At 39.4% G+C, this 72089-nt stretch overlaps 1 protein-coding gene across 1 annotated transcript; it reads right to left on the bottom strand.

Moving 5' to 3' along the window:
* Positions 1-18317: 18317 nt before the first annotated feature.
* LOC130706894 (serine palmitoyltransferase 1-like) lies at positions 18318-65082 on the bottom strand. Its single transcript, XM_057539591.1, has 9 exons — positions 64762-65082; positions 61978-62085; positions 58906-59000; positions 51655-51748; positions 51010-51082; positions 42051-42183; positions 30307-30396; positions 24554-24661; positions 18318-19168 (listed from the first exon to the last, which is right to left on the bottom strand). The coding sequence occupies exons 1-5, from the start codon at positions 64816-64818 to the stop codon at positions 51020-51022; spliced, it is 417 nt and encodes a 138-aa protein (XP_057395574.1). The 5' UTR covers positions 64819-65082; the 3' UTR covers positions 18318-19168; positions 24554-24661; positions 30307-30396; positions 42051-42183; positions 51010-51019.
* Positions 65083-72089: the final 7007 nt, after the last annotated feature.

The following is a 72089-nucleotide window of genomic DNA, read 5'->3' as shown; positions in this document are numbered from 1 at the left end:
GAAACGGCATGAAGGAACCAGACCACACTTTCAACACTTTGCTTAGAAATTTCCTCAGCTAATTATCCAAGTTCATTACTTAAAAGTTCTGCTTTCCACCGTAGCTACAGGACACAATTCAGTTAGGTTCTTTGCCACTGTATCACCACCATTGCCTTTCCTCTAGTTTCTAATAACATGTTCCACATTTCCTTCTGAGCCCTCAACAGAAAGGACTTTAACATCCATATTTACTAACATTCTGGTCATGATGGGATCCCCATTCTCTAAGATGACAGACATTTTCTCTACCATGCTCTTCACTTTCTTCTGAGATCTCACCAGGATTATCCTTAAAGCCCATATTTCTACTTGCAGACTCTTCAAATCTTTTTCTCTCATGCACCTCAAAATTCTTCCAACCTCTATCCATTACCTAATTCCAAAGCCACTTCCATGGTTTTAGGTATTTGTTACAGCAGCACTTCACTTCCTAGTACCAAAATCTGTATTAGTTTCCTAGGGCTGTCATAAGAAATTACCACGAATGGGGTGGGAGAAAAAAAAAGAGAAATTTATTTTCTTATATTCTGAGAGGTCAAAAATCCAAAATCAAGCTGTTTGCAGGGCTGTACTCACTTTGAAGGCTTTAGGGGAGAATGTGTCCTTTCTTCTTCCAGGTTCTGGTGGCTCTATTCATTCCCTGGCTTGTGGCTGCATCACTCTTATTTCTATCTCCATCTTCACATGGTCTTCTCCTCTTTCTCTGTGTATGTCTCCTCTGTGTTTCTTATAAAGATACTGTCACAGGATTTAGGACCCATCTGGATAATCTAGGATGATCTCATCTTAGAATCCTTAATTACAACTGTTACAGCCCTTTTTCCAAATAAGGTGACATTTACAATGTAGGATTAGGATTGGGATAAAACCATGTCTTTGGGGGCCACTATTCAACTTACTACAGCCTCCTTTCTTTTCTGATCCTACCACCAATCTCTCCCACCAGTTTTTCCCGAGAATGCTTCTTAACAAATCATTTTCACACATATCCTTGCCTCGTAGTCTGCTTCTGGAAAACCAAACTTGATAGAGTTTGTTTCTGGAGCATCTATTTGATTCCATTAATCTATTTTATTTGTGCCCATTCTGATACAATATTACTTAAAAAAAATAAATTACTTATTTTGAAATATTTTCAGGTCCATATGGCGTTGTAAGAAATAAATCAGAGAGATCTCATGTCCCCTTTACCCAGTTGTCTTCAATCATAACATCTTGCAAAACTATGGTACGATATTAAAACCAGAATACTGACATTGATACAGTCAGGATACAGAAGCATTCCCTTGCCACAAGGATCCCTCATTTTGCCTTTTTATGGCTACACCCACTTCCCCTTCTCCCTCCTCAGTCTCTGTCCCCTGACACCCCCTAATCTGTTCTCCATTTCTATAATTTTGCATTTTTAGAATTTTATATAAATGGAATCATACCATAGGGGAAATTTTAAGATTGGCATTGAAATTTCAGCGTAATTCCCTAAGATTCATCCAGGAAGTTGCATGTATCAATCGTGTTTCCCTTTTCATTACTGAGTGGTATTCTGTGATATGGATGTTAGGTCATTGTTAGGCCATTGTTAGCTCTGCTCATTGTTAGGCCATTCACATGTTGAAGGACACTTGAGTAGTTTCCAGTTTTAGAGCTCCTATTAAGATTTGTGTACAGATTTTTGTGTGGACATCAACTTTCATTTCCCTGGGATTCATACCCAGGAGTGAAGTTGGTGGGTCATATGGTAATTTTATGTTTAGTTTTACAAAACCTGCCAAACTATTTTGCAGAGTGCCTGTACCATTTTGCTTTCCCCTCAGCAACATATCAGTGATCTAGTTTCTCTACATCCTCACCAGGTGTTGTCACAATTTTTTACTTTGGCCTTTCTGATAGGTATGTAATTATATCTCACTGTAGTTTTAATTTGCATTTTCCAATTTTCATATGTTTATTTGTTATTAAATAAGGATGAGAGAGGTCTGTATATCAACCTTGGTAAAATGTCTATTTCTGTCTTTTGCCCATTTTCCAACTGGATTTTATGTTAACTGTTCAGTTTTAAGAGTTCTTTGTGTAATCTAGATACTATTCCTTTGCCATTAAGTGGTTTGCACCATGTTTTTTTTAATTCACTGTAGTTTTGTGGTATTTTGTTCTGGTGAATGTAGCAATTCAGTTGGCTCATTATTTCTTATTCATAACAGTCAGTTCTTCTTTCATGAGGTTACATTTTCTTTTCATTTACTTTTTCAACTGATATTTAACCAGTACCCACTATAAGCCTAAGGAGATAGGGACAAAGAAGTGAACAAAATCTTCAAAGATCTTTTTCTTCCTGGAGCTTATATCCTACTAAGGGAACCAGAAAGAAACAAGACAGACAAGGAAAATATATAGTGTCTTAGATAGTGATAAATGCTAGAGAGAAAGTAATAAAGCAGGGAAGGGGATTATAAATTGTTTGCGAGGTTGATATTTTAGATCGGATGACCAGGGAAGGCTTACTGAGAAGTTAACTTTTGACTTAAATCCTAGTTGCAAATGAAAGAGCTAGCCATGCAGATACCTAGTCAATACTATTGTCTTTTGTGCTACACACTACAAAAATTTCTCAGCTCCTATGAACTTTGCAGGTAGAGAGACTAACAGGTGCAAGGCCCTAAGGTTGGAGCATTCTCAGAATGCTCAAGGCAGAATGAGGGGCCAATCTGGCTGGATTGGATTGAGCCAGAGGACAGAAGAGTAGGAGGTGAGGTTAGGAGTGAGGAAGAAGCCTGGTCTTATGGGGATTGTAGGTCGCTCTCAGGACTCTGCCATTTCCCAGATGACATGGGGGCTGTTGGAGGGTTCTGAACAGAAGAGAGACATGCTCTGGCTTGCATTTGCCAGGATTTCTCTGCCAGCTCTTTGAAAATTGATTGATGGGATCATTTTAGAAGCAATGTATCAGCTAGGGTCTAACAAGGAAAAATAAGCCACTTGAGTGGTGAGAAAGCAAACCTGACACTTTGCTCTGAGTCAAGTTTGCCCTGCCTGAATTTCTTTAGCACTTTTAATGGCAGCTGCCACCTAAGTAAATAGCTCTGCTCAGGGGCAACCTCACAACAACCTACGTCTAACAAATATTGCTAGAGGCAGAATAAAGAGGAATCAAAAAAGGAACAATCATGGGATTCATCACAGAGGAATGAAAATCTTTTGATAATTATTAAGAAGTGTGATATATAAAACAAACACTGATGTGGGTACTTACTCCCCTACTCATCCCCCCAACATTAAAGGGCCCCAAACAAGTCTGCTCTATTTACCTCAGTTTGGAGAAAATGGGAATATTTGAATGGGCTTTATGTAAAATGATTGTGTCTCTTTTGCCTGATTGTTTTGTGGGAGTGAACTTTGTGTCTCACTGTGGAATGCTTCCCCTGCCTGGTGTTGTAAGACAGGCCATATAAATCCACCTTTTGGGCAACGTCGTACGTGAATTGAACATATAAAAGAAGTCAATAGGGTTGCCTGATCCCACGTAGTGTAAGGTGGAAACTGGGGGTTGACAGGAGTAGTAGCGGAGGATTTTTATCCCTAGGGTGAACTGGTTTAGGGTTGACTTATGCACTCAGATAGAGGGCCTTTGTTGAATGCCTTGTGCAGATTTTTTAAAGATGTGGTACATAAACCCCGAAATTCTAGAACATAGAAATATTTTGATTTCCATTTTAGTTGTTGGAAATCTCCTTGATATAAAGAAGCAAGTGAAAGAAAATGTAATGGGACCAGCAAGTCAGCCTTTTCATATCATTTAGGCAGCAACCCAGTTCTTTGGGGAAATTGAAAACATTGTCTTGTAATCTCTACCTAATCAGAAATGTAAACACAGCTCATTATTGCCTAAGACTGGGCCCTGTGACCTCAGTCAGGTAGTACCTGAAACCAAAGGGGGAAAAAAGAGGGAAAGAGAGCTTTAAAAAAGTACAACCTGCTGGAAAGACTTCCTTGCCCCAAAATCTAATTCATACTCTCTGTAAAGATTTTTCAAGGACAAATGCAAATCTTAAAAGTCTCTTCCACAAATAGTAAAAAACCTTAGTCTTCTGAGCAGATAAACAGCTTATTCCAACTGTTATTTAGAAACTAGTGAGTTTTATATTGTAATACCTGATTCATGACTGAAGTTTTAAAATGAAGCTATGAGATCACTGGTTGTGTCTGTATGTCTGTGGTGTATGTTGGAGATACGGTATTTTTTTCTACCTCTGATAGTATTATTGAAATTAATTTGTAAAAGAGCTCTGTTTACTTTGCTTAAAAGTGCTTACAAATTAAATATTTTTAAATGTAATAGAAACAAACCCAAATATTTTTCAAGTTCATGTGATCCAGGATTAATCTTTAACAAATAAAAGTAAATTTAAGGTTATCAGTTCAATTAAAATAGGCATGTGTTTAGAGTTGTCAGCATTAAATGTAAAACTTTTATTCAACCTAGGTTTATTAAAAGTCAAGGGGGCTTCCCTGGTGGCGCAGTGGTTGAGAGTCTGCCTGCCAATGCAGGGGACACGGGTTCGAGCCCTGGTCTGGGAAGATCCCACATGCCGCGGAGCAGCTGGGCCCGTGAGCCACAACTACTGAGCCTGCGCGTCTGGAGCCTGTGCTCCGCAACAAGAGAGGCCGCGATAGTGAGAGGCCCGCGCACCGCGATGAAGAGTGGCCCCCGCTTGCCGCAACTAGAGAAAGCCCTCGCACAGAAACGAAGACCCAACACAGCCATAAATAAATAAATAATTCCAAAAAAAATGTATTAAAAGTCAAATAAGTTTATGTTATCTCTGATACAAAATTTGCCAGCAAGAAAAATAGCTTGGGATGTTGATCGACTTTGTCTAATGTGTCCTGAAGTTTTCAAGGGTGATCTAAACATAATTTTGGGGAACAAGTGATGTAGATAAATGTAAGTAAGCTAAATCTTAAAAACAGCTTCCAAAATAATTTGGTAACAAAACTGTACAGTTTTGCTAAGTTAAATTAAATGATGAAAATTCATCGAATGTCTAGATCATTTCCAAATATGATAAATTGCTGAAATATTAATTGCTAAACAAGTATAAATGTACCTACTTTTTGTCTTCTTATTACAGAAAAACTGAATATGTTTAGATTTATTAGAAACACGTCATGTACCACATTGAAAAAAAATTATTATGTTATGAGGAAATGTATGTTTCTAGAAATTATGAAATGTATTCACATGTTTGCCAACCAAAAAATACTGGTATAACAAACAGGTCACAATTGCTCACTCCTTAGTTTTCACTAGAAATTAAGGTTTCTATGGGTTAAGAACTCTAATTAATATAAATAATTAAAATTATTAAAATTAATACGGAAAACATCTTTATATGTAAGGCGAAAAAAGTATAAGGAATGGAAATGCATTTTCTTAAGGGGAAAACAAGTCATTTTGTCCTAAAAAGAAGTTAAAAAAAAAAGGAGAGAGAGAAAGGGAAAGCATAAGACAAAATTTGAATATACAAAAGAAAGGTGTTATAGAGGTTTACGGAAAAGAAACCCTGAGAAAAATTTTTGTGCGTGGTTAGGACTGGCTAAGAATAAAATAGAATAAATCTAGAATAAATATAATAAATTTAATTGAGTGAATGAATTTTAATATTAAAACTAAGCTGTTGCAAAACTAGAATTTGAATTTTTCTCTCTGTTAAGTGGACAAAGTTATCTTGCAATATTGATCTGTTTTTGATAGCAGATTGTAAAATTTCTTTACCTTTTAAATAATCTGTTGTAAGTTTCTGTATTTGCCTTTGAAATATCTTTTTTTTTTTTTAAACAATTCTTTTTTTTTTTTTTTAATTAATTAATTAATTAATTTATTTATTTATTTTTGGCTGTGCTGGGTCTTCGGTTCGTGCGAGGGCTTTCTCTAGTTGCGGCAAGTGGGGGCCACTCTTCATCGCGGTGCGGGGACCGCTCTTCATCGCGGTGCGCGGGCCTTTCACTATCGCGGCCCCTCCCGTTGCGGCGCACAGGCTCCAGACGCGCAGGCTCAGCAGCTGTGGCTCACGGGCCCAGCTGCTCCGTGGCATGTGGGATCTTCCCAGACCAGGGCTCGAACCCGTGTCTCCTGCATTAGCAGGCAGATTCTCAACCACTGCGCCACCAGGGAAGCCCCTGAAATATCTTATTGTCACTTCGGTTAAGTGAATAAGTATTCTTTCACAGTGACCTATGATCCTATTTGACCAAGTGTTTTAAACCTTTTGATATCTTTGACAAATTTCCCCAAATCAAATTCTAGATGAAGTCTTTTTGACCTCTAGCTAACTTTGAGGTTTTCAGAGCGCCCCTGAAAAACCTCAAAGAGAGATATTAAACTTATTAGGCTTATTTGGTATGTTAAATTACATGGAAAGCATTGTCAAATGAGTGATAATTTGAGATAAACCTTAGGTTATATTGTATGAATGAATGTTACTAATATAAATGTTATAGAAATTATATAAAATTCTTAAAACTCAGATATGTCCTGGTATAATATCCATCACAATTCTAGTTATTATTTTATAATGTTGTATGTCACAGAAATAACCAAATTTCCTTGTCAATTGCATTATAATAAGATCTTTAACCATACCATTTTAAGTATTTTGTCATTTATAGACAGTTACTGTTTTACTCTCATGCTTTTACAAAAATGCTTCATGTTCAAGAAGATTTATAGAAAGAATTTTTTGACATATATACCTGTCTGATAACTTTCAAATCATATACTTAACTGAGTAAGAAATTACAGAACTCTAATGAAAACCCTGATGGTTTCATAAAACTGCTAACAAAGATCAAGATCAATAAGAATTAATTATACCAAACTGAATGAACTGATGAACATGATCATAAGTTTTATGATTTTTCATCTGAACTATTACAGGCTTTTTAATCTTTGCTTTCCAGATATAAGGAAATCTTTCCTCTTAAGCTGACAATATTATAGCTACTTGGTAAATTATACATTTGTAAGTAGCATTGAAACATTTATCTTTTTTTCTCCCTACCTGATTGCTCCAGAATTTGGAGACTCTTCGTGAGTATTCTTATTTTCATGGCAATATAGTTATTTGTATAAGTTCACTAAGAATATGTTCCCCTTATAACAGGACCCAATTGGAAACTTTGGCTATGGCTTTGGCTGGAAAGTCATATTTGAGAATGTGCATAGAATCAGATACAACCAGACAGCCTTAAGGAACTGAGGCTGACTTTAGGGAGCCATAAAATCCCTTGGAAAGTTAGCCTGGTACCCTGCTAACAGGTTCTCAGTGGCCTTACCAGGTGAGTAAGGAAGGTCACTTCCTGGCAGGCACAAGAATCTCAGAATATTTGGGGGACCTCAAGAAGAGAGGAATTCACCCAAATATATAGGTATTACAGGCAAGTCAGATGGCAAGTCCTTGGTGTGGCTTCATGGCTTCCTGGCCTCCATAGGCTAATAAAAATTTAATCTGGGATTCCTTGTGAAAAGTTCCAGTGAAGCAAATTTAAAATAGTCTTTATGGTCAATCACTATTCTTTCTGGATTTAAGTAATCAGGCTAGGTTTAATGAAACTAAATTTATTTGGCAAACAAATTAAATGTTAATTCAGCTATCTTTGTTAGAAATGAGGATGACTTTAGAGAAAAAAGTTGTTTTTCAGTAGAACTTTAATACACAGTCATGGGTATTAGATTCTAGTTCTGTTAATTGTCTTCAAGGTTTTGCTTTTCCACTCGTTAGCTGGTCTGGATCCTGAATTCTTCTAGTTTACTCAAATCTTTTACTACAACTTTTCAAACTAATGTTTCCAATTTTTCTCCCACTTTGGACTTGGAATCGTTGAGAACTAAAACTGCCCTTTTCCTGAAGCCCTGTGAACTGAAACTGAACAACTTGAATAAACTTAAGAGAGGTTACCTCAATAGCCCATGTTTAGACCATCTCTGTGCTTATTGCTGTGTAAGGCACTCAGAAAGTTTACCTGAACACCTGATGACATCCTCAGAGACATTTCAAACTGCAAAAGATGCTTCAATCCTGACATCAAGAAACCTTCTGCACTGGCAGCAATCAGAACTCACTCAGACAGTGAGTTTATAACTTGCTCCAATCATTAACCATTGTTTTTCCTTTGTCTCTGTAGAAATGCCTCTTATTAAATACCCAACTTCTCACACCCTATAGGCCTAGCTTTGGGAGCCCACCTGCATCTCTGCTTCCTGAAATGAGTAACTGAACTGATCAGGACTGAGATACTGGTTCAGTGAGATATAAAGCAATCTATCAACTTAACTTCTGGACTGTGAAACTTAAGTTTCAAAAGTGGGACTACAGAGGAGCAAAATTTCTCACCCCAAAATGTTTCTTTGGCATGCAGATTATTTTGAGCTGAAAAAAATCAAAGCCCAAAAGACTCAGGAAGAACCTTTGACCTTCCTCCTAACTGCCTAAAGAATGTAGATAGAGGACCTGTTTCAGGAAGGGAGCTATCACCATAGATAACTATGGTATGAACTGGGTGTGTACACAGGGAGGAACCTAGCAGTGTGTTTTTTAAAATTCCTCTCTGTCTCACTGTCTCTGCATGGCCAGCAAACATCTGTTTACCAAACAGTTGCTTTTCCATCTCCATGTAAATTGCCTTCCCCCTCTTTGAAGTCCCAAACTGCTATCCCCAACATCCTATTTTGTCTTTAGCTGAAGATGATATGTAAGGTGAGGGTTCCTGCCATTTTGGTGAGTTATGCGGTTTTCCTGGGTCTCTCCAATGTATACATGTTATTAAAATTTTGTGTGATTTTCTCCTGTTAATCTGTTTCATGTCAATTTAATTCTTAGACCAGCCAGAAGAACCTAGAAGGGTAGAGAAAAATTTCTTCCTCCTGACAGAGTGAACCTGCAAAACCCTACACACCCCAACCTGGGACCCTAACAAAGGCAGAGCCCCTGATTCTTGCTAGGTTCTCTCTCTCTCTCTCTCTCTCCCCCCCCCCCCCCACCCGCCCCGCCATCCCTCCCTCCCTCCCTCCCTCCCTCTCCATGACCTCACAGTGTGGCCCTGGAGCTTGCCGTGTACCCTCCAAGACCTGTGAGTAATAAACCTTGTTCCTTAAAGTTCCCTGATGGTTTTTGCTGAAGTGCATCCTGCAATCATAATAAGTACTGCAAGGACCAGACCAGCCACAACATTGGCTCAGGTCAGGGAAATGTCTGTGGGGACTGGCTGCTTGTAATATAGGCCCTGGGCAAGTGTCTCAGGCATTCCTAACCATAAGCATCACTATCAAGAGTCTGAGACTAACACAACACACACAAGTATTATATGAAGTAATGTTAAACATTTTTCATTTATTTTGCTGGGTACTAGGTGGTTTCTTTCAAGCTGAAGCATTATGTCTTTCTTCAGTTCTAGAACAATTTTTTTGACTATTTCTACCTCATTATTTATGTTACCTTTAAAACAGTTTTTTATTTATGGGAGAAAATATTTGCAAACTACGTAAGTGATAAGAGATTAATATCCAGAATGTATAAAGAACTCCTGCAACTGAACAAAAACAACAAAACAAACAACCAAGTTAAAAAATGGGCGAAGGATTTGAACAGATATTTCACCAAAGAAGGTATACAAATAGTCACTAAGCACATAAAAGGATGCTTAATGGTGCTGAATTATACACTTAAAAGTGGTTAAAATGGTAAATTTTGTTATGTATGTATGTTTTACCACAATAAAGAACTCCTTTTTCTTTATATGTATGTATTTAAATTTTGTATAGATTAACTTTTTTTCCAACATTTCCAATTTTTGTCCTCTTAAGCTTCATTTTGGTAAAATTCCTGGTGTCAATATTCTAGTCCACCATTTTGTCTTTAGTTGTGCCTATTCAGCCCATCAGGTCATTGATTTAAAATCTAATTTCAGTGATCATTTTTAATTTCTAGAGAAGTAAATTATTTAAAATTCTAGATGTGGAATTCATCAACATTTATTTATTGAGCATTTACTTCCTAAGGCACTGGAGCATAGAAATGCACAAAAAATGTCACATCCCTGCCCTCTTGGTGCTTACACTCTAGTGGGTAGACAGGTAATAAACAGATAAACAACAAAATATACGGCTTAATGTCATGAAATGCTATGAAGAAAGGGAAAGTATGTATAGAGATAAAGAATTACAGAAAGTGGACAGGGAAGGCTCTCTAAAGAGTTGTTGTTTGGGCAGAACTTTTTCTTTTTTTTTTAAACTTTGGGTTTATTTATTTATTTATGACTGCATTGGGTCTTCGTTTCTGTGTGAGGACTTTCTCTAGTTGCGGCAAGTGGGGGCCACTCTTCATCGCGGTGCGCGGGCCTTTCATTCTTGCGGCCTCTCTCGTTGCGGAGCACAGGCTCCAGACGCGCAGGCTCAGTAGTTGTGGCTCACGGGCCTAGTTGCTCCGCGGCATGTGGGATCTTCCCAGACCAGGGCTCGAACCCGTGTCTCCTGCATTGGCAGGCAGATTCTCAACCACTGCGCCACCAGGGAAGCCCTGGGCAGAACTTTTAATAAAGGAATGAAATTTATGAATGTTTGGTGAAAGAGTGTTATAGGTAGGGGAAAGACCAAGGGATGAGAAAATATTTTGGGAGTTCAAGAAATACCAAAGACGAGAGTGTGGCTGGTGTAGGTTGAGGGGAGCTACTGCAAAGGCCCTGACTTAGTTAGACGCTGGTGGTAGAGTTGGATGAGGTGAGAAGTCATCATACCAGAGACAGTTTCAAGATAGAACTGATAAGATTTGCCACTGTGGGATGGGAGAGAAAGGTAGATCAAGGATTCTCCAAGGTCTTTAGCCTGAATCACTGAGTGAATGGCATTACCATTTTTTGAGATGGGGAAGACTGAAGGTGAGCAAGTTTGAAAGCAAATGTTAGACATCTACATGGAGATGTCCCATAGGCAGGTGGATGTTTGGATCTGAAGTTCAGAAGAGAGGTAAGGAATAGAAATGGAAATGAGTGTAGATACAGGAGAAAAGAGGTATAAAGGCTCTGCCTTAAAGCACCACTTTCTGGGTATATTAACTACATTTACTTTAAGATGGCCTCCTGTTTTCCCTATTAACCATATTTCCTCAGATATTACTTCTATTTGGTCATATTAGGTATTAGTTTCCAGTACATTTGAAAAAATTTCTAAAATTTAAAAAAATTTTCTAAAATTTTAATTTTTTCCTACCTTGGACTGCTGCCCACTCAGACACTGAATAAAGTGAATGTTAATATAGTGACAGACTTTACCATAGTCACTGAAAAGACTGTTTTATTAAAGCCCAGTAAAATCCCATTTACTTTATATATCAGGATTTTCCTAACTCTTAAATATTAATGGTCATCCAAGAGTCACCGCAGAGTTGAAAAAATAATTTAACATGAAAGAAAAACACCAAAACAAAGAATAAAAAGAGCTTGGCACAACTGGCTTTGCAGTTGTGACAAATGCACCATACTAGTATAAGCTGTTTAATTATAGGGGAACTAGTTGTGAGTTATATAGGAACTCTACTATCGTCACAATTTTTTCTGTAAATCTAAAACTACTGTAAAATAAAAAGCTTATTTTACAAAAAAGGAACTTTGGGAAACAGGGTTAATGTGAAATGAAGAAGGAAAAAATATAGTTTCATGGAAAGAAGAAGAATATAATGCAACCATGAGGCAAGAGCCATATGTCATAAAAAGGAACATCTAGGTAATAAGGAAGAGCTCTTGGGAATTAAAAACATGGAAGCAGGGCTTCCCTGGTGGCGCAGTGGTTGGGAGTCCGCCTGCCAATGCGGGGTGCATGTGTTTGAGCCCTGGTCCGGGAGGATCCCACGTGCCGCGGAGCAGCTAGGCCCGTGTGCCACAACTGCTGAGCCTGCGCTCTGGAGCCCGCGGGCCGTGGCTGCTGAAGCCCGCGCCCCTGGAGCCCGCGCCCCTAGAGCCCGTGCCCCTAGAGCCCGTGCTCTGCAGCAGGAGAGGCCACCGCAATGAGAAGCCCGCACAACGAAGAGTGGCCCCCGCTCTCTGCAACTAGAGAGAGCAAAGACCCAATGCAGCCAAAAATAAAAATAAAAATAAAATAAATTTAAAAAAAACACACAAAAAAAACATGGAAGCAGAAATGAAAGAATGTGTTAAAAGTATTGAAAGATAAAGTTAAAGAAATGTCCCAGAAAATATAACCAAAAAACAAAGAGATAGAAATTAGGGACAAAAGACATACAGATGAGAGAAACAGTTTAGGAATTGCAAGATTCATATACTTGAGTTCCAGAAAGACAGCACATAGGAAAAGATGGAGAGGAAACAATCTAAGACATAATAGAAGAAAATTCCCCAAAGGACATGAGTTTCCAGATTGAAAGGCTCCCTCAAGTGCCCAACATACTGATTATAAGAAGTCCCACAACTACTTATACCATTGTAAAGTTAAAGAAAAATGAAAATAAAGAAAGCTCCTAAATCTTCTAAAAGGGGGGATAGGAGGACAGGTCATATAAAAAGGATCAAGTGTAAATATAGGGTCAGACTTCTCATTAGCAATATTAGAAGCCAGACAGCATAGACCAATGTCTTCAAACTGTTTTTGTTTGTTTGTTTGTTTGTTTTTTTGTTTTTGTTTTTTTAAATTAATTTATTTATTTATCCTTATTTTTGGCTGTGTTGGGTCTTCGTTTCTGTGCGAGGGCTTTCTCCAGTTGCGGCAAGTGGGTGCCACTCTTCATCGCGGTGCGCGGGCCTCTCACTATCGCGGCCTCTCTTGTTGCGGAGCACAGGCTCCAGACGCGCAGGCTCAGTAGTTGTGGCTCATGGGCTTAGTCGCTCCGAGGCATGTGGGATCTTCCCAGACCAGGGCTCGAACCCGTGTTCCCTGCATTGGCAGGCAGATTCTTAACCAATGCGCCACCAGGGAAGCCCCAAACTTTTTTTTTTTAATTAATTAATTTTATTTATTTTTGGCTGTGTTGGGTCTTCACTGCTGCGAGCAGGGGCTACTCTTCCTTGCGGTGCGCAGGCTTCTTATTTCAGTGGCTTCCCTTGTTGCGGAGCACCAGCTCCAGGCATGCAGGCTTCAGTAGTGGTGGCACGCGGTCTCAGTAGCTGTGGCTCGTGGGCTCTAGAGCTCAGGCTCAATAGTTGGGCACATGTGCTTAGTTGCTCCGCAGCATGTGGGATCCTCCCGCACCAGGGATCGGACCCCTGTCCCCTGCATTGGCAGGCAGATTCTTAACCAATACACCACCAGGGAAGTCCTCAATGCCTTCAAACTTCTGAAGGAAATGATTTCCAACAAAGGAGTCTATCATTAACTATTACTCAATAATAAAAGTAGAATGAAGACATACAGTGTATATCAATTAGCATCAGTTAGGTGATGCTACAGTAACAGCCATCCCCCAAATCTTTGTGGCTTATTATAACAAGTTTATTTCTAGCTTATGCTACACCCCTTTGTAAACCTGAGAGTAGGGGAGTTTCTGCAACACTGCCCTTTTTCATGATCCAGGCCAACACAACAGCCACCATCCTGGACATCACCTATCATTGTGTTACTGCCAGTTTCACACTAGCAATTAGTGCTGTGGCATGAAGGTGACATGCCACTTCTACTCATGTGGCGAGGAGGTGTGATGTTACTCCATGTCTGGAAAACAGAACAGCACTGATGCCTGCACACAAGTTCTTAATAACCGATCCACCTTGGTACTCTTTCTCAAGAAACTCCTGGGTGATATGCCACTCCCAAATGAGTAGCAAAACAAGAAAGAAGATGGCATGGGACACCTCACACAGAAAAGAAGGGAAGGAGATTCCAGGATGACAGCTGTGGGCAGACCTAAGTGTGACTAGGCCAAATTGGATTAACGGGATGGAGAACAGAAGGAATGGATCTAAGTGGGTCCAACATCAAGAAAATTAACAAAAAGAGGCAATTAAACCCAGAAGAAAAATGTTACAGAGAGGAATCACTATTTGGCTTGACAGTGAACAACGTTTAAAGTCATTTAATAATAGAAACACTGTGAATGGACTTAACTGAAAAATGGGTTCAACTCTATTGAGAAGATGGGAGTTGGTGAAATGTTGAAATGTGTGTGAGGGATAATGTTAAGACACCTGAATCTTCATCTTCTATAACATGTTGTTAATGAATAACAGCAAAATGAAAACATCATAAATACAAGAAGAGCAAGCTGCTTAAAAATATAAAGAAATTTTTAGAAGTAACTCAAAGAAGTAGTTGCCTTTTGGAAATGGGAATCTGGGCTGGGGAAGGGTGGGCCAGGACAGATTTTTATTTTTATAAACCTCGTGCTTTTATCTGAATTCTTAAGCTATAATATACGTAAGTATATATGTATATGTGTATATAGTATATGTACTAAATGGGAAAAAAATCAAAATTAAGCCAAGTTGTATCTTTAATTGTTCTTTATAATATTTTACCTAACGTATTTAGCATTATGTGTCAGTCACTGTTATCAGTGATTTATGTGTATTGAACAGTGGAAAAATATCTTATTGTGGGATGTAGAAAAATTTCTGTTTGGATCTAAAATCAAATAGATTTGTTGGCATATTATTAAAATTAACTGAAAATCCCTTAAATCTCCCATTACCCTGCAGTATATCAAACAGGTAGTTTTGTATACACACCCTTGAATCCATTCCTGCAACCCTTTCTTAGATAATATTTCTTAAGGGCTCTCAATTCATTAGTATTATTTTTATTATTGTAGGGGTATAAAGTTGAGTTATTCAGACTGCTAAGTTTATAAATCACTTGTAGTCTCTTTATTCATCCATCCATTCATTTCCCCCCACTTTGTCTCCAGTCCCCACTCCCATTCTCATCCCTTGTCCTTCTGGACACCTGCTCTAATGTCTTTAATTATACCCGTAGCCTTGCAAAATATGCAGTGATAATCAATCAATCAAATAATTTGTGAAAAGTTTAAAAAGTGAGGTTCAGGTCATCCCTGGATAACTCCAGTCCTGTGGCTCAACAAAGCTATTGAAGCCTCTGGTTCTTCTGAGATCTTTGTTCCACTACCCACAGTATCAACTTCTTTGTAAGACCAATATCAAGATAATTTTAAGACCAGTACTCCTCACTGGCTATAAGACGGCAGCTGATGGTAATCAGTTCTGCATGATTCCATGTTCACGTCCAGGCAAAGAGAGAGACTGGTTTCAAGAGGTTTTTTCTTAAGGGCAAGGAACGAATTTTCTAAGAGACCCTGAGAGTTCTGCTCAAGTCTCCCTGGTCTGCATGACTTGGATCTGTCCACACCTGAATCAGTCAGTGTAAAGGAGAGAAGGGATGATTTGCTGATACACAATGGGAGGAACAGAATGGATATTGGAGTCAATCACAATCCTCGAAAGCCACTTCACTGGTCTCCCGATTTTATCTTCCTTTCCACCGATCCATTCGATACAGCAACCATCTGACTACATCACTCATCACTTAAAATCCTTCAACTGTATGGCACCTAGTCTTCAAAGACGACCCTCCCACTGAATTACACCTCCTGGTATTCACATCTTGAATCTGGGTTGGCTCTGCAATTTGCTTTTGACCAGTGATGCCATGTGGCTTCTGAAAGTGGGTCATAAAAAACTTTACTGTTTCTGCTAGAACACTGTTTTTTAGAATACTCCCTCTAGGAAACCAGCCACCATACTGTGAGCTGCTAAAGCTGCGTGAAAAAGCCATGAATAGGCACAATGGTTGACAGCCCCAGCTGAGCACCCAGCCAACATACACGTCAGTGAGCCACCTTGGGCATCCAACCTGGTCGAGTTTTCACATGACTGCAGCTTTTGTATGACGGCAACCACCTGTAAGACTTCAAGTGAGAACTGTCCAGCTGGGCACAGTCAACCTACAGAAATGTGAGAGATAATAATAAATGGGTGCTTTATGCCATCAAGTTCTGAGGTGGTTCATGACTTAACAATAGACCACTGAAACAAATGTCTTCCCCCACATATCAGTTTTGGTTGCATCTGGCTGTGAATAAGAGGACCTGAGCAATAATGACTTAAACAAAGGCCTTCCATGATCCTACGTATCAAGGAGCCTGGGGGAGGCAGTTCCAGGGTTTGCTCAGAGGCTTGGAAATGTCAAGGACCCAGATGCTACTTTTCCACTCTGCCATCCTCCACCCGGTGGCTTTGTGTTGTTAAGATTGTCATGCATTCCAGATGACCACAGTGCCGCACTGTCACATACAGTCAGGACAAGAGGGGCAAGGCAAAAAGGATGTCTTCTCTTGATCTCTGAGGTTTTATTTGGAAATCTAATTTTTCCCAAGAACCCTCCAGCATTCTTGCATTTTTCCTTTATTGGTCAGAACTGGCCACTTGCCAACCCCTCTCCGGTCACTGGGAAAGGAGGCAAAGAATTAGCCAACCGGTTATGACGTATCTTTTGAGTCTGGGGGCTGGGCCTGCCTTCCCTGAGATCAAGGGGTCTCTGCCCACTGCCTGAATAAAGTGGGGTTCTGTTTTCGGGAAAGAGGGAGTAGAGTTGGATGTGCCACTGTGCCAGCCACACCGTTACCTGAAGCCCCATCCTTAAGCGCCCTTCCTCCTGTGTCCCATCCCCACTAGCCCTTCCTTTCCTCTGCTGTGCGTCTTGGCACATGTGCCTGGAATGCACACTCTGTACCTAGGATGCTCTCATCTCTCAACCACGATCTGAGATATATATCCTTCAGATCTCAGCTCAAGCATTACTTTCTCAGGGAGCTCTCCCCTCCCTGAGTTATAAGCTCTCTTAGGACTCTGCACTTCTTTATTTTTCAGGACTCTGCACTTCTTGGGTTCACGTAATAAAACCTAAGTATGTAGTTGTGTATGTATGAATTAATGTCTGCCTTCTCCATTGACCAAAGATAGGAGCTGTGACAATATTTCCATCACTGTATTCACAAGTATCTAGTGCATACTCAATAAATAATTATAAAATATATGAGCACTGTGTTTTGCTCTCTCACCTTCACCCACATCTCCCTGTGCTGGTGTTGTATAAACACTGAGTCATTTAAAAATGTTATTTTGAATCCTAAATCCTGAAAAACTTCAAAAGGGTGATCTTAGATTGTCCAAGCAATGATTGTCCAGCATTTTACTTAAACAAGAGCTTATTTTATGCTTGGTGAAATTATTAAGTTGCAGTTCAGGATACTACAAATAAACAATTTATAATGTTATAGAATCCTATTCATCTTTCAAGTTTTGGATAACTACGTTACACATTTTTTTTTTAAAGTGCAGATTAACATAATTAGGAGAGCCCTCTTAAAGAAGGATAAATTAATTGTTCTAGAAACGAATGTATTTTATAGTATACCCAACCTGAGGGTCCCGGCGTGACGCTGAGACTAGGTTTCTTGGGGAACAGAATCTTAGTATTGGAGGAAGTTTTGAAAGGTAGATGATTTGGTATTGGAAAAATTTCTGTGCCAATATTCTACAGATAGATGTAAAAAAATAGTATTTCCATACTTTATTTTAAAGGAGAAACCCAGTTCTAAGTTATCGTTTGTGTTTATGAATATCCCTCCTATACATACCAGCTCTGTGACCTTGGGCAAGTTGTTTAATCTCTCTGTGCCCCAGTTTCCTCAATTGTGAAATGGCATGAGACCGTTGTGAGGATTAGGCGAATTAGTATATGCAAAGTGCTTAGAACTGTGTCTGGCTCCTGGTAAGTGCTGTGTACCTGGGGTTGTTACTCCAATGTCTAGCATAGTGGCAGGATCTCAACGCAGAGCCACCAAAAGCATGGGTTTTCAAGGTTTGAATCCAGGCTCTACCACTTAACCGGCTCTAGGAACCTTGGTATATCATTTATTCTCTCTAAACCTCTGTATTCCCATCTGTAATGGGGATATTAATATCTACCTCATGAAATACAGTTTAAATTAAATCAAGTTGTGGCTGCAAGTACCTGGTACACCATGCTGCTCTCACTTGATGCCTCAGCTGCCAAGAAGCCATCATCCCCGCATGGCAGCCCAGAGTGCCCGGGACTGCGGGGCATGAAGGGCATGCAGGAGCCATCAAGTTCAAATTCAGTCATTTTTCAGAGGGAACAACTCAGGGGCGGAAGGACAGGGGATAAAGTGACTTGTTCAAAGTCACCTAGCTAGTTAGAGACAGAGACACGTTGTAAAAGAAAAACAGTTGTGCACCTCTCTGTTTTAGGATAACATTTTACTTTATTATATTTACATTGTGTTAATTTGTAATCCCCTTCTTTTCTAGGAGTTGCAAATACTTCCTGTGGTCCGGCCATTACCCATCAAGGTACAGAGAGGCAGGAATAAGTTAGTTGCATGAGCTGGGACCCCGTGACCCCTCACTGTCTTTTAGGAGACCTGTTATAGACAGGTTTTCTCCGCTTCTCTGAATAGGAGGAGTCGATGGATGGGAGCAGCTCTGGGAAACACTGTGGCAGAGGCCATCCTGGTTCTGAAGCCACTGAGAGGACCCAGGGCCAGGAGTCCTTGGTCCTTAGCAAACTCTATCTCTGTTCCCTATAATGAGCAAAATATAAACATTCTTTCCAATGACTATATTAGTTTCTAATTAAAATGTCTTCTCTTAATTGATGATCTTTAATACTACTACTATGCACCTGTAGAGAATATCTTTATAAAGGGTTCAAAGATCATATCAGATAAATATTTGGAATGTAGAAAATGATTCTAGTGGCCTACCTTCTCTTGAAGGTTCATCGAGCCAAATGGGGGAGCCCTGAATGGCCCCTGAGTGATCCCTGAGTGAGCTGGCCGTGTCTGAACTGGAGGCAGCTCCAGGGCCCACTGCAGGGCAGTGCTTCTGCCAGGAGTGAGCGCTGGGCCCTGAAATGCATCTGGGCCACCAAGGAGACTCACCCCAGCAGCAGTTGAGGGATTTTCATCTCTCAGATGGACGGTTGCCCAGTGCGGTTGCCCCTGAATCAGGCACTGCAGCTTAACCCAACGCCAGCCTGGAATCAGCCCAGATCTTCCCTGGGTTCTGCCGGTGAACTTTTCTCCACTTCCTGAGAAGAATAGAATTTTACCTGCTTAAAAGTGTTTTATTCTTTTCACTGCTTTATTCTTTCAAAGGAAACAAAATTTAATCAAAATCCTATTTCCAAAAGAAAACAAACCAAAACAAATCTAATTTACTAGGGAAGGAAAAAAGAGTGTAGAGTTCACATGAGTTCTGAGGAATCCAATTTAATAGAGAAACTGCTTATAGGAAACTTGAAAAATGAATTTGAACTGCTAAAATGAATACACTCAAGAGAAAAAATGCTGTTGATAATGTTTGTTGTTCTCCTGTGTTGTGTTTTTGTACTAGGCAGTGGGAAGCATGCTGTTTAAAGGGAAGTCCCAGGCACACTGCAATTCTCAACTCTGCTGGTCATACAAACAGAACCGTGAACTTAAAGTCACCAGGGGCTTTGGGCTTTGGGCTTTGGGCTTGGACAAAAGGAAATGCTATTTTAGATGCAAACTATTATATATAGGATAAGCAATAAGGTCCTACTGTATAGCACAGGGAACTATATTTAATATCCTGTGATAAACCATAATGGAAAAGAATATGAAAAAGGATATATATATATATATAACTGAGTCACTTTTCTGTGCAGCAGAAACTAACACAACATTGTAAATCAACTATACTTCAATAAAATTAAAAAAAATTTTTTTAAAAAGGAAATGCTTTTTTTTTTTTTTTTTTTTATGGGTGTTGAATTTTGTCAAAAGCTTTTTCTGCATCTATTGAGATGATCATATGGTTTTTATTCTTCAATTTGTTAATATGGTGTATCACATTGATTGATTTGCGTATATTGAAGAATCCTTGCATCCCTGGGATAAATCCCACTTGATCGTGGTGTATGATCCTTTTAATGTGTTGTTGGATTCTGTTTGCTAGTATTTTGTTGAGGATTTTTGCATCTATATTCATCAGTGATATTGGTCTGTAATTTTCTTTTTTGGTAGTGTCTTTGTCTGGTTTTGGTATCAGGGTGATGGTGGCCTCATAGAATGAGTTTGGGAGTGTTCCTTCTTCTGCAATTTTTTGGAAGAGTTTGAGAAGGATGGGTGTTAGCTCTTCTCTAAATGTTTGATAGAATTCACCTGTGAAGCCATCTGGTCCTGGACTTTTGTTTGTTGGAAGATTTTTAATCACAGTTTCAATTTCATGACTTGTGATTGGTCTGTTCATATTTTCTGTTTCTTCCTGGTTCAGTCTTGGAAGGTTATACCTTTCTAAGAATTTGTCCATTTCTTCCAGGTTGTCCATTTTATTGGCATAAAGTTGCTTGTAGTAGTCTCTTAGGATGTTTTGTATTTCTGCGGTGTCTGTTGTAACTTCTCCTTTTTCGTTTCTGATTTTATTGATTTGAGTCCTCTCCCTCTTTTTCTTGATGAGTCTGGCTAATGGCTTATCAATTTTGTTTATCTTCTCAAAGAACCAACTTTTAGTTTTATTGATCTTTGCTATTGTTTTCTTTGTTTCTATTTCATTTATTTCTGCTCTGATCTTTATGATTTCTTTCCTTCTGCTAACTTTGGGTTTTGTTTGTTCTTCTTTCTCTAGTTTCTTTAGGTGTAAGGTTAGATTGTTTACTTGAGATTTTTCTTGTTTCTTTAGGTAGGCTTGTATAGCTATAAACTTCCCTCTTAGAACCGCTTTTGCTGCATCCCATAGGTTTTGGGTCGTCGTGTTTTCATTGTCATTTGTCTCTAGGTATTTTTTTATTTCCTGTTTGATTTCTTCAGTGATCTCTTGGTTATTTAGTAACGTATTGTTTAGCCTCCATGTGTTTGTCTTTTTTACGTTTTTTTCCCTGTAATTCATTTCTAATCTCATAGCGTTGTGGTCAGAAAAGATGCTTGATATGATTTCAATTTTCTTAAATTTACTGAGGCTTGATTTGTGACCCAAGATGTGATCTATCCTGGAGAATGTTCCGTGCGCACTTGAGAAGAACGTGTAATCTGCCGTTTTTGGATGGAATGTCCTATATATATCAATTAAATCTATCTGGTCTATTGTGTCATTTAAAGCTTCTGTTTCCTTATTTATTTTCATTTTGGATGGTCTGTCCATTGGTGTAAGTGAGGTGTTAAAGTCCCCCACTATTATTGTGTTACTGTCGATTTCCTCTTTTATAGCTGTTAGCAGTTGCCTTATGTATTGAGGTGCTCCTATGTTGGGTGCATATATATTTATAATTGTTATATCTTCTTCTTGGATTGATCCCTGGATCATTATGTAGTGTCCTTCCTTGTCTCTTGTAACATTCTTTATTTTAAAGTCTATTTTATCTGATATGAGTATAGCTACTCCAGCTTTCTTTTGATTTCCATTTGCATGGAATATCTTTTTCCATCCCCTCACTTTCAGTCTGTATGTGTCCCTAGGTCTGAAGTGGGTCTCTTGTAGACAGCATATATATGGGTCTTGTTTTTGTATCCATTCAGCCAGTCTATGTCTTTTGGTTGGGGCATTTAATCCATTCACGTTTAAGGTTATTATCGATATGTATGTTCCTATGACCATTTTCTTAATTGTTTTGGGTTTGTTTTTGTAGGTCCTTTTCTTCTCTTGTGTTTCCCACTTAGAGAAGTTCCTTTAGCATTTGTTGTAGAGCTGGTTTGGTGGTGCTGAATTCTCTTAGCTTTTGCTTGTCTGTAAAGCTTTTGATTTCTCCATCGAATCTGAATGAGATCCTTGCCGGGTAGAGTAATCTTGGTTGTAGGTTCTTCCCTTTCATCACTTTAAGTATATCATGCCACTCCCTTCTGGCTTGCAGAGTTTCTGCTGAGAAATCAGCTGTTAACCTTATGGGAGTTCCCTTGTATGTTATTTGTCGTTTTTCCCTTGCTGCTTTCAGTACTTTTTCTTTGTCTTTAATTTTTGCCACTTTGATTACTATGTGTCTCGGCGTGTTTCTCCTTGGGTTTATTCTGTATGGGACTCTCTGCGCTTCCTGGACTTGGGTGGCTATTTCCTTTCCCATGTTAGGGAAGTTTTCGACTATAATCTCTTCAAATATTTTCTCTGGTCCTTTCTCTCTCTCTTCTCCTTCTGGGACCCCTATAATGCGAATGTTGTTGCGTTTAATGTTGTCCCAGAGGTCTCTTAGGCTGTCTTCATTTCTGACCACCTGATGGTCAATTACGAAAGACCTGCCACAGCAGAAACCCCCAATAGAAGCAAGTGAATTCTCCATGTTGGCACTGATAAGATCAATATCATCAATCTGTCAGAAAAGAGGGACAGTGGGAGTTATTTCTCAATTTAAAGAAAAGGAGGGGGAAAAAAAAAAGGCCAATGTCAATCCTAGAGACAAAATTTCGGCACTAATGTCAACATCTGGATTCAAACTACCTCCTTGAAAATAAAGGGTAAGTCATACAAAATCAATTGTTAAAAGGACCGATGTTTCATAGCCCACCTCTGAAGATGTCTCACTTTATACTTTTTTGCCATTCCATCATTCATCGACAATTTATTCACAGTGGAAGAGCTAGATAAAAGATGAAATCTAAAGTTGTTTGATACTAAACATATTCAGAGGTAAAAGATAAGATCACTTCCTTGCTAAAACAGTGGTCTCAGCTGTCCTTCTCCATAGAAGGTACTTGAGAGAAATAAAAAGAAATCTATCAGGGTTTTGAGCACTTTGGAACAAGTACTACATTCCATTTACCTTTTCCACCTTTTCAAAAATGAAATCAATTTATCCAAACATGATGGCAATGGGCCATCATGGGCTCTGACCAAAGTGGACCAACTGGGCAGTGGATGAACCTAATGTGCCCACTGGGCTCCTGAGTACCCACAACCTTCTCAACGGCTCAGCACTCCTTTGGTCCTCACCGTCTGCTCCAGCCCCCAGCACCAAGTTCCATCCTGCATACAGTAGCCATTCTGTAATTACTCACTGATGGCCATAATAATGACTGGTCAGATCACATCTGGTGTTTTTCCAAGTGTTCCACAGATCCAACAAGGAAACCTGCGCACTCTTCTTCTTTTTTTTTAACCTTTCATTATGAAAAATTTCAAACATATACAAAAGTATAAAGAATCCCCATCACCAGATTCAATAATTATCAACTTACGGACAATCCTGTTCCACGTATAAGCCCCCTACTGCCCTCTTCATCTCTTTGGAGCAAATCTCAGACCTTACATGTTTTCATCTATAAATATTTCAGTGTGCATTTCTAAAAGATATGCCCTCTTTCAAAAACATTACCACACTTAAAAAATGAAAAATTTCTTAATATCAAATACTGAGTGTTCAAGTATCTCTGTCTCACAAAGCCTGTTTTTCACAGTATTTGTTTGAATTAGGGTCCAAATAAGGTCCATACATTCTGCACTCTTACTCAAGCCATTATAAATACTACCTCTGAGACAACTGCTGGAAGCAGTGAGAAAACGAGAACAGTGAAATTAGATAGTGCTTTTTCCTTCTTTAAAATTTTCATGCCTTAAAAATTGCTCTGGTGTAAATTTTACTTGAATTAATTTCCATTTATCTTAAATTCTTCAGTGCATTTCATTGCCAAATGTCAGTTTGTCTTTGAAGAGTATGCTTCAGTCAACTTGGTGTGATAGTCATTCTGCTCTACATTTTTCTCTAGGTCTGTATGGGTAGAGGGATGCAAATAATCTAAGGTGAGTTTATATTTTATAGTTCAACATTTTAACACAAGCTGCAAAACTTTTATGCACAAGATTTGGAGAAAAGCTTCCTTCACATCAACCACACAGCGGTGGGTAAGGGCAGGTTACACAGTGGTCGGTGAGGACAGGTTCTGCAGATGGGCCCACACTGTTCCTCTCCGAGGCTCTAGGAGCAAAACCCACTAAGAGTAGGGCTAGTTGAGGCTCATTTCCTTTCAGCAAGAGAAAACATAAAAAACTCACTCCAGTTGTCTGGGACCTTGAGCGGCTTTGTGAATCCATGCTGGTGGTATTTCTAATATATATATATATAAATCACCCCCATACACACAAATAACAATACAGAATTTTAAATATTAGAAAGAACATCTTTTCACTGCTATGATACTTTCTAAAGGACAACTTAGAGAATTCTTACTGGTTTTAAAGAAAAAATGGAAGGCAAATTTAACTGTTTCTAGAGAAGAAACACGGAAAGCTGGGATCAAATGGTACCGTGCAAACAGAACACAAATTCTATGATTAGCCACTGAGTTCCAAGGGAAGATGGGGACCCTGGTCTGGCTGACCCAATCCTCTGTGGGCTCAGTGAAGTGACAGACACCAAAGCTGCACCCTGCACATCGATGAGGAACACTGTCTTGTGCCCATGAAACCTGCCCAGCAGGATGGAACTGCATGGTTACTATATGAAGGAATGTTCCAAAAAAGCAGAGCTTACATCGATTCCAAAATGTTCAGTGACTCCTCGGCCGTGCTCCCCCAGGACTCCAAACGAAAGGCTTTCCTCCAGAAAGATCCTTGCTTTATATCTGTATTTTAACTTAACCTAAGTGGTAAATAAACACAACTTTAAAATACTGAAAATTCATAAAATTCGTATTTGTGAATCTGCCTACTTGCTAAAATTTATTTGTAACCTCCAAATCAATACTTAGGGCATATGTGCAGGGTGGTGAAAAACTTTGAGTCACCTGAAATGCACCTTCCCAGCTGAGGTAACAGGCTACTGCTTCAGCTTATACTGCAAACAAGTGTCCTTCTCACATTCTGTTTACTGCCACATTTTTCGCATTTTGTGCTTTTCCTTGTGATTCTGTTGTTCACAATGGCCCCCAAGCACAGCGCTGAAGTTCGGCCCAGAGGGCCTCAGCGCAAGAAGGCTGTGATGTGCCTTACGGAAAACATGCGTGTGTCACATAAGCTGCACTCAGGCCGGAGTTAGAGCACTGCCGGCTGTGAGTTCAATATGGCTACATCAACGGTGTACACTAAATAAGGTGTCTTTACCCAGAAACACATATAAAACACGGTTATGTATTGAGTAACTGATGAAAACGTGGTGACTAGAGGGTTGCAGAAAACTAACTCTGTATTTGCCCTAGGAGCAAAAGTTCAGTATTTGGTAATTCAGTATTTGCAGCAGGTTTATAGAACATAAATATATATATATATATATATACACACACACACACACACACACACACACACATACACACATATACACACACACTTTATAGAACATAACTACCATGAATAATGAAAATTAACTGTACTTTAGATGCTCTAAAATGATTCAATTTAACTCAGTAATATAGACAGCACAATGCCAATTTTTAAAGAAGGAACTGTTAAGACACTATGAGTATAGACATGTAATCTATCTGTTAAATACTGGTCTGATTATACATAAAAACTCCTAGGGAAATATTGTAAATATTCTTCCCTCAGAGGCACTATTCCAATTTAGATTCATTTTTTTAATCCAGAAAAAGTTTTCATTAATATGTTTTTTAATCTTTTTTTTTCCCCTTTGTTTTCCAGCTTATAAGAAAGTCCTTTCCCATCTAAGGTTTAGATGCATATTTATCTATATGTTCTTCTAATTATTTCATAAATTTTTTGGTTTATACATTGGGAGGCTGAACATATGTACAGATTTTTTTCCCCCTAGTGTTTAATTGATTTACCCCTTTATGATATGTATGTAATAAGTTTCACAGCTGAATTAAAATACAGTGATTATCAACCACTAAATTTTTTTTAATTAATTAATTTATTTATTTATTTATTCATTTATCACTTTTGGCTGCGTTGGGTGTTCGTTGCTGCACACGGGCTCTCCCTAGCTGCGGCGAGTGGGGGCCATTCCTCATTGCGGTGTGCAGGCCCCTCACTGCAGTGGCCTCTCTTGCTGCAGAGCACGTGCTCTAGGAGCCCAGGCTTCTGTAGTTGTGGCGCCCTGGCCTAGCTGCTCTGCAGCATGTGGGATCTTCCCGGACCAGGGCTCGAACCCATGTCCCCTGCATTGGCAGGCGGATTCCCAACCACTGTGCCACCAGGGATGTCCCTCAACCACTAAATTTTTATATATATAACATGAGAAGTTGGGCTCTTAAATCTTTCCATGACTCATGTAATCTTCTCTTGTGCCAGAATCATAATTTTAATTATTAAATGTTTAATTACTATGATTTTTTCCACTGAAACTATAGAAATAATGCACAGAAATATATAAGATGGGTTGATGTCTCATATCATGCGTCTGATAATTTATTTTTTAACCATCAAGATTTTACAGGCTAGGGCTTCCCTGGTGGCGCAGTGGTTGACAATCTGCCTGCCAATGCAGGGGACACGGGTTTGAGCCCTGAGTTGGGAAGATCCCAAATACCGTGGAGCAACTGGGCCCGTGAGCCACAACTACTGAGCCTGCGCGTCTGGAGCCTGTGCTCCGCAACAAGAGAGGCCGCGACACTGAGAGGCCCGCACACCGCGATGAAGAGTGGTCCCCGCTTGCCACAACTAGAGAAAGCCCTCGCACAGAAACGAAGAACCAACACAGCCAAAAATAAATAAATAAATAAATAAAGAAGCTTTCATTAAAAAAAAAAAAAAAAAAGATTTTACAGGCTAATCTTGTGAATCAATATCAAATTGGGAGAGGGGTCCTCACTGGGCTTTTACCTGAATTTTCATTAACAATGAACAAACTAATTTGGGGAGAATTACATCTTTTCAATACTAATTCTTTCCCATCCATTAATAAGAGGTATTATATGAGTGAGATAGTCTCTAAAAACCATGTTTTAGAAAATATTTAATAATATTATCACAGTACTGGAACACAAACAGACAGGTAAAACAAAACAGGAATCCTTTTGTCAAACCCTAATTTGTATACTGTAATTTTACATACTCAGTACTTTAGGTACTTGATCTGTTCCTACACTTTACATTTTGTTTCACTGGCTGTATATTTGCCCATCAGTACTGATTTATTATTGTACCCCTGTAACATACAGTTCTAACATCTTGTGGCCGACTATCTCTCCCCTACATTATTCTATCAGTCTTTGACACTCACAAGAGGAAGGAGAGGAAAACAAATCTCTTTTATTGACATTTAGGATGTATCTAGATTTCCTCAAGAAATAGTGAAAAACTTAAAAAATAAGATATGAAACCTTTATTTTGAATCCCTATTCAACTGATGGACTCAGAGATTCAGATTTTAATGGTCAAATGCAATGGTGGTTTATTACAGGAAAATCAGTGTAATACACCATACTAATAGAATGAAGGATAACCACATGATTAACTCAACTGATGCAGAAAAAGCATCTGACAAACCCCAAACCTCTCATGAGAGAAGCATTCAACAAATAAGAAATAGGAGGGAACTTCCTCAACTTGATAAAGGGCATTTATGGAAAACCCACAGCTAAAATCACACTCAATGGTGATGGCCTGAAAGCTTTCCCTTTAAAGAGCAGGAAGGACACTCACTCTTGTCACTTCTAGTCAACACTGTACTGGAAGTTCTAGCCAGAGCAATCAGGCAAGAAAAAAAAAAGAAAAGCATCCATCCTTGGAAAGGAAGAAGCAAAACTAGCTCTATTCACAGATGACATGATCTTATATACAGAATAAGATCCACAAAAATACTGTTTCAGCTAATAAACAAGTTCAGCAAAAGTTGAATGATGCAAGATCAATACACAAAAGTCATCTGTATTTCTATAATTAGTAGTGAACAATCCAAAAAGGAAATTAAGAAAACAATTCCATCTATAATAGCATCAAAAAGAATAAAATACTTAGCATCAAAAAGAATACAATACTTAGGAATAAATTTAACCAAAGAGGTACCAGACTTTACAGTAAAAGCCACAAACAATACTGAAAGAAATTGAAGAAAACTGAAATAAATGGAAATACATTCCATGTTCATCAATGAGAAGACTCAGTATCATTAAGATGGCAATACTTCCCAGAGCAATCTAAATATTCACTACAATCCCTATAAAAAATCTCAATGCCATTTTTTACAGAAATGGAAAAGCTGATCCTAACATTCAAATGGAATTTCAAGGGACGCCAAATAACCAAAACAATCTTGAAAAAGAACAAAAATGGAGAACTCACGTCTTGATTTCAAAGTTTACCACAAAGCTACATGAATTAAGTAATTAAGCATGGTACTGGCATAAGGCTAGACATATAGACAAATGGAATAGAACTGAGAGTCCAGAAATAAACCCATATACCTACAGTCAACTGATTTCAACAAGGGTGCCAAGACCATTCAATGGGAAAACAATAGTTTCTTCAACAAATGGTAAAGGGACAAATGGATAACCACATGCAAAAGAATGAAGTTGAATCCCTCTCTCACAGAATATACAAAAATTAAGTCAAAATGGATCAAGGACCTAAAATAAGAGCTAAAACTATAAAAACCTCAGAAGAAAACATAGGGGTGTATCTTCATACCCTGGATTTGGCAATGTATTTCTTAGATATGACACTAAAAGCACAAGCAACAACAAAAAACTAGATAAATTGGACTTTGCCAAAATTAAAAACTTTTGTGCATCAAAGGACACTATCAAAGAAATGAAAAGACAACCTATAGAATGAGAGAAAATATTTGCAAATCACATACCTGATTAAGGGTCTAGTACCCAGAATACATAAAGAACTTTACAAAAAGACACCCCAGTTTAAAAATGGGCAAAGGACTTCTAGAGGCATTTCTCCAAAGATATACAAATGGCCAACACAAGAAAAGTGGCTCAACATCATTAGTCATTCAAGAAATGCAAATCAGAAATGCAAATATACTTCACACCTACTAGAATGGCAAAAATTAAAAAAAAAAAAAAAGTATACATTGGTAAGGATGTGGAGAAACTGAAACCCTCCTCCATTGCTGGTGGGAATGTAAAATGGTACAAGCCACTGTGGAAAACAGTATGGCAGTTCCTCAATAAGTTAAAAATAGAATTACCACATGATCCAGCAATTACATTGCTAGGCACATACATGAAAGAGTTGAAAACAGGGATTCAAACAAATACTTGTACATGAATGTTCACAGCAGCACTATTCACAAATGCCAAAAGGTGAAGCAATCCAAATATCTGTTAACAAAAAACCCAAAATGTGATATACCCACACAATGGAATATTACTTAGCTTTAAAAAGGAATGAAGCGAAGAGTAGCCCCTGCTTGCCAAAACTAGAGAAAGCCCGCGCACAGCAACGAAGACCCAACGCAGCCAAAAATAAATAAATTTTTAAAAAAAGAAGAAAAAAGGAATGAAGTACTGATAAATGATGCCACAAATTGGATAAACAATGAAAACATTCTAAGTGAGTGAAGCCATAGTCATATATTATATGATTCCATTTATCAGAAATATCCAGAATAGGTAAATCCATATAGACAGAAAGCAGACTGGTGGGGGCTAGGGGCAAGGAAAAATGCGGAGTGATTGCTTAATGGGTACTGGGTCTTCTTTGGGAGTGACAAAAAGGTTTTACAACTAGCTAGTTGATGAGTGCACAACACTGTGCACGTACTAAATGCCACTGAACTCTACACTCTAAAATGGCTAGTTTTATGTTATGTGAATTTCACCTAAAAAAAAAAAAATCTCAATAGTCATGGTTTCTAAAGACAGTGTATTGTATCCCCTTTTAAAAAGCTGAGTTTTACAAAATACATATTATATGATTTCATTTATATGAAATTCTACAAAAAGCAAAACTACAGGAACAGAAAGCAGATCAACGGTGGCTTGCGGCCAGGAATGGGGTACTGATTACAAAGGGGCATGAGGGACTTCTGGAGTGACAGAAATGTTCTATATCTTGACTGTGGTGATGGTGATAGGGGAGTATACATCTGTCAAAACTTACCAAACTGTACTCTTAAAGTGAGTATATTTTATTACGTGTCAACTATACCTCAATAAAGTTGGTTTTATAAAACTCAGTCTTGATTACTCTTTAAAGGTCAGGGTTGGCATTTAATGTTAATCTACTTCTCTAGTATGATCAGAATGTGCTTATGATACATATTAAGCAAAGCAATGAAGACATTATACATTAAAAATGGTCATAAACAAAAGGCCTAACTGCCAAATAGTCTGAATACTAAAATAATAAATAAACATAGTTGCTCACCAATTCTGGAAGAGGGCAAATAGTTCCAGTATTCATATATAACCCCTCGACTACAATGAAACGTCGAGTTACACGAGCCTTGCGAGGATTCTTTAAAAGAAAAAAAAATAGATGTTTTAAATTTCAGTAACTCCAAATACAAAATCTGTTATGTGCTCTCTAGCACTTTCACCCTACAAGATTTATTCACCAAGATAAATCAACAAATAGATAGACTATATTAATTTCAAGCTCAAGGTTTGCGATCCTGTTATTTTGAGATGAAAAACAGTGCTTTCTTCTCTCAGACATGTTTTCAGGTCACACAGTCAACTAGGAGGCCTCACACACAAACACAAACTGTTTAGACACTGAGAATACTAAAACACAAACAAAACCCTCCAAGCCCAGAATGACTGGGAAGGGACCCAAGGGAACTTTCTGGGGGAGATGGGGGCATTTTATGTCATGATGGGGGCCATGATACCTGGGCTACACGGGTATAACCACTGGTCAAAACTGTATAACTAGGACTAATGTATTTCAATGTAAATTTTACCTAAAATAAAAAGAACTCTAATGATGATGATGATAATCATCATCATCACAGAGACTGAGTGGGGAGTTAGGTGACGGTTCAGATGATACAAGAGTGGCAGAATATTGAAAACAAAGCCGGGAGAAGGGTACAGGGGGCTTCACTATACTACTGTTTCCTTTGAATGTGCCAGAAATGTTCCTAATAAAAAGTTTAAAAACAGACAAACCCTGACCTCCCTTACTTACCAAAAAACAGATGAAACCCTTCTCCTTCCTTCCTCCTCACTACTGGTTCAAGTAAAACTGGACTATGACCTCACCCAGTCATGTTCGGAGGTGGTGCAGTGGAGGGACTCTTTCAAGTAACACACACCTTCCCACACCCCACTGACGTCAAATCACTAATAAACCACTCCCACTGCTGAATCTGTAGATGTTTCAGGTATGCTGCACTGAAAAAATTCCACAGAGTTTGCCGCCACCTTTCTACTCAAAGGTTTCTTGCCTCTAAGCTTCTAATGAACAACTAGAAACTCAAATATCAGAGCTATTCTTTAAGGGGTATTTTAGAACCCGCAGCTGTATGTAATACTGAAAAAAGTGTCGGCTGAAGCATGCGAAAGTTTACACCATTCTTGGTCATCTTCACTCCGTCCCTAAGTCAAACCTGAGGCTGCGGGTCTGCTGGGAGGTCACAGCTGAGGACCTGGGGGCATCCCGCCTCTCCCTGCCTTTAAAACACAAAGTATCTTTCTTATGATCTTAAAATACTCAATGAAGGAATATTTTATTTTTGGAATATTCTTGGGAAATGGAAAAGTACAAAAAAGAATTTAACAAATGAGCTCGTTACACCACACACTGGTAACTTTTTCTTGTAAATACATATCTTTGTAAATTACCTTGTTCAAATCAGGATTTTACTGCAATCGTTCTAGGACCTGAGTTTTTAAAATATTATGTTGTGAACATTCTCACATTATTTAATATTATTTAAACCATGATTTTAATGGAGATTTAATATTCCACCTTGTAGATACACCGTAAATTATTTAACTGTTCCCACAGTGCTGGATTTAGGTTGTTTCCTTCATTTTGTTTTTTTACATCACGTGAATACCCTTCGATCTCTGACACCATTTCTGATTCTCTTCTAAAGATAGCACTCCAGAGGGTATAGATATTTAAGAATCCCAGAATATACCTGCCCATTTACCCTCTAGAAAGGCTGTGCCAACTGAAGCTCTCCTCAGAGTTTTTGGAAGGCCCCCTGTACATCAGTGTGGCACTGATTATTACCATAAAAAGTTTTCCCTAATTGGACAGGCAAAAACTCTTACCCTAATTTCTGTAACTGTTAGTGAGGTCAGACTATTTTCTATTTGCTCAGTTATCTGCATTTCCTCTATGAACTGCTGTTTTTACTTATTATCTTTTTTTTTTTAAGAAGGATTAATATGGGATAAGAGAACTCTATAAGAAAAGGAATGAAAAAACATATGAACTCCATTAGTTGGGAAACTGACAAAAAGAGTTTGATCCAAACTCAGATTATTTAACTTACTTTCAAAGGAAATATAAGCATCTAAGTACAAAATATTTAAAAATTTAACATTTATTATTTTTGTGAAAACAAAATTAAAAAAGAATTATTTCTAAAAACCAAAATGTAAAGTAATTTAGAAAGCCTACTCTTGGCAGGAATATGTGGTATAAATTAATTAGTAAAAAGGTAAAAACTATAAAATGGAAATAAATTTTAAGATAACTTTATTTCTTGTTATTCATTAAAAAAAAAGTTCCACAGATTATAAATCTTATACAACACACACACAGAACTTGAATATGTTGTCTTCCAAATTTGTACAATGCTAACTTGGCGAAATAACTCTACAGCAGACTGGTTCATTGGTCACACTTTCGAAGGCAGTGTTTTTCAATACGGTAGCATTCTATTACTGAATCAGAAAAGGGACATCTTTTTACAATCTGTAGAAAGAATTCATTGGTGGAACGGTCTCAATTTTAAGATTTTCCCTATACATTCTTCTAAATTGTATACTTATAAAACACTGTCTGTAGCACACCTAGCATAAAATAGCAGAAGTCTATGCGTATTCACCACACGAATGTGTATAATCATGAAGTGCTGCTCTTAGGCTATCACCTAAACAAAGATGACAGAATCCAAAAGGAATAATTCAAATATCTGGGAAAATGGAAATTAACACAAAATTAAGGATGTGATGAGCATTTTTATCAGTTACTCTAGTAACGGATGAGTTACACTGGGAAAGTCCACTTGAAAGTGGTGTTTGAGACAAAGGATGTGGTGACCAGGTTCCCAGTACACTTCACACACAGTGGTTCCTGCTGCAGAACCACAGACCACAGAACTACCTTCTCTGTTCATGTTGTCAGGGGCAAATAAATGCTAATTCTAACAGTGATGCTTTGAACACGTTTCCTCTGTTCCACTCTCTATCAGAACAACAAGGAGCAAGTTCCACCTGCCTAATTCCCTCCCTGTTCCAAGGGACTACACAGGTGCTTGAGAAGAAGTGTAAATAGGTTGCAACGTAGAAGGAAACCATGCGTGAGGCAGCTGCTTCCCACAGGGAGCAGCTGCTCAGAGATCTGGGATGAGGTTGGGGTAGGGAGAAAGAGTCTTCACTTTGTTCATAAATTCATTAATTAAGATCTGCCGCCATGGTTTCTTCTGGTGAATCGATACATGATTTATTCTGATATGAATAAGCCTATTTTGAATTCACTAGATACATCTTGTTAATGCCCTAATGAGTTCTGTTGTTACTTCTGTAGAGTTGAGTGTACATCCCTCCACCCCCAAAATGCATGCTGTTTTTCTCTCTCCCTTTTAGAAAGCTGCCTAGATAACCTTCCCCCAAATTTGCCATATATAATTATGGCAATGATGAGGCAATTACTATCAGGCTTGACTCTCTAATCTGAGGTACATTTAATAAGCAGAAACACCCTTATTTAATGTCCACATGTGATCCACAGGCAAGTTTTCATGACAAATTACCATTTCGTTTATAATTTAGCTGGTTAGAAAGTACAAAAGAACTGTGTAATTTTCTTCAAAAGAATCATACCTTTTGATCTTCAATCTCTTGTTCTTTCAATAGTCGCTGCAGGTCATCCATATCATTATGGTTAAATAGCTTAATGTCACTACGTGATGCCTGTAATCCCTTCTGAATAGCAAAGCAGGCAGCTTTATCTCTGCAAGGAAGAAAGACCCACCAAATTGGGGTTTAAAGGGTCTTGTCAACATTCTCAGAAAAGGAATGCTTGCTTTTGTAAGCTGACCAACATCCACTTGTTAAACTGAACATGGCAAATAAATAAAACATGTTTGAACATTAATATATTATTGTTTGCACTTCACTCTGCAAACCTTTCCACGTAACTACCATACTGATTCTGTTCTACGAAGCAAACTCTTGCCATATTTTGACCTCTGAGAAATCAGCATGCATCTTACTATATAGATGGCATATTAGTTTATTCAAAGTACTTTTCTCTTTCTGAAAAATAAATGAAATATTGGTGCATCTCACCATCAGTGGCATCTCTGATTTGACAGGCCACCACTCTGCCATTACTTTGCCATCAAAAGGAATACTGGGTTACTGACTCTACATAACCCAGGGGAGAACTCTGAGTCATGCAGATTAATCTTCAGTAAGATCTCCTAAATTGAGTTAATGGGGGGCAGGATATATTTCTTAAATTAAGTGTATTATTTAAAAGTACATGCAACACTTCTACTTCTGAGAAAATAGACATATTTTCCCTATTTTTCTCACTGGGTATAACCAAAAATCCTGGACATCATGTATAAGACAAACATAAGATGATGCTGAAAAATGGAGAGAAAAGGCAGACCAGCGAGGGATCTGAGAAATGACATGAAACAAGTTCCTGGAATTTCCTAACTTGGAACTGATGCAGCTGGCAAACTGGAAATGCCAACAGGCGAGACAGAAAAGCTCTGACAAAAGTCTGCTCTCTGTAGCCAAAGGGACAGGAAAGGGGGCAGCCCAGCAAAGGTCTCTACTGCAGCCAAACCACAGAAAAACCTGGGCCTGTCCCCTCCACACTAGCAAAGGCTGAGAGGGGGACCCAGACTCTAGCCTTCACGAGGCCATAACAAGGCTCCCCAATACCCCTGTGGGAGCTGTCAGAGAAGGGAGCCAGAACTTGTATCTCTGTTGGGTAGTAACAAGTGGCTCCCACTGTGGTGTTAGTGAAGACCATGTGGAGAGACCTAACTTCCAATCTCCTGCAGGGAGAGACACTCTCCCCTGCCTATGCTTAGGCTGTGTTAGGGGAGGCTCAGACAAGAGTAGGACTCTCACCAACAACCAGAAGAAATGAAAATAACCCCACCTCAGTGTCAGTGGAGTCCCCGTGGGGACCCTGGACTTGTACTTCCACCTGACAGTAATGAGGCAGCAGTGCCCCCCTGCCCTTGTTGGAAGACTGTCAGAGAAAGCCAATTCAAACAGAAAGTTTAAATAAAGCATAAACTATAACAGCATAATATGAAACTGTTCATGTTTCACTTGTCATACCAATAACCAGAAAATATCAAACAATGAAAAAAAAAGAAAAAAAAACAATTAACAAATGCCAGTACTAAGATGACAGAGTTGTCAGGATGATCTGATAATGACTTTAAAACCATCATGATAAAAATGTTTCATGAGTAATTATGAACATGCTTGAAACAAATGAAAAAACAGGAAGCTGCAGCAGAGAAAAGGAAGATACAAAGAAGAATCCTGTGGGGATATTAGAACTAAAAAGCAAAATAGTCAAAAGAAAAAGCATAGTGGATGAATTCAGCAGCAGAATGGAGAGAGGAAAGAATCAGTGAGCTGAAAGATGTAACAGTAGAAATCAAGTCAATGTAAATCGCAGAGAGAAAGTAGACTAGAAAGGAAAGAACAGTCTCAGGGACCTGTGAGACTACAGTAAAATATGCAACATTCAAGTCTGTAGAGTTCTAAAGAACAGAATGAGGGTGGGACTAAAAAGGTACTTAAAGAAATAATGGCTGAAAACCTATAGATTAAAGAAGAGGCGTAAAACTATAGATTAAAGAAGCTGAGCAAAATTCTTGCAGGTAAACCCAAACAAATAAATGCCAATTCAATTATAGTCAAACTTCTGAAAACTAATGACAAAGAAAAAAATCTTGAAATCAGCACAAGAAAAATGACACCTTACATGTAAGAGAAAAGCAATTTGAGTGACAGTAGATTTCTCATCAGAAACCATGAACACCAGAAAAAAGTGTCCCAATGTATTTCAAATGCTGAAAAAAAAAGACCTGGCAACCAAGAATCCAAAACTAGCAAAAATATCCTTTAGGAATGAGGGGGAGAAGACATTCTCAGTTGAAAAAAAAACTAAGAGACTCTGTCCCAAGCTGACTTCCCCTAGAGGAATGGCTAGAGAAAGCTCTCCACATAGAAAAAATAAATAAATAAAAGAATCTTAGATTATCAGGAAGGAAGAAAGAATACTGTAAAAAGTATGAACAAACACACTAGGCTTTTCTTCCCCTCTTGAGTTTTCTAAGTCATTGTGGATGGTTAAAGTAAAAATTATAACACTATCTGATGTGGTTCTCAAAGTGTTTACAGGAAATACTTAAAACGACTGTATTATAAATAAGGAGAGTAAGGGGATGTAAAAGAAGATAAAGGATTCTATAACTGAACTGGTAAAATAACACCAGTAGAATGTGATAACTTATGCGTACATACAACATCATACTTACAGCAATGACTAAAAAACTATACAAAGGGAAACACTTGAAAACAAATAAATAAAATAAATAAGATAAATAAAAATGGAACTCCAAAACTCATTCAATTAACCCTGAGAAAGGCAGGAAAAAGAAAAAAGAAAACCAAAAACAGAGAGAACAAATAAGAAACAAAAAATAAAAATTGGGAGGTTAAGATCCCATAGATCAATAATTACATTAAATGTAAATGGCTAAAATATACAATTTAAAGACAGAGTGGCAGAGTGGATTAAACATGCTGCCTATAAGAAATTCACTTCAAATGTAATGAGATGGGTAGTAAGGGAAAGTGTGTGTGTAGGGCGCACTGAGGGCGCACATGTAGTTATATATATATATATATATATATATATATAGTTATATGCTATATATATGTATGTATGTTATATACAATAACATAGGTAGTAAGGGTATACATATATATTACATACAATAAACACATGCAAACATTCAAAAGGGAAAGCAGAGTGCCTATGTTAATATCTGATAAAGTAGACTTTGGAACAAAGAAAATTACCAGAGACAGAGAAGGATGTTATATAATGATAAAAAGACTCAATGAACCAGGAAAACTTATCCTAAATATGCACCAAATAACAGAGCTACAAAAGATAAGACACAAAAACTGATAAAAGTGAAAGAAGAAACTGACAAATTACAACAACTGACAGAACTACCAAACAGAAAATCAGCAAGGATATAGAACTCAATAACACCATCAACTAGGAAGATCTAATTGTCGTTTATAGAACACTCCATTCAGCAGAATATTTTTTTTCTATTTAATGATAATGACAAAAAAAAAATTTCTCTCAAAAGGTAAATAAAGTTTCATATGTAAATTGCTTTTTGTCTCACTAAAACTTTTATATAAGTATACCTTAGGAAGTTGACATGCAAAACTAGCACTCTCTCTTACTGGATTAAAGGATAGAAGTGGCAAATGAACAATTTGTATGTTTTTTCTGGTTTTTAATTTGCATATCAGTGACTTTTAAAAAATAATGATCAGTGTAACATTTGATCATTGAATACTATTATATGAAAAACAGAAATGTATAAAGAAGGAAATTAATCACATGTGTCCTATCATGGAGTGATACCTTCTCACTGGTGTCCTCACGTGGCCTTTTCTCTGTATTTGCCAGAATATTCTTTCTTAAGTGACTATGGAACATATTCCAAGATAGACCACATCATGAGCCATAAAACAAACTGTAACAAATTAAAAATTTCCAAATGCTTGGAAACTAAACAACACACTTCTACATAACTCATGGGTCAAAGAGAAATAAAACACAAAAATGAACTAAACGAAAATGAAAATAAACGCATCAAAATTTGTGGAACACAACTATAGCAGTGATGACAGGGAAATTCATAGCACTAATACATTAGAAATGAGGAAAAGTCTCAAATCAGTAATTGAAGTTCTCACCTCAAGAACCTAGAAAGAGCAAACTAAACTGCAAATGAGCAGAAGGCAGGAAATAATACCAGAAATCAGTAGAAATGAAAACAAAAATACAACGTAGAAAAATCTATGAAACAAGGAGCTGATTCTTTGAAAAGATCAATAAAATTGACAAATCTCTAGCAAAAATGACAAAAAAGAGAGCAGACAGAAATTACCAGTTAGGAAGGAAACAGGGATCTGCAGACATTAGAAGGATAGTACGGGAATATCACAAACAATGCTACACATACAAATTTGACGATTTAGAAGAAATGGACCAACTCCTTGAAAAACACAAACTACTTCAACTCACTCAATATTTGAATAGCCTTACAAGTACTAAGGAAATTAAATTCATAGTAAAAATACTTCCAAAAAAAAAAAAAATCTCGAGGTCCAGCTGTTTTTACTGGAGAACTCTACCAAACATTTAAAGAATTAACAACAGTTTTATACAGTTTCTCCAGAAAATAAAAGAGGGAACACTTTCAAATTGACTTTATGAAGTATTACCCTGATGCCAAGACCAAAGCCTAAAAACAGTAAGTATGGCAGCATCAGGGAAATATAGACTAAAACTACAATGAGATATCTGTACACACCTATGAGTATGGCTAAAAAAAAAAAAAAAAGGCGACAACACCAAATGCTCCTGAGGATGTTGGAGAAACTAGATCACTTATACACTGTTCATGGAAATGTAAAATAATACAGCCACTCTGGAAAAGTTTGGCAATTTCTTAAAAAACTTAACGCACAGTACTTTATGACCAGCAACTGCATTCCTTGGCATATACCTCAAAGAAATGAAAACTTATGTTCACAGAAAAAGCTATACATGAATATTTACAGCACCTTTATTTGTAATAGCCCCAAACTAGAAACAACTCTGATATCCTTAATAGGTGAATGGTTCAACAAACTGTGGTGTATCCATACCATGGAATATGACTCAGCAATCAAAAGGCACAAACTCGTGATTCACATAACAACCCTGGAGAATCTCCAAATAATTAATGCTGAATGAGAAAAGCCAATCCTCAAATGTTTTACCTACTGTATGACTCACATTTGTACATTTTTTTTTTTAATCTATTTATTTATTTTTGGCTGTGTTGGGTCTTTGTTGCTGTGCACGGGCTTTCTCTAGTTGGCGGCGAGCGGGGGCTACTCTTCATTGCGGTGCGCAGGCTTCTCATTGCGGTGGCTTCTCTTGTTGCAGAGCACAGGCTCTAGGCATGCGGGCTTCAGTAGTTGTGGCTCGCGGGCTATAGAGCGCAGGCTCAGTAGTTGTGGCGCACGGGCTTAGTTGCTCCGTGGCATGTGGGATCTTCCCGGACCAGGGCTCGAACCCGTGTCCCCTGCATTGGCAGGCGGATTCACAACCACTGCGCCAACAGGGAAGTCCCTGTACAACAATCTTGAAATCATGAAATTACAGAAATGGAGAACAGATTAGTGGTTGCCAGGGGCTAAAGAGTGGGTAGGGTAGAAGGGATATGGGTGTGGCAACAAGAGGGATTATCTTGACTTTATCAATGTCAACATCCCACTTTTCAAACTGTATTACAGTTTTGCAAGAGGTGACCATTGGGGAAGACTGGGTAAAGGGCACATAAAATCTCTGTATTATTTCTTCCAAGTGTATGTGAATCCACAATTATCTCAATATAAAACATTTCATTAGAAAAGGGTACACAAAGTAATATACAGACAGAGTGACAAGGAAAGACTTAGGTATATAAACAACCATTGTTCTGAGACCTACTGGCAAAGCATTATCACTGTTTACTACAAAAGAAAGAAAATAAAACATCGAACATATTGTCTATGCCTAATGAATTTATCAAAAACAATTTGTCAAATAATTTACTAAACACCATTTTTACCTCTAGTGTTCCTACTTTCAAATGAATTTCAGGTGGAATATTTAAAATTATGTATAAGGGAATAATTAAGTTGTCTAATGACTCATTAGAAACTGAAGTTCTAAGACACCAGGCATAAGATTTGAAAGTGAGTTTAGACTAGGTTTCCTAGCAGTGAAAACCAAAAGGACAATATAGTATTTATTATCTGACAAAGGAAGCATACAAGTTCAACTGTAACTGTAAACTTCTTCTGGACTTTAAACTCAAAAAGGAATTTATGGTGGGGGCTTGTATAAAGCGATATTGGCTGACACTGTATTGTAGTTGTCTGCAACTATGCTTTATTAAAAACCTAGAATCACTGTTTAAATCACTGGCTCTCAAATTTGTGATGAGTCTTTATTATTACTGATTTTTTAAACTATGTGCAAGAAATTAATAGAAACATTCATTTTCATGGTCACATTGGGAAACAATTCTACTCAGGCCCAGGCCATGTGCTGGAGTGCTCCCAGGTAACTGTCACAGGGCTGTGGGGAAGAATGGGACACAAGCGTGCTGAAAACCCCCAGGAAGAGCCAGCCCTGCAGCGTGTGCTTGAGCTTGTTGCACTACAGGTGCTCCGACAGTGAGTGAGAAGCAGCAGGATGGTACAGGGACTGAGGTGAGCCGGGCTCTGAAGTCCAGTCACTTGGACCCCTCTTTTGCGCTCCAGCCTCCATTCATTCTCTTACTGAAGGTATTTACTGAGCACCACTAAATGGCACATGCTATCCTAGGCAACGGGCTGGTATGAACCGTTGAAAGTGGTGTAAAAGAGTACAGTGAGCGTGAGGCAAGCTGAGCCAAGAGCAGACGGTGCGGGCGCCCATGAGCACACACGCACACACCTGCATATGTAAGTTAAGGGAGGCTTGAGAAACAGTGATTCTGACAGGCACGTAAATGCCTGCGTGGTCATGGATTCACAAGGATACCAAACTCCTCTGGCTGTAAAATTTTCTCCACATGCAGCAAGGGGTCTTGACCTGGTCTGAGAGCTTGGGGAAGGCTTTCCTGCAGAGGTGGTACATGTGCAGGATGAGCAGGAATTAAGTAGGAGATGAGAGGAGGAACAACGTTCTAGGCGTAGGGACTTAGGGTCTTAGCACGTGCAAAGGCCTTGAGGGGAAACTAGCATATAAGGCTGGTAAGGCTACACAGCATGACCACCTAAGGGGAAATGGTAGAAAATGGGCCTAAAACAGTAGTCTAGAATGTACAAGATCATAATAAGAACTTGGATATTTATTTTAGGAACAATGGAAGCTCTTAAATGGAGTGTCTGGCTATGGTGTCAAAAAGGAAAAGAGGAAACAAAAGTCACTCTGAGACCTAAATGAAGAGAGTCATTTAATTGTCCACTCAAAAGATAACAGAGGCTCGGGCTAGTGGCAGGTGCTCCTGACGGGTATAACCAGCTGCCTGGGCTATGCCAGCCCTCACTCTACTCCTCTCTGCTCTTCCCCTCCACAGTAAAAAGCAACACCATACATTTAGTGCACATGTATGCAAGTGTGTCATTTGTTCCTGGAAAGTTAAGGAAGTCTGCAACTCATGACTTCCATATTCTTAACAAGCCATGAAGCAAGATCAGCAGAGACCAAGAGTTGCAGCGAGGGTACTGAGAAGTGGAGTGACTTTATCAGGTAGTATGAGTGGCTATGTGGGCTACGACCATGGACTCACAAGGACACCACACTGTCACAGAGCTGCACAGGGAAAACAGAGGGCTGGTCCGCTCCTACATAAGTTTGGTCTTCTCAACATCAATAAATAAAATCATAATGGCAGATAACAAAGTACCGACACCTTAAGGCATCCTTCCAGTGGAGGTCTCACTAGTTCTGCAGAACTACTTGGCCGGGTGACTATATATTTCTTTAAAAATGAAAAAAAAAAAAAATCAATATTATTTTAGGCAGATGACCTCTAACAAAGGAATTCTCTAGGAGGGCCAATATTATTTCCAAAGGAATTCTGATAAGAAATGTCAGTAAAGATTACTTACACAAACACAATGTCCCCTCTCTTAGAGTAAGCAGGAATAGCACTGGCTATGGTGGCAAATCCATATGAGTATATAATGGCTTCTTCTGTCTTCATAAATTTTGCCAGGCGGTCTTCCAAATCCAAGTGCACATCTAGTTCAAGAGTACAAAGTTAAATGGTTAAACTGTCTCATAATTCTTTTTCTTTGACTAAAGAATAAATAAAATAACATAAGCAGTTTAGCTATTAATACTGTCACCTTGTGGTCAAAATGTAATTGTTCTTAAGTTACAAGTCATACAATATCTACTAAGATAATTCTGGGCCAAAACTGTTTCTATACTCTGTGAGCTGAATCAGCTACTCATTTGTCTATAAATATGTGACTGGGACAGCTCTGACTCTAGGTTTTGCTTTTATATCACTCTAGCAATAAGAATTCAAGGTCCAGTGACCTTGCCTGCTTTAACTTCCCTCAACCAACAATGCCAAGACTTTACCAATGTACGACATTAACTTATTAACGCCGTTTTGCATTTTAGGAGAAGTGACCAAACCAGGCATGAAGACAACTGTCAACCAGCTTTTAAAAGGAAAAGAAAGAAAAAAGAAAAGTAGTTAAGTTAAAAAGAACCCCACATACTCTGCATCAAGAGACAGGAACTTTTTCAGTTGTGGTGGTCACTCCTCTAACAGTTTGTGTCAGCACTTAGTGGTGGCACCTGCCATCACTCTGCAGTACTGAGTTTCTGTCTAAATTTCTTTTGAAGTGTACTGGTGAATTCAAACGTATAGTACAAAGAGAAATATGGTCCTTTTATGGAAGCAGCTTAAGAAGAATGTTGATGTAATTATAGGGATAAACTGTAATTATTAAACTGGTATTTTTTTTTCTCTCTTACATCATCGTTCCATATAGCCTTTCACCTTCCCAGGCTAAGCCATGAGGCTTCACACCCTGGGATGGAGGGACCAGCGATGTCTAAAATAAATAGTGTACCAGCTGGCTGTGAACTAGAAAACTTCCAAGTGTCTTAAAATGAGGCAGAGAAAATTTTTTTAAACTTTCTTTAGCTCTTTTAACTACAGCAGGACCCAAGTCTGGAGAACGAGATCAGAGTTTTACCACATGCTCTGCGCAAAGAGAACTCAGAAGTTGATACAGGAAGGATGCAGCCAGGCCCCTCCAGCCTTGGAGCTTCATGGGAGAAACGAGGAACTCTGAGGAGTAAAGGCAGACTTTCAGAGCCACGGCATGTCCACTGAGGGGAACTCAGAAGTGTAGGCAGTGGCAGGGGGACCCAGACGTTCCCCAGTGAGGGGCGGTGGAGAGGGCTGATGGCCCGGCAGAGCCCTCCGGCTCAGATGTCCAGGACCTGTGGCTGGGAGCCTCGCTCCAGGAGACCCCTTCAGCATCAGCCTTCCCTCCAAGTATGCCCCTCCCTACCAGAGACATTCCTGGTGAGAAGGGGGAGAGGGAAAAGACCTGCAGGACTGAGATATACAAAAGAAACAACTTCACCCAGCTGGATACAAGGCTGGACACTGAGTGGACTAAATATTTCCAACAGAGACCTGGTTAGCTGTTAAGTGTGAGATTTCCACCAACTTCCAGGGAGGAACAAGTGAGTAAGGTCAGCTCAGCAACAGGAATAAACAACTTTTTAGAACATTTGAATAAAGTGTCTAAAATCTGTAAACCCACTCACTGATTTATCAGAGGCAAGTTAATCTTACTGTGATGCTTTTTAACTAGTAAAAGACAAAATTAAGAATTATAAAAGATACAACTTCACAAAGGACTAAATTTTAATAAGTAGTTAAATGAGGGCTGTCCAACAATCTCATTCAATTGTTAATCAAACATTTAGTAAGTATCACATAAAAATACTCTGATAAGCACTGGATCAAAGAGAAATATAGGGTTTCTGCCACTTGACAAAGTGAGACAGCTAAGAGAAGCATCTGGCAGCTGTCAATGGAGAACTCGGAGCCCAGAGGGCAGATACAAGGCTAAGCTGTGCCTTCACTCCCCTGGTCTGAAGCACTTGGGTCCCTTCTACACTCAGAACTACAACACATTCACAGTGGCTTCTGACTAAAGGCGCAGAGGTCCCTCGATTGTGAACCAAAGGCTGCTGGGGTGGGCGCCAGCTACTGAGTGAGAGATGAGACGACACAGAGGGTCCGAACGACACCTCAGTTTGATGGCAAGAGAGGTATAGTGAGGAATTAGAAAATTTAGCAGCAATATCCAAATAATAAAATAAATTGAAGACCACTTCATTTGTAGACTTCTTAAAGGATGATATAGAATTGTGAAAATGAACTATTTATCCCATTCCAATTTATCCCATCAAGTAATGATAAACAACTAGGCATGCTTCTTCCCATTTATAAGTTAAAATGTATACCAACATAGCTTATTGCATAAAAAACACATGAAATACCATTTGATTTCCATTACCAATCAGGTAGTCGTTTTTATAGAAGTGACACTTTCATTAGAGCAACACTAAATAAATATGAGATTTCACAGTAACGTGTAGAAGAATGCATCCCGGTTGATCAAAATGGCACCAAAAGAGTGCTTAGCTCTTCAAGCATCAAATCTGTGACATCAACACCACCAAGTCTGAAGACTTGATCCTGCTCCTGACTGCCCGCCCTTCCACGAGATATGCTGCCAGGGAAGTGTTGCAGGCAAAGTCTGGCAAGAACGAGGAAAGCAGCAAAGCACCAGAGAACCAGCTACGTCCATGCAGCTGAGCACGGGCGTGTCTCAGGCATGTCTTCCTTTCCTCTTTGTTAGTGCTCTCTGAGCACCCTGCCCACAGATAGGTCCCCACCACTCTGCTGCCTCTCACTTCTGATGAGACAGGAGGCCAGGTCCCCCATAGGAGGCCTCCTTCAAATTACAATGCTGCCTCTGAACTGGGAATTATCTATCCCAAATCTCAACAATTTAGCTAGCAGATGGACAACCCAAGCCACAGTGAATTGCTCTCATTCAGTATCTCCATTTTAAAAAGAAAAAAACATGCTATGGATACAGACAAACTGTTTTTGCCAACTACAAAAAAGGATTTTAAATCATTCTGTAGCTCTAAATGACTCTCCTCATTGATTAGCAATAAAACAGTAAAACAATCTTGGCTTTGTTTTAGGGCTTTAGAGTTAGCTACCCAGTTGATAAAAATTATGTTAGTATTCTCATTATACATACTCATAGCCATTTTTATGTCATTGCCATAAAGTGGTAAGAAGAATCCCTCTACAATAAATCAATGACTTACTGGTTCTTGCCTAGTCCCAAAAGTTTAAAAAAGATGGGCCTTTCCTCCTCCTATCTAAAGACACTGGGTTTTAGCTGATGTCAGCCTTGCAAAGCAGGTTTTGTGACAGGTAAACACGGACAGTTGCATAACTTCTTTTGATGTCTGATAGCTACTCTGCAAGGAAGAAACTCTTAACCCAAGGGCGGGGGAGGCAGCAAACAGAAAAACTACCAGGGCATGTTCTTTAACTTTGGATGCCTATCTTCTGTGTGTATGATCCATTTCAACAATTAGTGCCACAGATTTGCATGCGTCATTCTCTCATTCACTGTTAGGAACCAATATGGTAGGCAAGAGGCCACGGAGGAAGGTGACCAGAAAGCCTCTGTGTCTTCTCAGCACTTGCTGCCCTTTCTGGCACCTGCTCCCTCACCAGAACGTAACAGATGGGAGGCAAGGCCAGGGCAGGATGCCCCACACCAAACACAAGGCCTGGCCATGGCAGTCATCACAGGGGGTTCAGATCTGGGCTCCCTCATTGCCAGGTGTGAACCAGGGACAGGCCCAAAACTGCTCTGTGCCTCTCAGGTCCTTCCCCTGTCAAATGGTTAACAGTTCTACCTGCCTCAAAGGATTGTTAGGAGAACCGCAAGAGAATGCTTATAAAACACTCAGAACGATGTCTGGCATCGAAAAAGCAACATGCTGGTGTTTGTTCAATTAACTCAATATTTGTAGAATAAAAAAAAGTAATCTTTTAGAAGGAAAAAAGGTACGCTATCTGCTAATTAAGTTATCCAAATCCTGGATATTTAAGGACTATCTTATATTAAAGCCACTTGTTCAAGTTCCTATTTATCAGAATAAAAGGAGGTGTTATGGCCTTCTTGATTGTTTTTCAGAGGAAAGACTATGAAATACCCAACTTTAGAACAGTTTAAAAACAACCAACTATATTTTCTCTTAAAATCTCCATATTTTTGTGTTACATACTTTTTTTAAATCCCTTGAGACTTGGACAATTTTCTTAAAAGTACAAATATCACCTATGTACTCATTAGAACATTAAAAACAGTGCTGAATGTTTTCCAGAATGTTTTCACATACGGTATCTTATGTGATTCTTACCAAAATGTTCTAAGTTGTGCAACTAAGATCATTCCCTGCCTACACTGCGAAAACTACAATTCCATGACTGGTAGGAAGAAGTGGCAGATCTAGGAATTTTATGACCAAATGCCCTTCCTACTAAAACATGTAGTCATGGTCCTACAACAGAGAGAAAATATTTTTTAAAATAAACAAATGAACAATTGTTTACTATTGGCTCTAGAACACAATTACATGCCACTATCTCTCACCATGAAACTCTGCCACTAATTGTCTTTTGATTTAGTTTAAGACCAAAGAGTCAAGTAGGCATCATGTATGCAAAGCAGATCCCAGGCACAGGGATAAACCACATGTAAATGAGATCTGAATGCATTACAAACAAAACAATCAGAGAGGTTCAACAAGAGAAACTATCAAAGTGCATAGGGGCCCCATTAGCCTTAGAGGAAAGGAAGGCTCCACAACCTGATAAAATCACTTGACTGATTCTAAACTACACATTAAAACAATAAGATGAGAAGGTGGAAAACTTCGGATCCACACGGTCCTCACAAGACTATTTTAAGAACCTGCTGGGCCTTCAGGAGGCAGGAGAACATTTAGCCTCAGAAACTAGAAGAATTTTAATTCAACTGTCAATTTTCTTTTTCTGTGTTAATCATCTAGTATCATCTATTATGTTACTATGAAATAATAAACAGAAAATGTTTTAATAAGGAAATTTACTTTTCCAATAAGTGATTTTCATTCACTATCTGAAAAGTTGAGAAAAGAGCTAAAAGAGGGAGCATTTTCATCACTGAAAACAGATGCCTGAGTGATATTAGTACTTCCAGGAAAAGAAAAAGCCAAAATCAAAAGCAACCTTTTGGTTGGGCCTGGGAAAGAGACCCTAGCCTCACATGTAAGCTACTAAAATGAGAGGAAAGGGAAGTTCACTTCTGCTTTAATGCTCAGTACAAAGGGCAAACGTACCCTAAATATTCAGAATAATTGAATTATAGAGGGTATTTTATTTTTTTTATTTTTAAAATAAATTTATTTATTTATTTTTGGCTGTGTTGGGTCTTCGTTGCTGTGCGCAGGCTTTCTCTAGTTGTGGCGAGTGGGGGCTACTCTTTGTTGCAGAGCACAGGCTCTAGGCACGCGGGCTTCAGTAGTTGTGGTGCACGGGCTTCAGTAGTCATGGCACACAGGCTTGGTTGCTCCGTGGCATGTGGGATCTTCCTGGACCAGGGCTCGAACCTGTGTCCCCTGCATTGGCAGGCGGATTCTTAACCACTGTGCCACCAGGGAAGTCCCAAGGGTATTTTAGAGATTTAAAATATAGCCTTAGCTGACCTCAAGTAGCTTCTTGAACTTATCTAACACTGAAATTTCAAGGTAATTTAACACAACTACAGTAATTTAAGTGATTAGTTCCAGAATAAGGAAAAACACAGAAAATACCCTGTTGGAAAACCAAGTAAAAATACATACGATATACACATAAAGAAAGGAAAAAAGATGATAAGCAAGCATGGGCAACTGCTGAAAAGGAACAAAACAAGTTTACAGGAAGGACAATGTACTCAAAAAACAATACACATTACTCCAAGCTGTAGGTTTGGTGTCTTATTACAAAACCATCACACTGCCAATTAACCTTCAACCTTTGTCCAGATACCACAGTCTGTTTGAACCTTCTACTACATTAGGATAAGGATGACACAGTGACCAATAAGTAGTTCAGAGTACCTAATACACAATTATGTGTTCATTATATTGACTCTGGTGGCCTATTCAGACACTTGAAAGATGAAATCCAATTTAAATTTAAAACGCACTTGAACAGCACACCACACGTATGTGGTATGCTACCATTTTTGTAAAACGGGGGGGAAAATGTATGGAAGTGGTTTGCACACACTGAAAAAAGCCTGGAAGAATGAACAAGAAACTACTGATAGCAGCTGGCTTTTTTGGGGGTGGAATGGCAGTGGGGAGAAGACTTCACTATCTCTTTAAATCTTTGAGGTTTATATCATGGATTGAATTATTCAATCAAGAAAATTAATTTAGGATGGATCAAGAGGGTTTTATGAAAAGTGAAATACGTTGGACAGAGAAAGACAAATAGCATATGATCTCACTAATATGTGGAATCTAAACAACAAAACAAACAAAATAAAACAAAATGAAAACAGACTCATAGAAACACAGAACAAAGGGGTGGTTGCCAGAGGGAAAGGGGATCAGGGGTGGGGAAAATTAGGTGTAGGGGATTAAGAGGTACAAAGCTCCAGTTATAAAATAAATAAGCAGGGGGCTTCCCTGGTGGCGCAGTGGTTGAGAATCTGCCTGCTAATGCAGGGGACACGGGTTCGAGCCCTGGTCTGGGAAGATCCCACATGCCACGGAGCAGCTGGGCCCGTGAGCCACAATTGCTGAGCCTGCGCGTCTGGAGCCTGTGCCCCGCGACGGGAGGGGCCGCGATAGAGAAAGGCCCGCGCACCGCGATGAAGAGCGGTCCCCGCACCGCGATGAAGAGTGGCCCCCGCTTGCCGCAACTGGAGAAAGCCCTCACACGAACCGAAGACCCAACACAGCCAAAAATAAATAAATAAAATCAAGTAAAAAAAAAAAATAAAATAAAATAAAATAAATAAGCAATGGTGATGTAACATACAGCATAAGGAATATGGCCAAAAATATTGTAATAACTTTGGGGACAGACAGTTACTAGACTTACCATGGTGATCATTTCATAATGCATGCATGTCAAATCACTATATAGTATACCTGAAACTAACATAATATTGTATGTCAACTATATTTAACTTAAAAAATTTTTAAATCATTAATTTAACGACCCCCCTCCCCAAGTTTAGAGGCACACAGCATCCTATTACACGTATTTCAGGTGACCCAAATGAAAAATTGACTGGGCAATTAAAACAACATATTTCCATAGCTCTGGGAAAACTGGTCTTGAAGATTTGAAACTTTTTTTCCACTAAATTTAGCAATAAATCTCTTATCGGTCTTCTCAGATTTAACTCCCGAGCAAGAGCCAAGGCCACACATGCAAATAAAATCTACTAGAAAGAGAGGCTTTCAAGAAAAAATTTCTTTACCCCGCAAGCAGATCATGGAAAGAAAGCCTTGTTGATCAGATTACAACAAACAACCCTGTAAAAAAAATGCCTTTTCTGGTTTTCTAATTCTTATGAAGGAAATAATACCCTACCAATAAAAAGCAGGCAAACAAATCATGTTTGCACTAGGCTAGAGGAAAGAGGGAGCCTCTGATCTGAGCTCTTTTAAGTCTTTGAGCTTGCCATTAATATTGCAAATCAGAATACTTATTTTCTAGTTTTAGGGCTGAAATTAATTAGCTATGTGACCATGAGGAAGTCACTTAACCTCTCTGAGCTTTCTATTCTTCTGACTAGCTGGGATGCTGGAATACAAGATTTTAAAGATCCTTTCCAGCTGTAGGATTCTTGGACACCAACTCCCATCATCTGTTTCCAATAAAAATAATTTAACCACTAAATTAGCTAAGGGATAAAGAAAGGTGCTCCCTTAAATAAAAACATCTTAACTGTTAAAGTGAAAACAACAAAGACCCAGAAATGAAAATAAGTAGAGAAGACAAAAGAGACTTCCCTGGCCCCATTGTCCCTACCCTCTGACATTTTGTAAACCAGAATGTTATTTCCAGTAATACACTCATTTGGAAAATTATTTAACAACATTTTTGAAATTTTCAGAAGCAAAGAACAATATACGTTTAATAAAAAACCACCATAAAAATTCCAGGGTCTTCTTTGATGACTCTGATTTAGGGAGTTCATAGTGTTTGAAATCACACTCTCATCCTAATATGTAGTTAGCCCATCTCCAGGTCATTCACACACAAGGAAATCAATGATCCTTTGTCTTCATTCCAGAAAGAAAAGGGCTACACAGTGTATGACCTGCCCCATCCCCCAAATCCGTTCTCACTTTCCTCCCGGCACGTGGTGGCCGCCCAGCTAGAGCAACTTTCCAGCCCCTCTGCTGGGAGACGTGACCTGGGTTATGTTCTCACCAACAGAATGTGGGCAGAATGATGAGCAACCCCACCCGCCCACCTGAACAGGTACCCATGCCCTGCACGCCTGCTCCCCCATACTCATCACCTGGCTTCGGCCACACAGACAAAGATGGTGCCCTCAGGCCTAGAGCAACGAGACAGGGAGAATCTGGGCTCCTGCACGACTACCAAGAGCAGAGCCACTCACAGCCGGACGCCTCCCCTTACAACTGTCATGCCCGGCAGAAACAGTTTCCTCACACCACTGTCTCCTGGGGCAAATGCAGCAAGAGCTCGGGCTTCGCCCTACTGAGACAGTGTGCCTTAGGTACCTATGGCTCTTCTCCACAGGGACAGTCAGCCCCAGACCAGTGCAGCTCCTACCAATGATCTCAAACACAAAATCTAGAAAGTTCGCCAGCTTATTACCACAACTCATTAAGGATACCTTTTCCAAGGAGTTCTGAAATCAAACTGAATCTTAATTCTTGAAAGCAGGAGTCTGAAAAATATGACAGAAAACATACCAAATGTGCCCTAAAATCCTCTAGGTCCACAAGTTCCCACACCACACTTCTTTAGAGATGCCAAAGCTGCCGCCTTCGTGAAAGTAAAAAAAAAAAAATTAGACTGTAATAATATATCTTCGACAGTTTAAAAATGACATTTCCTATTCTTTAACCCACATAGCTCCCCAGTACCCTGGCTTTCCCTTTCTTAGTACTAAGACCATTCTAACAGGATATAAAGAAAAGAGGGGTGGGAAGACTTAGGTATACGACTTAAAACATGGAAAAGTTATATTAGCTTGATCATTAAAACCTGGTTAACTCAATGCATTCGCACTTTCTGGCATTTGTGGGCATAGGTCTTTCCTCAAAAAATGTTTACTGGCCCACAATCCCAACAGGAGATGAAGCAATTTCCTAGATACGTCTCCAACTATTACCTGGGTCTGGTTCATATAGTTCTCTGGTTGTCACCCAACACTAAGCCACATTAGGACACCCTTGCCTCCCTTTGTTGAAAACTAGGTTACAGCTCTGTCACTAAAGAGTCAAGAGTAAGTACTTACACAGCCCTTTCTGATATTCTGCATTTGTCTCTTATTTTATGTCCAGATGCTTATGTCAGTCATGTTATCTGTCCACTTCAGCATATGTGCTACTTACCTTGAGCCTAGGGTTATCCAACAGTCCAAGAAAATTGAATGAGGCAAAGTTTATACATTCTTTTCCATTCACCACAATGTTATGGCTTGGAGGGCTGGGGAAAGAGACAAGAGTGGTATACTTCAGCAGTCATTCTTGTTACAGGACACACATTATCAGCTGTCCAGAAGAGGGAAGGCGACAGGACACCCAAGTGTTGCCATTCTACTCTGTTTGCACTCTAGCCTCCTCTCTCTCTTTTTATTCTTAAGAAGTAGAATTAGACAGTAGCATATTAAAAGTCAGACACTCGGTCATCAGCTCTACTCTTAATAGGTCGCCCGCACTACTCAGATAAAGAAGTGAGCTAGAAGTCCACGGCGACTAGATTACTGGCACACCGCTGCTTTAGCTCTAAAACTCACTTAAGAAAGAAGCTGCTAAATAAAGTACCTGGAATGAGACACACAGGGAGGAAACATAAAAAGATCAAGATCAAAGGTATGAAGAGGCAGAGCAAGCAACAATCTTACAGTTAAGTGGTTTAAAAATACATGTTACTAGGACGTCCCCGGTGGTCCAGTGGGTAAGACTCTGCGTTCGCGATGCAGGGGGCCTGGGTTTGATCCCTGGTGGGGAACTAGATCACGCATGCACGCTGCAACTAAGAAGTCTGCATGCAGCAACTAAGAAGTCCGCATGCAGCAACTAAGACCCGGCGTAGCCAAAATAAATAAATAAATAAAAATAAATAAATATTAAAAAAAAAATTACATGTTACCTACAGGAAGCCACCAAAATAAGTAAGCGCTGTTCCCAATTTCTAAAGTTAATGCTGGAATACCATTTAAAAGGAATCCCCCTCATCCAAAAAGGGGGGAAAACAGAGTGGCCAGTTGCATAGGAGAAGCATGGATTGAGTTCAGCTGAGACAAGAGATGGGCTCTTGAGGAGACAACCTATTATGTCCTCTGCTGACAAATACTCTAGCTTTAAGTCATGCTTCAAAAACACTGGCCAAACTATGGGACATGAGCTCTTAAAGGGTTGTGAGATCAATTCACTTAGTCACAGCCAGCCTATTTCACCTAAAGTAAACCATAAGAATAGGACGGAATGGAAATGCACCAACAGGGCCAGGGAAAGGACGGTGGCACGGAACTGTTCTACACATGCATTGCTCTGTGCACTGGGCTGCTCTGTAAAATGCACTGTGGTCAGAAAAGACGGGGGAACACCACTCTCACTGGTATGTTTTAACAGAACTGGTTTTCTATGAGAAAAATAACGAAAGATGCTGGGAAACCAGGGAAGGAAAAGAATGACTACTTGAAGTAAATTCACAAAAGCAGATGAACTCACACAAGACTCGGTGAAAAGAACATGGTTGTGGAGTCAGGCAGATCCCATCAGTATTATGGCTACTGACCACTTCAGAAACTCAGGGATGTTACCTGGCCTGCATAAGCCTCAATTACTTCATCTCTCAACTTGTCATTATAAGAGGTGTTCATTACATATTTTCTTCCTTTTTCCTATTGCTTCAAGAGCTTCTTCTCTTTCAAATAATCCACTGTTATTTAGTTTCCCACTTCCCAGGACTTCTTCAGTTTTGTAAGTCCTCCCTGATGTGGAGGTGTTGGCACCCACAAAAAGATGAAAAAACAAAATATCCACATAGACAAGTCTGTACTAACAGTTGCTGCTGTGAAAGTTGAAGCCATTCTACAAAAACTGTGACACACAGAGAAATCAAACTATCAGGAATAAGTACACCCAAAGCCCCTGACCAGAGTCGATAAGCTGCCAGCATGACGTAGGGATGCAGACACCTTGTTTCTGCCTAGCACATGGGGCAGGAAAGGAGAACAGTTTCCATGAGAAGTGGAAGGCTAACACCTGTGCCCCATGCAGGCTTGCAGCAGCAAGCCAGACAGGGCACTTAACACAGGAATACTGGAGCTGAAGACACTTCAAAGTTGCTCACAGAGGCAAATAAAACCGATACAGAAAGACGTCTCCACAGCAAGGCTTCAGAAGAGTCAAAGGAGGGAAAATAAAACCCTTCCCAGCCAAAACCCACAACCACACTATTAGTGAGAGTCAGTAATTACATAAGTGAACTTAGAAATAGGACAATGGTGCTTTACCAGAAAGAAACAAATACTACAGACCCCCATTAACAACAGGTTTGGCACTTGAGGGAGAACAGACAACCGGACGAATGAAAGAATCCAGAACTCAAGAAAACTGTGTATACAGGAACACCTCAGAGATACTGCGGGGTCAGTTCCAGACCACCGCAATGAAGCAAGTATAGCAATCAAGAGAACCACATGAATTTTTTGGTTTCCCAGTGCATGTAAAAGTTATGTTTACTCCATACTGTAGTCTATTAAGTGTACAGCAGCATTATGTCTAAAAAACAATGTACACACCTTAATTAAAAAATAATGTATTGGGACTTCCCTGGTGGTGTAGTGGTTAAGAATGCACCTGCCAATGAAGAGGACACAGGTTTGATCCCTGGTCGGGGAAGATCCCACATGCCACAGAACAACTAAGCCCGTGCTCCACAATTACTGAGCCTGCGCTCTAGAGGCTTCGAGCCACAACTACTGAGCCCACGCACCGCAACTACTGAAGCTGCACGCTCTAGGGCCCGTGTGCTGCAACTACTGAGCCCACATGCTGCAACTACTGAAGCCTGTGCGCCTAGAGCCCTCAACAAGAGCAGCCACCACAGCAAGAAGCTTGTGCACCACAACGAAGAGTAGTCCCTGCTTGCCACAACTAGAGAAAGCCCGCGTGCACCATCGAAGGCCCAACGCAGCCAAAAATAAATAAATAAATAATAATTTATTGCATTGGGAGTGGCCAAGATGGCAGACTAGGAAGACCCTGAGCTCACCTCCTCCCATGGGCACACCAAAATTACAATTATTTACAGAGCAGCTATCAATGAGAATGACCTGAAGACTAGCAGACAAGATCTTCCACAACTAAAGATATAAAGAAGGAATCACAATGAGATGGGTAGGCGAGGTGCAGACATGGTATAGTCAAGACCGATACCCGCAGGTAGGTGATCCACAAACGGGAGAATAATTACACTTGCAGAAGCCCTTCCCAAGGAGTGAGGGGTCTGAGCCCGACAAGAGCTTCCCCAGCCTGGATGTCCTGCACCAGGAAGATGAACCCCCAGAACATTTGCGTTTTTTTAAAAAATTTATTATTTATTTACTTATTTTATTTATTTTTTGGCTGCACCGGGTCTTAGTTGAGGCATGCAGGATCTTCATTGAGGCATGCGGGATTTTTCGTTGTGGCACGTGGGCTTCTCTCTAGTTGTGGTGTGCAGGTTTTCTCTTCTCTAGTTGTGGCGTGCAGGCTCTGGGGTGTGTGGGCTCTGTAGTTGTGGCGCAGGGGTTCCAGAGCGCGTGGGCTCTGTAGTTGGCAGCACGTGGGCTCTCTGGTTGAGGCACGTGGGCTCGGTGTAGTTGTGGTACGTGGGCTTAGTTGCAACACTGCATGTGGGATCTTAGTTCCCTGACCAGAGATTGAACCCGGGTCCCCTGCACTGTAAGGTGGATTCGTACTGGACCACCAGGGAAGTCCCAAACATTTGGTTTTGAAGGTCAGTGGAGCTTCCTCTAGGGAGAGCCAGAGTGCTGTGGGAAACAGAGACTGCACACAAAATCTCAAACACTCCAGGACCCAGGGCAGAAGAAGTAATATGAAAGGAGCTACTATGAACTACTTCTATGAACTACTTCATGCACTACTTCTATGAACTACTTCATGCCAATGCATTTGAAAACAAAAGAAGAAATGAACAATTACTAAATGGCAGTAACAAAAACTTACTCAAAAAGGAAATATGAACAGCTTTAAAAACTCACTGAAGACATTAAATTCATGATTAAAAATCTATGCTCAACAGAACAAACACAAATAATGTTGCCCGGAAAACTATAAGACTAATATACGTCTGATACCAAAGCTGGGCCAGCACAGTAAGGGAAAAGAAAAAGACTAAACTCATTTTTCAATACTGATGCTAAAAATACCAAATATTAGCCAAAAAAAAAAAAAAAAAAAAAATCCAACAATTAATAAAAATTAACCAAATAGTCACGCTTAAATAGGGTTTATCACTGAGTTGTAAGAGTTCTTTTTATATATTTAATATTTTGGATACTAGCCCCTTAACAAATATATGACTTGAAAATATTTTCTTCCATTTTGTGGGGTTTTGTATCATTTCTCTAGTAGTGGACTTTGAAGCACAAATGTTTTTAATTTTAATGAAGTCCAGTTTGTCTATTTTTTCTTTTGCTGCTTGTGCTTCTGTGTGGTATCTAAAAATCTCTGGCCAATCCAAGATTATGAAGATTTACTCTTTTGTTTTCTTTCTTCTAAACTAAGAACTTATAGTTTTTGCTCTTAAATTTAAGCCCATGATTAATTTTGAGCTAATTTTTACACATGGTGTGAGGTCAGGGTCCATCATCATTCTTTTACATGTGTATATCCCGTTGTCCCATCACAATCTGTTAAAAAGAGTATTCTTTCCCTACTGAATTGTCTCAGCATTCTGTTGAAAATCAGTGGACCATAATTTAAGGTTGTCCACACATTTTTAAGAGTAAGACACTGAAATGCTAATTGCAAGCACTGTGTAAATGGGCTTGGCTTCTTTGTAAATGGTGGGCTTCACTCTATGATAATGAGACACAGACTTGTTTATTCATCTGTGGAGACCCCAAACTCAAAATTTTCTGTTTTTATTCTCTTGACTTTGAGTTTCACCAGAGAGGAATCCTCCAGTGAGGTGTATATGAGGATATAAATCTGGTTGCCAACGTTCTGAAAGCTGAGTTGGAGGAAACGGGATTAGCATCCCATTATTCACTATATACTTGCTTTCTGTTCGAGAATGGCACCCGCCTCCTCACACATTCTTAGGACTTTCAATTGATATTTAGCCTTTCCGGAGAGTAAATCTCCCATCTTTCTGCAAGTCTACAGAGCTGAGATCTGGGGTGAGGATGAGTGGCATGGTTGCTTGCAATTTTTCTCATAAAAATTTATGTATATGCTTAATTAATGTAAAAAACATCGATCAGTACAATTTAATATAGCAATGGATTAGAGGAGAAAAGTCACAACCATCTCAATAAATAAAAAAAAAAAATTAATAAAATTTAACACTGACTTTAAAACTAACAAAAAGTTCCCTTAGCAAACTAGGAAGAGAAAGGAAGGCCTATAACACCATACAGGTTATCCCTTAAAAGCCATCCGGAACAAGATACAGAGGCCCTTGTTACCACTCCTATTCAACACTGCATGGTAGGTATCCTAGCCAATGCAATAACACAGAAACAAGAAGAAAATGATGCCTCATGACAGAAGTGAAAACTCTTTGGAACCCAGAGACGAAGCTATTAAAAGATATGCAATGTTAATTTCCTGGTTGTGATACTGTACTATAGTTAAGCAAGATGTTACCATTGGGGGAAACTGATGAAGGGTATATGAAATCTCTCTGTATTATTTCTTACAACTGCATGTGAATCTACTATTATTTCCAAATAAAAAGTAGGAAAAAAAAAGGTAAGCAAAATCTTTATGAAGAACGTTATGTAACTTCTCTCAGAGACATAAAAGACCTAAGTATACAAGTGACACACAAGGTACGTGGTGAAGAGATTCAGTATTAGCAATATACCAATTCTCTCCAAATTAATCCATAAATTCAATGCATTACTAGTCACAAACCCAAACCCATTTTCTGGTCAAATCTGAGCAGCTAAACCTAAACTCATAGTGAAGAGTCAAGGATAGCCTAGACAATTGTGAAGAACAAGGAGGTGAAGGACTCACTCTAGTCAAGGCCTATTATTAAGCTGTGGTATAAGCGAGGTTCTGGCACAGGGAGAGATAAATATACCAAAAGAATAGAAATAAAGCCAGAAACAGATCCTTTATAAGGGAACTTGACATATGAAAGAAGGGAAATTTCCAATCAGTAGGTAAAAAATGGACTATTCAACTAATAATGTTGGGACAACTACCTGTCATACGGAAAACAGGCAAATTAGACCTTTGTGGTAGGAAGGATTTTATAACCATAACATTAATGATTGGTTAAGTCTGATTTCAGGACAAGTAAAACTTTCATGAGACCAAAGAAATTCGCGAAAGTGAAGAATACAAGCCTCTCTCACATCAGACCAGAAGTAGAAGGACATACTCAGGAGACTATCCTACATCATATTTTTAAATAGAATACTAAACACTTTCATGGCAACAGGCATGCTGTGGCAAAAGTATAAATATAAGCAAAGGAAAAACATCTACCAACTTCAAGATGGTGGTTATCTTGCCTGGGAGGCAAGAGTAAGTGATAGATGGGAAGGGATTTCTTTAGTGATACACTTGACCCCTGAACAACATGGGTTTGAACTGTGCAGGTCCACTTATACACAGATTTTTTCAACAGTAGATACTACTGTACTACATGATCCACAGTTGCTTGAATCCATGGATGTAGAACCACATATCTGGAGGAACTGGGTATCTGGAGGGCTGACTCTGATTTATATGCAGGTTTTTGACTGCCCAGAGGGTCAGGGCCCCTAACCCCCATACTGTTCAAGGGTCAACTGCATTTCTAATGTTTTATTTCTTTTAAAAAATAGATTTAAAGTAAAGAGAGCAAAATGTTAATACCTATTACTTCTGGGTGGTAGATACATATGTGCCTGATATTTTCTGTATACTTAAATTTAAGAAATAAAAATAAAAATAAATAAAACATTGGAAGCCAGGAGGTAGGTAGCATAAGTGAGCTGAAGTTTCATAATTCATATTGTGAAAGTCAACAGGCACTGCCTATCATTAATCAATCAAGAGACAGTAGTGTAAGCATACTGTTAATATCTAGCTATGAAGGTAACCTTCAACAGATCTAAAATCAGAAACAATCCAGGTGGGAAAAAGTAGGAATGCTGTTTTTCATTTTAACTGTCTTCCCATTTGAAATATTACATGTGTGTATTACTTTAAAAAATATATATATATTTTTTTTTAAAAAGGGACAAACTCAGAAACCCAAATTGGAGACTATTAAAAAGCAGTTTCTGATCTCCAGAAATTTCTAAAAATCTTATTTCAGTTAAAAAAGGAATACTATATAAACCACTGTATACTTTGGTTTCCTACAGGAAACCAAATATAAGCCCTTGACTAGCAAAAACAATTTACCCTGAAACGATGTTGTAGTTGAGAGCAGGATGGTCTTTTGAGACAGGAGGAACAAGAGGTTCTGGTTGCCACTCTTCAATCAATTCTTCCTTTTCCTACAGGAGAAAAGCAGTTAAAATACAGTGCAGTGCTAATTACTGGACAGCAACTCTAGCGGTATCTAAGCTGTTTGTTGTAATGGAACCATCATAATGAACACACTGCTAGACACACACGTCCAGCTGCTGTGCCTGGAAATGACACAGAATCACTATTGAGTTTTGTGCTCTTAACCCCTCACCTCTTTCCTTATCTCAGGCTAAAGGCTCTTTTTCCATGAAGCTTTGTGGCTGACTGGAAATTTCTTAAAAACTGTATTTCTATGTTCAGGATTTTTCACTGTGGGAAGTAGGAAGTATAACTGCTACTGATGATAAAACAAAAAGTCTATAACACAAAGGTGAGAGGCATGACTGCAGGTAAGGGAGCTCAGCCTCTACTGCAAGATATGACAGACAGCCATGCCTTAAGTTCTTACAGGCATGACTGTCACAGGAAGGGATCAACTAGACTACAAAGCACTGTTTCTACAAGCCATTGGCAAGGATTCAGAAGTAACTGAAATATACCAAAAGACTCTCTTATAATAATTATTGTAATAGGATTTAGTTGTTTGGAAATTTCTCATAAAAAACCACTTTATTCCTTTTACCTGTTATTTCATGCATTCCAAGTATTTTGACTATTTTGAGTTTCTTATCCTTTCTTGAACTAGAAAACAATGTAATTTTGAAAATGTAGTCTGGATGTACAGGATGAGATGAGGCACCTGATGAACATGACAGCCACAGTAATTCTTGCCTTACATAGGCCCACTCTCAATACTTCTATTTTCACACTCCTGTTAAATGCTTCTGTGCACTTTTCTCCTAATAGGCAATTCTAGGGCATGGCTAGGAGCATATTCACCTGATGCTCAGGCACTCAAAAATGCTGGCTGAATAAATCAGCCAATAAATTCCTCATCTATTTCTGCCAATGACTGCACAGAACAGCAGCCTGAACAAGCCTGAAGTATGTATCATGCATACTGTCCACTTGCTACCACAGAGACAGATTTGAGAATCAACTCAAGATTGCCTGGTATTCAAGAGTCTCTGCAGGGGACTTCCTTGGTGGTGCAGTGGTTAAGAATCTGCTTGCCAATGCAGGGGATATCGGTTCAAGCCCTGGTCCGGGAAGATTCCACATGCTGCAGAGCAACTAAGCCCGTGCACCACAACTACTGAGGCTGTACCCTATAGCGCGTGAGCCACAGCTACTGAGCCTGCCTGCCACAACTACTGAAGCCCGCACACCTAGAGCCCGTGCTCCGCAACAACGGAAGCCACCATAATGAGAAGCCTGCGCACCTCAACGAAGAGTAGCCCCCGCTCGCTGCAACTAGAGCAAGCCCACGCGCAGCAACGAAGACCCAACGCAGCCAAAAATAAAATAAATAAATTAATTAATAATAAAAAAAGAGACTCTGCAGACCTATAAAACTGAGAAGGGCATTTCTTCTTTGCTGCCATAAGTTAAGCTTTAGAAACACTCATATCGTTTTTTTTTCTTCCACAGCTTTTAGGGTAAGATGTCAGTGATTACTGAATCTTGCTCTAGGTAAGTTCTGCTTTTAGAGGGTTATCCTAAAATTATGTTTCAGTATCCTTCTTTTAAAATGCATATTTGTGTGGACTGACTTGTTTAAACTGAAACTAAGAATATTAGCAATGATCAACCCCTTAAAAAGCTGGGCTAGAAATCTATTCCATGGCCTCACGGTCATTCACGTGGAGTTCCTGAATACCAAGGGAAAAGAGCAGCGACAGGGCTTCTGGCCCGGAGAGCCCGATCCTGCTGCGACACCATCAGAGGTGTGGCCTATGGCACACTCGCCTCACACGGTATTCATAAAACACAGGCGGGGCTGCGGATCTACGGTCAAGTTTAGGGCAGTTCTCCAAACAGCAGTTCAGATAGCCACTGTCATATTAAAGGTTACAAGAAATCATGCAATGAGACACCTCTTTAGTCTTCTTTACCCAGGTTTCCAAAACTGATTTGCCCTAAGAACCATCTGCTGCATATCCCTTGTCCCCTAGGGGGGATACTGCCTGACCATCTCATGACAAATATGAATGATCAGGACAGCAGGGGCAGCCAGTGAAACCAGGGAAACAATCGCCACATTGCTGTAATTCCATTCCACTTGCACTTCCTTCTGTGAATGCTCCAGAAGAGAGCTGTGCTCCATCATTGTGCCGCACTCAATGCTGCCTTGTGAACCAAAGTTTCAGGCATTTTTGTGGGAAAACATCTCTCACCGTCTCTGTATCCCTAAGTAGTATTCTGGCACACTGCTACAGAGGCCGGATAAGGAAACAATCCAAGCTACAGAAACCACACTGCAGTCAAAACTGCTCTTCCTCTCACACCTGGGGCACAGTTACTAAGCGTTCCTACCTGCGTGAGAAGGTAGGGGATGCCACAAACCCCTTGGTCCCTCATACTAACAGACTCGAAGTGGGCAGGACTGCAAGTCCTCTCGACACTTCTGCTTCCTAAGGTTTGCCTAGCTTGGGCTGGAGCTGGGTCCCTTACCATACAGAACACATCAAAATTTGATTTGGGGTGGGAAGGTGGAGAGCAGTGGGATGGGGAGGATTCTTTCTAACTCTGAATTTCCTTTATAAAGACTACAGGGAAAACTTTCATTCAGGCTTCAGGAATAGTGGTGCTTTTCCCGAGCAACTCATGTAATCTTTCTTGTATACGGACATTTGAAATGCAGCATGCATCCATGCTTCCCGTCCAGCATCTAGTACGTTCCCAGGCTGCTGTTTACTCCTAGCAAAGTATAAAGGCCTGTAACATGGTACTCCTTTGTGTATTCACTTTATCTCTGGCTTCCGCGTATTTTGCTTACCCTGATTTCCTTACATTCCAGAAAATCTTTTAACATTTATAGTTGAGCCACCACAAGTCCTTTTTCGAAAGATGTAGCAACTATAATCATACACCAAATAATAAAATAGAGATTTAACTTCTTACCTTGACTGTAAGATCAGATCGTTCTTGTAACTTGTAAGTTTTAGAGAAAAGAAGTCTGATTATCCAGAGTATTAAAATTCCTTCCAAAATAAGATGATAAGCAGGAGCCTAGGAGTCAGTCAAAAACAGAAGCAAAACAAGAAGTGAAATAAACATTTCCAAAACCTGCACATAAAATTTAATTCACTTGCACATACTGCTCCCATGACCTTTAACCTATTTATTACTTCTTAAAATTTACTTTCAAAGCGCACTTCATTTCTACTCATTCCTTTTCCCATTTCTAACAGAAGGCAATTTCTCCTACATGAAAAATCTCTAAAACTGCAGCGTTAGGAATAAAAACATCTTTAGGAATAAAATTAAGTTTTAAAATTAAATCTGACACAGAATTCCAATAGTCAAACAATATCAACTATCAGATCCTTCAGGTAATTTATATTTTTACTGGTGGGAAATGACTGTAACAATCATTTCACAGCTTCACAAGCCTTCTACAACCCCCACATACCATGGATAAATTGAGAATTATTTGGACACCAGTTTCCATAATTCTCAAAGACTTTTGCACAACTTACTATATTTCCTGTATCCCCAATAGGCCTCTTTAAATTCTCCTTGGAACGTGGCAGAGAAAAAAAGACTTTATAAGTGCTTAAAGAAATAGCAGGTCTCTTTTCTACCACAGTTCCCCGAAAGTATGTAGTGTGTTCCATGTCAACATCCACAAAGGTACTTTAATGAAATTATCCACATCAGGTCTTCTTTTCAACTGAACATTTCCAGGATAAAAGCCAGGCTGACTTCTATGTCTTACACAACTAGATACAGTAAGTGCATATAAAAGATTCCAGGTATCAACTAAACCTCCATAAGTCAGTTATCGGGTGCTACATTCCAATAGGTTGTCATTGAAAAGTCATTTAAAAGAGGTATTTATGCAAGAGGGAAGAGATATGTACATGTACAGCTGATTCACTTTGTTATAAAGCAGAAACTAACACACCATTGTAAAGCAATTATACTCCAATAAAGATGTTAAAAAAAAAGAGGTATTTAGAAACGTAAATACAAATTATTTTCAAACATTAGACAAAAAAAAAGCAATGATGATTCACGATAGTTAAAAAAGTTCAGAAGCGGGGACCAGGGAAACTGCTGACTATTTCATAAATAAACTTTCAGGTCATTGGACAAATAACTTTAAAACTACATACATGTTACGTATGTATGGGTACACAGCAAGACTCCTCAAATTCTGCATACACTGTGCACAGAAATTAGAAGCAAAACCAGAAATCTAAGACTATTTTTAAAATTTGCTGATCCCTCCTGACTATAATTCATTTAAGAATGAGGACTCGACTAAAAAAATCCTTTTGGTTTTATCAATAATTGGATTATAGTTGACAAACATAAGTCCAAGTCACTAAACATTCCACTCCACAAAGAAATCCTAAGAAAAGTTGAAATGTCTACTGAATTAATAAAAATCATAAATGTGGCTTCATTTCTTCCCTAGGAAATGTTACATCAAGGAGACCTTCTCTCAAGTCTCACTCATGGTCAATACCAGGGTATGAGAAGTTACATAGTCAAAGGGCAGTCTTCAAAAAGGCAGCAACAACATATAGTAGAAATTATTCATTTCTAAGAAAGAAATCATAGATTTTAGTGGTTCTTCTTAGTCACTATAATCTACCTAAGGTTGGACATCACCTAAGCTCTATTTGCTCTCCTGTTTTTTTTTCAAAAAGTCCTGATGGGTTTTGCAATAATACATCTTGCATCATCACCCTTACCAGTAAACGCTATATTAAGTTTTAAGAAAATTATCAAAAGAAAACAGATTCACTTTAAGTGAATGTAAGCTCTGTAAGCACAGGGACTTCTACCGGTTCCCTCATTGCACTATTCCTAGCATCTAGATCTCTGCTGTCCAATACTGTAGTCACTAGCATCATTCAACTATTTCAATACACATCTAAATTAAATTAAATGAAAAATTCAGCCCCTCAGTTGCACTAGCCACGTTTCAAGTGCTTAACAGCCACATGTGGTTAGTGGGCTACTGTACTGAACAGCTCAGAGAACACGCAGAAAGTTCCATTGCACAGTGCATGGAAACTCACTAAATGTCAAATGAATGAACATTCTCCAAGACTGACATTTAAATTTCATATTATTTTACCTACTTGAAACAGCTGGCCTTTCAAAAAAGCTCCGAACTGGTCTTTCTTTAAATTTTTACTAAAATAATTTTATCTTTACAAGACAGAAGATGGGACGTAGGCGGGAAGAATGACAAACTATTTCACATACCTAAATCATTCGGCTTCCTTTCTAACCCCACGTCCCAACAAAAACAAAGTCCAACTCATTACAATTCTTTCCTCTATTCCCTGCTCCACAGTTCCGAGACCCTGTCTTCCCTGGGACCTCTCCAGACTGAGATTTTACACTCTACTTTCATCACTCCGTTTTACCATCAGTCCCAACTCTTGTTTTTGACTAGCCTCTCTCCTGTATCCGGGCAGGACCTGGAGAGGGCTCCGGGCTCGCAGCAGCGCAATACGAGACCCCCGGCTCCGGCTCCCGCCCGTGCCTCCCTACATTCCGCCACTGGGAAATGGGTGCGCCTATGAGCCTTTCCAGCGAGGGACGCCGGGGGTCCGGGCGTAACCGGGCCAGGCCTGCCCAGGCCTCAGACCAAAAATCCACACAAAACGTCCCACCTCCCCAGGGCTGGGTGTGGTCGTGGACCCCTGGGGCCGCCAAGCTCACCTCGTAGAGCGCCTGGACCATCTCCACCAGCACCCACTGCTCCGCCACCGTCGCCATAGTTAGCCGCCAGGGTTTCCTTCCGGAAGGCGGGCCGCAGGCACGTCAGATATTGCGCGGCGCGGTCCAGTGACGTCTACACGCCCGGAAGGCGGGGCTGCCGTGAGTTGGGCCCCGCCTTCTCGCGCCTGCGTACTGGGCGGCCGGTGGCTGCGCTGGCTGAGGAAAGTTTCGGGGTGGAAGGTCAACTTGAGGTCTCGCTTGGGTGCGGGGAGGGGTGGGAAGCGGCAGGCTGGTCCCCGCAGCAGGTGTTCACAACGTGGCCCTTATGTGCCAGACCCCGTGCTAGGCTCTCAGGATGGAGAGATTTTAATGAATGGTCCTCGCGCTTGTTAGGCAGTTTGGTGCAGGGAGTTATTAATGCAATCGCAAACATATTCTTTACTTTTAAATTACATAAGTAATGCAGGAATGCATTATCGTAAAAAAAAATAGACAACTCTTATATAGCACTTACTGTGTATAAAGCCTAGCCTAAGGATTTGCAGGTGTTAAGCCATATAGGAGTTTGGTGTGGAACCTTCAAGAGCCTCTGTATCCCAACGTGGTGTGCACACACACTTCGGTTGGAATTCTTCAATATAACCGGGAGCATAGGGACAATATTGTTCTACAATTGCTTTTCTTCCATTCTTTTTTTGGCTATAAATCTTGTGTTTTTAATCAACGAAGAAGCCTATTGATTGGAATAATTTGTTATGTGTATTTCTCTTTCCGTTTTATTTAAACATTTTCCTATTGGTGAACACTTAGGTTTTTTCTACTTTTTCACCTGTTACAAACAATGCTACAGTAAACATTGATGTGCCCTATTGTCTTTCTGTGCGTGTTGGGGTATATCTGACAAGTTTCCTCGAAGTCGAATTTTACTCAATATGCACGCTAATGTCGATAAATACTGCCATACTGCTCTCCAGAATGGCTCAACCAATTTTAAATGTTTGAAAGTGTATTCACACTCTATCTCATGATGGATATTATCAATCTTTTAAAATTTTTGGCCAATTTAATTTAATGGAGATAAAATGTCTCCACTGAATTTTACTTTCCCTGCTGCTGGAAAGTAATATTATTCATGGTTATTCTTATATGTTTATTGACATTTGTAGTCCGTTTGTGAATCATCAATTCATATTCTTTGCCCAGTTTTCTATTAGTTATTTTTCACTTTCTAATGGATGTATGGAAGTTCTTTATGCATTCTGAATATCTTATATTTTCCTATTTCATATGTGACAATTATTTTTGCCCAATTTCTGTCTAGTTGTTTACATTGTCTTTTGTCATACCTATATTTTAATTTTTATGTAATGTGTCAGTCTGTTCCTTTATTGCCTGTGGGTTTGTATCTTGCTTAGAAAGACCATCTTCACCACACTTAGGTTTTCCTCCCATGCTTCAGTTTGTTGTTTATAGTTAGCTCTTTAATTATTCTGGAAATTATATTTTTGTATGATGAGAGGTATGGGCCTTTATTTTTTCCTAAAGGAATAACCATTTTTCTCAGTGCCATTTATCTGAGTAATCCTGATTTTCCCAAATTCTGTGAAATGGCACCAGCACTATGCACTGCACATGAAGTTGCCACTATGTACCCGATGGTGTTGGTGCCCTGGGATCCAGTACCACGCTTGCGCACGCTGCCTCGCCCAGGTGCATTCACTCCCAACAGCCAGCTCCTGCAATTTTCAGAGGCCTACCTTCAGGCTGCCAGAACCCATGTTTCCTACTCTCATGGAGAACTGGAAGGATCTGAGAACATGTTTTCTCAGGCAGCCCTTTACTGGGTGGGTGACTGATGGTTGCTGGGGTGTAAAATATTGGAGCTTCCTGGCCGCACAGAGCAAGACAATTCGAAGGGGTGAACCTCACCATCTCCTCTAGATTGAGTCAAGGGTACTGTGTGCAAATTCTTTGACACACCCATCAAGAGGTAGAGTCTATGTTCTCTTTGCTTGAATCTGGGTGTACCTTGTGACAACTTCTACAGTAGATTGCTGCTGCCATGTGGAGAGATCATGTGGGTACCTCATACACAGGAAAAGAGATGGCGAAGTGACCCCACCTGCTCCAGCCCCCTGCTGTTTGAGTCTTACCAGTCCAGGTGCCAGACATGTAAGGGAAGTTGCCTTCAAGATGACCCTGGCTCTAATCACCCTCTGGTTCAACCACCTGAGAGACTTTGAGTGAAAAATGTCTAGCTAAGCTCAGACAACCCCAAAATTTGTGAGCAAGACAAATGATTGTTATTGTCCTAAGCCACTGCTTTGGGATTGGTTGCTATGTAGAAGTTATCTGCTACAATAGATCACTGGAATGGGTACCCTGTGGAACCTTGCAGGCTTTTGCACTCTTGCATGGTCCCTGTATTATTTTCCTAAGGTTGCCATAACAAATTATCAGAAACTGGGTGGCTTGAAACAACAAAAATTTATTCTCTCACAGTTCTGGAGGCCAGAAGTCCAAAATCAAGTTGTCGACAGGGCTGCACTCCCTCCAAAGACTCTGGGGAATAATCCTTCCTTGTCTCTTCCAGCTTCTGGTGGCTCCTGGCATTCTTTCGCTTGTGACTGCACAACTACAATCTCTGCCTCTGTATTCACATGATCTTCTCTGTCCTATATGTGTCTCTTTACACACACTTGTCATTGGATTTAGGACCCATCCTGATAATCCAGGCTGATGTCATCTCAAGAGCCTTAATTTAATTATATCTGCAAAGAAACTTTTTCCAAATAAGACCATATTCACAGGTTCCAGAGATTATGACATGGACATGTACTTTGGGGGCCCACCATTCATCTCAGCTACAGTCCAATCTCTGGCCCACAATTCACATCTGTCCCACATGCAAAATACATTTGCTCCGTTCCAACATTTCCACAAGTTTCAACCCTCATCTAAATCAGTTCAAAAAGTCCAAAATCTCATCATCTAAGTCATCTAAATCAGATATGAATGAATCTCTAGGTATAACCCATCCAACGGCAAAATCCTCCATCTATTGACCTGTAAAGCCAGAAGGTCACATACAAAATACAAGGGTGGGACAGGAATAGGATAGACATTTCCATTCCAAAAGGGAGAAAATGCAAGGAATAAAGGAGTCATCAGTCCCAAGAAAGTTAGCAATCCAGCAGGGCCAGTTTCATTTTGTTTCAAGACCTGAGAATAATTCTGTGTTATGAAGCTACATCATCTGGGCACACAGCTCCATAGGCCTCTGCACCTATGGTAGATTGGTAGGTCTCTGCTCCTACACCTCCAGCTTCTACCTCTTGAGTCCATGGCTCTGCCCTTATAGTCATTCTTCATTTTTCTTGAAGGGGAGCATATGCTTATAGCTAAGAAGCTTTAACAGCCCTGTAGAACTCTGGAAATTCAACAGAATTCTGGAAATTCAACAGCACTCTTTCACTTTGTCCTGTCTCTGTCCCTTCAGGCCAAGCTGACCGTGTTTCTGCTGATACAACATTCTCAGAAACCTTGTGGGTCTCCCATGTACGTCATGAGACTGTGCCATAAACAGAGAGTCCTCCAGAGATCTTGTCTGAATAACCCCGTCTCTACTTCTGGCTCTGCTGAGATGATTGAGTGGATCCATGAGTCACATAGTTAATCTCTTTACAAAAAGTTTGTCCAGCTGCATCCTTGGCCCTCTCTCCAGAGCATACTTTCCCAACAGTGACTCTACTAATTTTTTCATCCTTTGCAATATGGATAACCCAAGAACCTCCCAAGTCATCAAGTGCTGTGTTCTTTTTTGCCTGACAGTTCCTTCCTCAATTTACCTCTTTCCTCTCATATTTTTGAAGAAACGGCATGAAGGAACCAGACCACACTTTCAACACTTTGCTTAGAAGTTTCCTCAGCTAATTATCCAAGTTCATTACTTAAAAGTTCTGCTTTCCACCGTAGCTACAGGACACAATTCAGTTAGGTTCTTTGCCACTGTATCACCACCATTGCCTTTCCTCTAGTTTCTAATAACATGTTCCACATTTCCTTCTGAGCCCTCAACAGAAAGGACTTTAACATCCATATTTACTAACATTCTGGTCATGATGGGATCCCCATTCTCTAAGATGACAGACATTTTCTCTACCATGCTCTTCACTTTCTTCTGAGATCTCACCAGGATTATCCTTAAAGCCCATATTTCTACTTGCAGACTCTTCAAATCTTTTTCTCTCATGCACCTCAAAATTCTTCCAACCTCTATCCATTACCTAATTCCAAAGCCACTTCCATGGTTTTAGGTATTTGTTACAGCAGCACTTCACTTCCTAGTACCAAAATCTGTATTAGTTTCCTAGGGCTGTCATAAGAAATTACCACGAATGGGGTGGGAGAAAAAAAAAGAGAAATTTATTTTCTTATATTCTGAGAGGTCAAAAATCCAAAATCAAGCTGTTTGCAGGGCTGTACTCACTTTGAAGGCTTTAGGGGAGAATGTGTCCTTTCTTCTTCCAGGTTCTGGTGGCTCTATTCATTCCCTGGCTTGTGGCTGCATCACTCTTATTTCTATCTCCATCTTCACATGGTCTTCTCCTCTTTCTCTGTGTATGTCTCCTCTGTGTTTCTTATAAAGATACTGTCACAGGATTTAGGACCCATCTGGATAATCTAGGATGATCTCATCTTAGAATCCTTAATTACAACTGTTACAGCCCTTTTTCCAAATAAGGTGACATTTACAATGTAGGATTAGGATTGGGATAAAACCATGTCTTTGGGGGCCACTATTCAACTTACTACAGCCTCCTTTCTTTTCTGATCCTACCACCAATCTCTCCCACCAGTTTTTCCCGAGAATGCTTCTTAACAAATCATTTTCACACGTATCCTTGCCTCGTAGTCTGCTTCTGGAAAACCAAACTTGATAGAGTTTGTTTCTGGAGCATCTATTTGATTCCATTAATCTATTTTATTTGTGCCCATTCTGATACAATATTACTTAAAAAAAATAAATTACTTATTTTGAAATATTTTCAGGTCCATATGGCGTTGTAAGAAATAAATCAGAGAGATCTCATGTCCCCTTTACCCAGTTGTCTTCAATCATAACATCTTGCAAAACTATGGTACGATATTAAAACCAGAATACTGACATTGATACAGTCAGGATACAGAAGCATTCCCTTGCCACAGGGATCCCTCATTTTGCCTTTTTATGGCTACACCCACTTCCCCTTCTCCCTCCTCAGTCTCTGTCCCCTGACACCCCCTAATCTGTTCTCCATTTCTATAATTTTGCATTTTTAGAATTTTATATAAATGGAATCATACCATAGGGGAAATTTTAAGATTGGCATTGAAATTTCAGCGTAATTCCCTAAGATTCATCCAGGAAGTTGCATGTATCAATCGTGTTTCCCTTTTCATTACTGAGTGGTATTCTGTGATATGGATGTTAGGTCATTGTTAGGCCATTGTTAGCTCTGCTCATTGTTAGGCCATTCACATGTTGAAGGACACTTGAGTAGTTTCCAGTTTTAGAGCTCCTATTAAGATTTGTGTACAGATTTTTGTGTGGACATCAACTTTCATTTCCCTGGGATTCATACCCAGGAGTGAAGTTGGTGGGTCATATGGTAATTTTATGTTTAGTTTTACAAAACCTGCCAAACTATTTTGCAGAGTGCCTGTACCATTTTGCTTTCCCCTCAGCAACATATCAGTGATCTAGTTTCTCTACATCCTCACCAGGTGTTGTCACAATTTTTTACTTTGGCCTTTCTGATAGGTATGTAATTATATCTCACTGTAGTTTTAATTTGCATTTTCCAATTTTCATATGTTTATTTGTTATTAAATAAGGATGAGAGAGGTCTGTATATCAACCTTGGTAAAATGTCTATTTCTGTCTTTTGCCCATTTTCCAACTGGATTTTATGTTAACTGTTCAGTTTTAAGAGTTCTTTGTGTAATCTAGATACTATTCCTTTGCCATTAAGTGGTTTGCACCATGTTTTTTTTAATTCACTGTAGTTTTGTGGTATTTTGTTCTGGTGAATGTAGCAATTCAGTTGGCTCATTATTTCTTATTCATAACAGTCAGTTCTTCTTTCATGAGGTTACATTTTCTTTTCATTTACTTTTTCAACTGATATTTAACCAGTACCCACTATAAGCCTAAGGAGATAGGGACAAAGAAGTGAACAAAATCTTCAAAGATCTTTTTCTTCCTGGAGCTTATATCCTACTAAGGGAACCAGAAAGAAACAAGACAGACAAGGAAAATATATAGTGTCTTAGATAGTGATAAATGCTAGAGAGAAAGTAATAAAGCAGGGAAGGGGATTATAAATTGTTTGCGAGGTTGATATTTTAGATCGGATGACCAGGGAAGGCTTACTGAGAAGTTAACTTTTGACTTAAATCCTAGCTGCAAATGAAAGAGCTAGCCATGCAGATACCTAGTCAATACTATTGTCTTTTGTGCTACACACTACAAAAATTTCTCAGCTCCTATGAACTTTGCAGGTAGAGAGACTAACAGGTGCAAGGCCCTAAGGTTGGAGCATTCTCAGAATGCTCAAGGCAGAATGAGGGGCCAATCTGGCTGGATTGGATTGAGCCAGAGGACAGAAGAGTAGGAGGTGAGGTTAGGAGTGAGGAAGAAGCCTGGTCTTATGGGGATTGTAGGTCGCTCTCAGGACTCTGCCATTTCCCAGATGACATGGGGGCTGTTGGAGGGTTCTGAACAGAAGAGAGACATGCTCTGGCTTGCATTTGCCAGGATTTCTCTGCCAGCTCTTTGAAAATTGATTGATGGGATCATTTTAGAAGCAATGTATCAGCTAGGGTCTAACAAGGAAAAATAAGCCACTTGAGTGGTGAGAAAGCAAACCTGACACTTTGCTCTGAGTCAAGTTTGCCCTGCCTGAATTTCTTTAGCACTTTTAATGGCAGCTGCCACCTAAGTAAATAGCTCTGCTCAGGGGCAACCTCACAACAACCTACGTCTAACAAATATTGCTAGAGGCAGAATAAAGAGGAATCAAAAAAGGAACAATCATGGGATTCATCACAGAGGAATGAAAATCTTTTGATAATTATTAAGAAGTGTGATATATAAAACAAACACTGATGTGGGTACTTACTCCCCTACTCATCCCCCCAACATTAAAGGGCCCCAAACAAGTCTGCTCTATTTACCTCAGTTTGGAGAAAATGGGAATATTTGAATGGGCTTTATGTAAAATGATTGTGTCTCTTTTGCCTGATTGTTTTGTGGGAGTGAACTTTGTGTCTCACTGTGGAATGCT

This window comes from Balaenoptera acutorostrata, unplaced genomic scaffold (genome assembly GCF_949987535.1).
Source record: "Balaenoptera acutorostrata unplaced genomic scaffold, mBalAcu1.1 scaffold_833, whole genome shotgun sequence".
Classification (NCBI taxonomy): Eukaryota; Metazoa; Chordata; class Mammalia; order Artiodactyla; family Balaenopteridae; genus Balaenoptera; species Balaenoptera acutorostrata.
Note: the sequence above shows the minus strand (reverse complement) of the source record. Positions and strands in the feature narration are given on the sequence as shown.

Coding starts and splice junctions, on each gene's coding strand:
- LOC130706894 (XM_057539591.1), bottom strand. CDS start 64,818: ATGGCGACGGTGGCGGAGCAGTGGGTGCTGGTGGAGATGGTCCAGGCG. Junction 51,749..58,905: donor AACTACAACATCGTTTCAGG/GTAAATTGTTTT, acceptor CTCTTTCCCCAG/CCCTCCAAGCCATAACATTG. Junction 51,083..51,654: donor TGGATAACCCTAGGCTCAAG/GTAAGTAGCACA, acceptor ACTTTCACGAAG/GCGGCAGCTTTGGCATCTCT.